The 60,948-nt window shown below is 44.4% G+C and overlaps 1 protein-coding gene and 1 pseudogene across 1 annotated transcript; both read left to right on the top strand.

Annotated features, from left to right (window-relative positions):
- The first annotated feature begins 22,706 nt into the window (after positions 1–22,706).
- Positions 22,707–24,419, top strand: Tbcal1 (tubulin cofactor A like 1; annotated as a pseudogene).
- Positions 24,420–51,374: 26,955 nt separating this feature from the next.
- Hoxc13 (homeobox C13) lies at positions 51,375–58,189 on the top strand. The gene is given in 2 exon segments (NM_001447172.1): positions 51,375–52,104; positions 57,256–58,189. Coding segments are annotated over 2 exon segments (987 nt in total). The 3' UTR covers positions 57,513–58,189.
- Positions 58,190–60,948: the final 2,759 nt, after the last annotated feature.

Here is a 60,948-nt window from a genome sequence, read left to right on the forward strand (position 1 = left end):
GAAGACCTACAGGTTCAGTATATTTAAAAGCTAACGAGAGGGATATCATGAACATTTTTATCAATAAAATTTGACAACCGAGATGGAATGGACAAATTTCTAAAAGACTGAAGTTGCTCAAACTGGCATATTAGTAAAAGACGTGAAAGGGGTGAAACATCTCTTACAAACTCAGAAGAAAAAAAAAAGCAAACTAGTTTAAAAAATGGATAGAAGATGTGAATAGGCATCATATACAAAGGTATGTGGATGGCCAGTAAATGATATCATTAAATATCGTTAGTAATTGCAGGAAGGGAGAAGGCAGTGAGGAAGGAAGGTGGAAAGAAGGGAGGAAGGGTAGAGGAAAGGAGAAAGGAAGGAGGGAAGGAGGGAGAAGGGAGGGAAGGCAAAGGGTGGAGGGAGAAGGGATGGAGGGGAAGCAGTGGAGGGGGCGGGAGAGAGAGAAGAAAGGATGGGAGGAGGGTAAAGGGAGGAGGGAAGGAAAGAAACAAGCAAGGAAGGGAAGGATGGGAGGAAGGAGGGAAGGGAAGGGCAGTGATGGGGAGGGATGGGGAAGGAAAAAAGGAAGAGAGAAAGGGAAGAAAGGAAGGATGAAGGAAGGAAGGTGGATGAACAGATAGCACGATGAACCACTGGATTGGCTCGAAATAAAAAAAAATGACAGTAGCACATGTTTATGAAGATACGGAGTGGCTGGGACATTCAAACACTGTGGCTGGGATGGAAAACAGTGTACCTACTTTGAAAAACAGTTTGAGTTCAATGTACAGCTTACATAAAAATCCCAGCATTTACAGTCCTAGATATTCATGGGCACATATGTTCCCAGAAAGAATCATTCACACCTGTTCTTGTTAAATTAATTTATAAACTGTTAAAAACTGGAGACCATCCATCAGCTGGTGAGTGGAGATACAGATTACATTATGTAAATACAATGAGCTACTTTCCAGCAATATAAAAGAAAAACCACCAACGCACACAACATAGACCACCGGAGAGCACATTTCATTGTATTCTTCATATGTGATTCTGCTGAAGTTAATCTCTCTCTGTCTCCGTCTGTCTCTGTCTGTCTCTGTCTCTATTTGTTTCTCTGTCTCTGTCTGTCTGTCTCTCTCTGTCTCTGTCTTTGTCTTTCTCTGTCTGTCTCTGTCTCTGACTCTCTGTCTCCCTCTGTTTCTGTGTTTCTGTCTGTCTGTGTCTCTGTCTGTCTCTCTGTCTCTGTCTCTCTGTTTCCCTCTGTGTCTGTCTGTCTCTCTGTCTCTGTCTCTGTCTCTCTGTTTCCCTCTGTATCTGTCTGTCTCTCTGTCTCTGTCTGTCTCTGTCTCTCTGTCTGTGTCTGTGTCTCTGTCTCTCTCTTTCTCTCTCTGACATGCAGTTGCTTCTCATGGCCCCTTTGAAGACATTCTTTCATGTGAAGTGTGTAGCTTTTGACAAAGCTGTGGTCAGGTATGTAAGGCATTCGTGTTCTCCCTTACTCTTTATTCTTGTTCCTCAGGGCTTGTGCATCTCAGTAAAGTATTGCTTCATCAACTTTCACTTCAGGGTCTGACTTTTAGGGAAAGTGGGCCGAGAAAGGAGAGTGGAACTGAAATGATATTAATATGAAGGAATGAGAATTTTTGTACAGGCTTGTTTAATGTCTGGCAAAAGTGGGGGTTGGGGGGCTCAAATTAACTGATATCTGTAGACCTGGAGATCTTAGGGGGTAGAGGTGTGATAAAGATGCCTTCATGGAGGAACGGAATAACTTGAGTCACCTATAGGGACTTGAAGGATGACTCAGTCACTGCACTACCTGCACTAGCATGAGGATTTGAGTTCAAATCCCCAGCACTCACATAGACAACTAGACTCTGTGGCATGTACCTTTAATCCAAGTGTTGGAGAGGCCAGGATAGGAGGATCTGGGGGCTTCTAGGCCTAACAGTCTAGCTGAATCAGCAAGCTCTAGGTTCATTGAGAGACTCTGTCTCAAAAGATAAGATGGAGCTCTGGAGAGATGGCTCAGGGGTTAAGAGTACGTTCTGCTCTTGCAAGGACCCCAGCCTGGTTCTTGGCATCCACAGGGCAGCTCACAAACATCTGCAACTCTAGTTCCAGGGGCACAGCACACAAGTGGTGCACATATATATAAGCAACATGACAAAAAATATCAAAATAAATATTTTAATAGAGAGCAATAAAAGAAGAAAATTCCCCCGTATTGACTTCTGCCTCCACATATACACTAGCATACACAAGAGTGCTTGCGTGAACACATAAATACGTATACAGTACTCACACAAAAAGAATGAAAGGAGAAAATAAAGAAGAGAGAGAAAGAGAGAAGGGAGGACCCCAGAGCTCATTGGAATGAGCAAGGGACTGGCCTATATCTCAAGTGTTCAAGGGTCTCTGATCTCTTAGATCAGTGTACTGTCTGGTTTTGTGTGTCAACTTGACACAAGCTGGAGTTATCACAGAGAAGGGGGCCTCCCTTGAGGAAATGCCTCCATGAGATGCAGATGTAAGGCATTTTCTCAATTAGTGATCAAGGAGAGAGGGCCCCTTGTGGGTGGTACCATCCCTGGGCTGGTGGTCTTGTGTTCTACAAGAAAACAAGCTGAGCAAGCCAGGGGAAGCAAGCCAGTAAGAAACATTCCTCCACAGCCTCTGTAACAGCTTCTGCCTCCTGACCTGCTTGAGTTCCAGTCCTGACTTCCTTTAGTGATAACAGCAATGTAGAAGTGTAAGCTGAATAAACCATTTCCTCCCCAACTTGATTCTTGGTTATGATGTTTTGTGCAGGAATAGAAACCCTGACTAAGACAGTCAGCATCCTTGTCTGACACCCTCTGATCACTGTTGTCTGTGCTCAAAATGGTGTCAAAACAGACTCAGTTTAGCTCTTAAATCATTTACATCATAAGGTTTAATTTTTGAAAAAGAATGCAGTCAGGATGAAATTCGATCTTATAGAAACCATCCCTAAAGTTTTATTTTTAGTATATTGTCTAACAACAGAAAAACATGAGAGAGGGGGAGAGAGAGAGAGAGAACTGAAATATTAATAGTCTAAGCTGGATGTGTTGGGATAGAAGAATGAACTTCCCCCCGAACAAAAACAAGATTGCAGTGTGGGGATGTCTTTCTGAAGGATCCCCACTGTGAATAGAACCCCCCATGAAGTTCTCTGCAGCGGACATTAAAGAAACCCTAGGCATCAAACTTATACTGTGAGCATATGACCAAGAGAAATACAGTGACTAAACCCAAATGCTGCAGTGGTCAAGCAAGCCCGAAGAGACAGAGGCACCAACAGTTGTCCACCATTGTCTTAGTTAAGATCGTTGTGATGAAACACCATGACCAAACAAGTGGGCGAGGGAAGGGGGTTATTTGACTTTGATGTCATAGTCAATCACTGAAGGAAGTCAGGACAGAGGTTTGGTCCATCATCATCATGCTGGGAAATATGGAAGCATGCAGGAAGTCTTGGTAGCACAAAGAAGACATGGTGCTGGAGAAGGTGGTGAGAGTTCTACGTCTGGAATGCAGGCAGCAGGAAGAGAGAGACACTGGGCCTGGTTTGAGCATTTGAAACCCAAAAACCCACCCCCAGTGACACACTTCCTCCAACAGGGCCACACCTATTCCAACAAGACCACACCCACTAATCTTTGTCAAGTAGAACCACTCTCTAATGACCAAGAATTCAAATATATGAGCCTGAGGGAGCCATTCCTTTACAAACCACCACATGTGGTGGTCTTGAGAGAGGCAACCCCTTATATCTTGGGATGCATAAAACGGGGTAGATACATTTGATTAGTGGAATAAAATAGGATGGACACATAAATTAAGCCTCCTTGAGACTTAGGGTAACCTGGCCTCACACTTATGAAGCCACAGGAAATCTGAGAGTCACAGTAATCTACGAAAAATGGAATGTAATGTCGGAGAAAGCACCTGCAGAGGAAGAAATAAAAGCAGACGGGTTGGGCAGGGGAGATGAGTCAGTGGTTAAGAGTGCTTGCTGTTTTTGCAGAGAACCCAGGTTTAACTCCCAGCAATTGTCCACCATTGTCTTAGTTAATGGCCGTGCCCATTTCATAAACTGTGCCTCTCGCCGAAAATGCATACCTCAGAATCACGGCAAAAGCCAGCCCCGTCTGGGAGCCAGACAAGGAAGCAAATTCTGGCTGGCCTTTGTCCGCACACACCTGTATTTAATATCTGCCTACCAAGCACTTCCAATATCCATCCTCCACCTTGCTACCCAGGAGGACACGCCGGGCCTCAGTTCCTCTATTCTGGTATCAACTTCCCTTTTATTCTGTGTGCAGCACCAGGCTCAGGTTAGACTGCATTTGTCTGCGCTCCCTATCAAGCCATTGGCGCATGAATTTTAGTCACTTTCCCACAAGTACTCCATTTTCCATTACATCAATATATGTGGTTCTTTCTTTCTTTTTTTTCTTTAAGACAGTCTCTTCAAAAGTCATTTCCCCCTCTCCTCTTTTTTGTATTCTACCTCCCTGTTTATGTCCCGTTGTCTCATAAAAATCTCTCTGTGACTTCTTGGTGCTTTTACACACACAACGCCCCCTTCCTGCTTTTGACTAAAAGTATGGAAGTGTGTGCTGCCAGGACAGATGTGCCGATGAGCCGTTGCTCTATCTTGACCAACGTTTACGGCGTACAGGACGTCCTGCTTCTCATTCGCACAGAGTGCTGCAGGCTTTGTCCTGCTCTGCTTAGAAGCCACCCTCCCCTCCCGTTCTCAGCAAATGAGCAAGAACTCCTGCTTCAAACTCTAGTTCAAATGGTCAGGAGTCGAGCTCCACTCCCAGGCACTTATTCACTTATCTCCTCTGTTCCCATAACATTCCTCACAAACCTTTGCTTAGGGCCGTGCCCATTTCATAAACTGTGCATCTCGCCAAAAATGCATAAAGGTCTGCCTTTATGATCATTCATGACACAGGCTGTATGGCCATAAAATGTTGGAGATTAAGTACTCAGTGTGTAAGATCTCCTGCGGAATATTCCATATGCCCATCCCTCCAAGGAATCTGCCTGAATCAATCTTTTCAGCTTTGAATATCTCTTCTGCCGTAGGGATGTGTGTCTGGTTGGTCCTACTAATATCATTTCATGTCCTCCTTAATAGACAGACCCAGAATGGGCCCAGAAATGGTTAAAATAAACCATTTACTTATCGCAACTGTTTGTTTGTTTGACTGAGAGAGGGTCTCTCTACTTAACTCTGATGGTCTTGAAACTCACTCTGTAGACCAGGCTGGCCTCGAACTCACAGAGATCCACTTGCCTCTGCCTCCCAAGAGCTGGGACTAAAAGCATGCACCACCACAGCCAGCCTATCCTGATATTTATGTCGCTATTTATGTCAGATCTACCATGTGTCACACATGATTTGTTTTCAACACTGAAGATGCACCAGTTTGCAGGACAGTTGAGGTCTCTGTCCTCAAGAGCTTACATTTCGTTGGGTGGTAATGTCTCACACCTTTAATCCCAGTTTTTGGCAGGCAGAGGCAGGCAGATCTCAAAGCCAGCCTGGTCTACAGAGTGAGTTCCAGGACAGTTAGGGTTATACAGAGAAAGCTTGTCTCAAAACAAAACAAGACAAAAACAAACAAACAAACAAAAGGCACACAGAAAAGTTTGACTTTTAATGGTTTCTCTTGAAGATTCTCCTGGAGACAAATGGAGAATAAAGGAAAGTGAGCTTTTGCCTGCATTGTCTAAATAATCAAATCCAATGTTGCATATGGCTTTTCCTACTTTAACTAGGTGACGGAGTCCTGTGAGCATGTGACTTTCTGTCACCAAGTTTTCCAGAAGGGAGGATTGGGGATGTGGCTCAGTGAAAGAGAGTTAGGCTCACATGTCTCCAGCAATGCTACCACCTCCTAATACTTTCCAGCAGCAAACACGAACACATACGACACACCTACTTGTCCCTAATACCTGGCTATGCTGTATGTAGACACCTACACTATATCCATGCATGCAACAGTTATATGAGGTATGCACCACTTTCCCTTCCACTAACAAATATTGATTCGTGTGTGTGTGTGTGTGTGTGTGTGTGTGTGTGTGTGTGATGCCTTTGAGACAGGGTCTCTCACTGAACATGGAGTTCAACAGTTTAGGGATGGGCTGATAACTTCTGAGACCCTCCTGTCAGGTTTCTATGGTGTTAGGACTGCATGTGCTCATGGCTGTATCTGGCTTTATATGGGTACTAGAAACATGAACTCAGAACCTTGTATTTGAGCATCATGGGTTGCTACCCACCATGCGGAGTCTCCAGTCCCCTCAGATGTGTGTTTCAATGCATGTGCTGTGGGACACATCTGCAGATTATGGTGTCCCCTTCTGTTCCTTAGCAAGCATGGAAATGGGGTCCCTTTTAGCAGGATCAGACACTCCTTTGAAAGCTATCTGGTACTTGTATTGAACCAATTTTCAAAACGAGTTGGGCAAGCCTTAGGTGAAAGTATCTTCTTTTAATTGCCAGCACTCTCTATTTCCCGAGACAGAGTAGGCCCCAAAGGCTAATTTGAGGCTAGAAACCATTTAAAGTGATTCAATCCCCAGCATGTGATGGGGGGCATGAGAATGACTAGTATGTAGTACTTAACACCATACCCTGAGTGAAGCAACCAAGCTTCAAAGGCATTAAGCAATAATGGCATTTTGGGATGTGAGCTCAAGCCTGACTCCCAATGCTGTCTCTCTCTCCCATTCCAGGAGTAACCTACTATCAGAGAAATTCATGTAGTAGGGTTCTTCCATCTAAGCACTGCATGGATATTGTTGTGAATCAGGGGCCAGGGTCATGGATCTAGCATATGTTTGTGAGCAGCATGTGCTGGCATGTAAGAAAAGGAACCCTTAGTAAGACTCCCTCACGCGTGTGTGCATACCTTGGAAGCTGATGAAATGGTTTCACAGAGTGTGCTAATTAAAACATATAGCTGTGTTGTGTGTACACACATGTGTGCATGTACACGTGTGTTTCTGTTTATGGAATCTATGTATTTTCTCCTTTGTGCAAACTCTTTGGATTTCATATCAAATCCTCTCTGTAAACGCCATCTGTATTGTTTATTTAAAGAAACTGAGTCTGATCAGTATTTTTCTGAGGAAATGACACACACACACACACACACACAGAGATAGACAAACACAGACACACAGATACATAGACACACAGAGACATGCAGATACAGACACACACAGAGACACACACACACACAGAGACACACACAGACACACACATACAGACATACACAGACATATACACAGATGCACACACAGACACACACATACAGACACGCACATACAGACACATAAACAGATACACACACATACACATAGACACAGACAGACAGACAGACAGACAGACACACACACACACACACACATACACAAAGGGGGTTCTCCATTTTCCATCTGGTATCATCTCAATTAAACATTATTTTGCCCATTCTACAGATGAAGATGTTTTAAAATGGCTGCTGCCTGCGCTATTTCCTAACAAGCTCAGTTAACTGGCGTCACTGAAGCCATCTATATCTACAAAGTCTACCAAGAAAGGAAATGGATTCCTTTGGGAGATTTCACCTCTGTCCAATTCGGCTACTGTTTCTGTAGCTTCATTCCGCTCTTTGTGCTTTTTACATCCACAGCAAGAACGAGGCACAGTTGTCCTCTGAGTAACAGCCCTCCAGAGATCTGAAGCTCAGTGTGCCGATGGTGACAGTCGGCTCCTGTTCCTAGTTCATCTCATCAGAGTGGCCCTCAAAGTGAAGTGTTCCTCAGGAGAGGCACAAAGCCATAATAAAAGGAAGATGCTTTTCTCTTCTCTTAGCCCTGAAGACATATTTCACACTGGTCAAATAACCTTGCCAGAAGCTTGTGACCTACCCACTAATGGTGAGCATGGATTTATACAGGCAGGGAAGACAGAAGCGGGGGCCTAACTTTTTACACTTTTACAGCATGACTTCCTATCCTGCCCTTCTTCTGAGACTCAGGGTCCTTTCTCTACATCTCTCCACAGATCGAATGTGTGTGTGTGTGTTAGTTTGCATCTTGCTGTCTTTATATCTTTCTAGCAATTACCTCTGCCACCCTGTAGTGTTTCCTGGCTCTATTTTTGCCTCTCTTCCCCTCAGCTCTGCTTCCAGTGTGTTGTTTCTTTTCTCCCAAGGGACTAGATAGTGAGAAGGTGCTGTGTCTGCTCTCTCTCTTTCTTCACTTCCCTTAGAGAAGTGTTTGTCCATCTCAGCAGCGATGCTTTATCTGATGAGTCTTTTAGCTGTTGTGTTGTTTCCCGAGCTTCTGTTAAAGCTTGCTGCGATTTTGGGTATGAATTTGGCATCAGTGTCTTATGATACAGCTCAGGGTAACAGGGAACATGCGAAGGGAAAATGTGTGATTCTGGAGATGAACACAATTTCTTGGACTAATTAACTGAGACAGTTCCCATGTTTATTATGTTTAAACTATTGGGTGATTAATTTAGGGAGTTTTATAGACAGTTTAATACTCTTCCAGCGTAAGGAAGAAGCCAGTTTATATAAAAAGAGGGAGAAAGAACTCTGGGATTATGAATATGACAAGTGAAAGGGAAGGATAAATTGTTCTCAAATTACATAGTTCAGAATTATACAACAGATTAAATGACTGACTCTAAAGTATTAGCACATACACTCTCATTAGGAAACTCAAAACCTTAATCTGCCGACACCCACCCTGGCTACCCAGCCCATCATTCTCAGGTTATATTGCAAACCCTTTCCAATGAATGCTTGAATAATAATTGCAAAGGTTGCTCGTAGGATAAACCAAACTTTTAAAACCAGTGCGCCGTAAGCTGGAGCTCAGTGGTGAGGTGCAAGGCCTTAGGTTCAGCCCCAGCATCACCAAACACAATAGTCCGGTCATCTCCATCTGCCCATGTTCCCGTCATTAGCCCAACCGGTGAATAGGATGCCTAAACCTCATCAGAAATGGACGAAACCAAGCTCATTTCCTAAATGGGAGTGTGGCCTTCCGGACCATCCAGAGACCTCTGCTTACTGCCTGAAATGCCTCTTCTGTCTGTGCAGCTGGCTCCTGGTCACTTGATGCCACTTGACGCATAGGTGTGATGCTGTGCATGTATGTGATGCTGTGCATGTGTGTGATGCTGTGTGTGTGATGCTGTGTGTGTGTGTAATGTGCATGTGTGTAATGCTGTACATATGTGTAATGCTGTGCATATGTGTAGTGGTGTGCATATGTGCAATGCTGTGCATGTGTGTAGTGCTGTGATGTGTGTAATGCTGTGCATGTGTGTAATGTTATGCATGTGTGTAATACTGTGCATGTATGTAGTGCTCTACATATGTGCAGTGCTGTGCATGTGTGTAATGCTGTGCATGTGTGTAATGTTATGAATGTGTGTAATACTGTGCATGTGTATAATGCTGTGCATATGTGTAGTGGTGTTCATATGTGCAGTGCTGTGCATGTGTGTAATGCTGTGCATGTGTGTAGTGCTGTGCATGTGTGTAATGCTGTGAATATGTGCACTGCTGAAAGTGCCTTTGGGTGTCAAATCAGGCAGCATCTGGTGCCTTTCATGAAATGGGGTGGGTGCTTCCCAGAGTCTCTGTGTTCGGTCATTCAGTGTAGGCATTCCTGTAGCCTACTCGCAGGTTAAGTACTCCTGAAACCTGTCCTCCAAATGCCTTCGTCCCAATTTGTCTTTCTGCAATCTTTCATTTATTCAGCAAACACCTATCAGGTTGCTTGTGGTTCCAAGAATTACACTGTAACTATGTTCCAATAATGACATGATATTGCTATCTCTTTCTCATTATAAAGCATTTTAAAGCCTAATGAATAGCCAGGTATGTTGGCTCATGCCTTTAGGGATGAAGAGGAAGGCAGATCTCTGAGTTCAGGGCCAGTTTTGTTTACAAAGCCAGTTCCAGGACATCCAGGACTACACAGAGAAGTCTTGCCTTAAAAATACCATAACAAAACAACAACAGTAGCATTAATAAAGTAATACCTCATAGAGAAAGCCACATTAGGGAGACAGCTCTAAGGAAGAGTTGATTTTCATCTTATCCCTTGGGGCTTTTATTGTTCCTAGAGGGAGGGTAGTGGCAAGGGGCCCAACATCAATGGTCAAAGACTCCTTCCTCACACTGGCTCTTGTCCTTGGTGGTAGGGAAGTGGTGAAGATGGGGTAGCCTGCAATCACAGTCCCTCCCCTCCCTTCTCCCCATTATTTTCTTGTCTCAGGTCTCCCTAACCAAGAGGGAATCTGTCACTGTAATTAAGCAGTCTGTAATCAACAAAGTCTCATTAAGAAATAATGAGGCCCGCCATGCAGCAGGCACCATTGATGGGGGATTAGTGAAACTCATGTGGTTTCTTCAGCTTCCCCACTCTGAGGAAGTGGAGGTGGAGAAGTTGCTGATTCAGCACTGTGAGCTTTAGCCCTGCACTTTCAGATTCAACTCCTGCCTGAAGTCGGGTGTACTGGGTCAGACATGGCTCCCCAATTCGGATAACTGCTATGGGTCCTGGTTGGTAAAGTTGCATGTGCCATAGTCATTCTGTGTTCCCAGAGCTTTGCACATCCTAAGTACCCAGCAAATAAACGCTCCCTACTGAAAGAGGGAAAGAAGCTCTGGGTTCCATCCCCAGCAACAAATAAGCCTACCATTGCAGTACAGGTCTGTAATTCCAGTACTCAGGACATGGAGGCAGAAGGACCAAAAGTTAACAGTCATCTGACTATATAGTGAACTTAAGTCCAGTCTGGGAAACATGACTGCCTCAAAAAAGAAAAAGAGAGAAGTCTCCCTCCTTCCTTCTCTCCCTGACCTCCTCCCCTTGAGTTTCTTTGCAGAGTTCTTGAGAAGGAAGCAATGGGGGTAGGAACTGGGGCTTATAACACACAGACATGAATTTAAACCTAAGAGAATTAAATTCATCCACCTGCTTATCTGGGCAAGTTAGTAAAAGGATTAAGTAACATCTCTGAAACTATAGTAACAAAATCTACTATGAACGTTGGTAGAGATTAAAAGAAGGCACAGAACTATGCATAAATCCATAGTGAACACTGAAAATGATTGTTTAAAAGAACAGAACTAGGGGCTTGTGTGGTGGCTTAGTCTGTAAAATGCTTGCTGCAAGAGCACAAGGGCCTGAGTTTTGTCTTCAGTACCCACTGTCTTGTGGGCTTGCAATTACATTACTGGGAAAGTGGAGACAGGTTGATCTCTAGTGCTCAGTAGCCAGACAGCTAAGCCCCAGGTCTCAGTAAGACAAAGTCTTACAAAACAGTATGGAAGGTGCCTGAGGAACAATACCTAGTTTGATCTCTGACCTCTATACATACATGCATGCATGCACTATGCACAAAACATGAACAGAGCTAGGAGTTGGGGGGGTCGGCTCAGTTGAAATATTGCTTGCCACATAAGCATGAGGACCTGAGATAGATACCAAGAACCTATATTTTTTAAAAAATTGTATACACACACACACACACATACACACACACACATACACACACACATGTGGAGAGAGGGGGACATGGTAGAGTATACCTGTAGTACCAACACCAGGAAGGGAGGTAAAAGCAGGCGGATTCCAAAGGCTTGCTGGCAAGCCAGCCTAGTAGGCCAAATGGTAGACTTTGTGTCAGAAAACAAGATGGATGACTCCTGAGGAACAGGTGAAGTTGTCTCCTGGCCCCCACATGCATGTGCATATATGTGCATTTGCACATGCACACAGATGTACAGATCTGCACACATATGGAGCTGGGCTGGGGACAGAACTCAGTTGCATTTGTGAAGACCTGGATCTGACCCTCAGCACTGTAAAACAATAGACAGAAAAGAGCTGACTCTGGCTTCTATCCCTTCTTTCCTGATAGGTCCTGCATAATCTCCTTCAGATATAGTGAGCTTTGTGGTTATCTCCATGATTCTGTTTTGCTTGCTTATAAGCTCCTCTGATCATGACCTGCTCTTTTGAAACTTTTATCTTTGCTGTGTGGAAGTCGACACACATCCCTAAGACAGGATCCCTCTTCAGTATCAAATAGTTACTGGGCCATCGACATTTCAAGTTCAAGAGATATATTATTTAGTTTTCCATGTCAAGAGAACTTGCTCTATTTGGTTTAAATCAGGCACATTAATCCCATGCTTGTTATATCAGTGCCTAAGAGGCTGGGGCAAGGGTATCTCAAGTTTGAAGCCAGCTTCAGTTACCTAATAACTGTCTCAAAACAAAACAAAATGTATGACTGACTCCTTCCCAGTGTTGAGTTTCAAATTTTCTATGTGGTTTGGAGAAGAAATTTGATTGGCAACATCTGTGCACACTGCAGGTGTTCAAGAAGAGAGTCTTCCCAGGTAGAATAGGGCTAGTAGGAGATCAGGTTTCTTAGACTTGACTTGATGGTTCCTCGGGCTGCATAGAGTCTTCTTGTCCAAGGTTGAAGGCAGATGAACTCTAGCTTCAGACTGAGCCTGTTGCCAGAATCATCTTCACTAGCAAAGGAGTTCCTTCGCCCTTGTTTGTTTTGATGAGGAGGATCAAGACAAACCCTGCCAAGAGGTGACAATTTGTTCCGCTAATACCTGCCTACTTTTGCCATTACATTCGCATATTCCATCGGGGGGGGGGGGTTACTGGCAGCTTCTATTTTAACTTAGTCCACCATGCTTAGTCATCCCACGATCTTGAACACAGCCATCCGTGTCCTTGAGCTATCATCTGATAAATCCAGAACGAAACAAATTCCCCAAAGATCCATTCTTCTTGCTGGGTCAGACCCACCAGAGACTGCCTTCTCGTGACAAATCTAAAATCCCTGTTGTTTCCACCAGACAACTTGCAATCAAATGTATGAATAATTGAGACAACAGAGAGCATTTCCTACCTTGATAACAAGCCACAAGAGTCTTCCCTTTAAAGGATGCAGAAATTAATTCCTGGGCCGTTACGAGACTTGGATATCTCCCTCAGCCCTCATCTTTCTTAGTTCATGATGTTCTAGCATTTGTATGTTTGAGGCATGGACTAAAGACTATACAATGATTGTCTGTCTTTACCTGGAAAAGATGTTCAATGATCCCATGATATGTCCCACAAGAGGAAAGGTTGACTTGAACAGTGGAACAAAGAAAGCCATTGTCAGGGCATGAAATTGAGAGAGATAAAACCAAAAGGCGTTTTATAGAACATTGACAGAATGAAAGTTAGAAAGACACAAGGGAAAGTTCTCCTGTTTAAAAGCAGAATATGTGCCCAGTGGTGGTGTCATGCCTTTAATCCTAGCACTTGGGAAGCAGAGGCGGGTGAAACTCCGAGTTTGAGGCCAGCCTGGTCGGAAGAGTGAGCTCCAGGACAACCAGGGATACTCAGAAAAACCTTATTTTGAAAAACAAAAGAACAACAAAAAAAATCAGAGTATACTTACTTAAAGGCCCTCAGGAGACTGGACTGTTTGTAACTTGAGCAATGGATGTAAAAAGTGAAAAGAGCCCTCCTTTCAAACAGGGGTATTCTTAGGTCTCTAATCAAAGGAGAATTCACACTGAGCAGAAGCAAATTTCTGGAGTAAAATCTTAATCTCTCCAAGTGCTGTTTTATTTGGACATATGACTATGTGGCTATTTAATTGTCCATAGGTTGCTTTTATTGTTTGTGTTTTGCCTCCCTAGGTGAACTTTTTCTGGGAAGAACCTGACTCCTCAGAGGAACCTCTTTGTAGAAGTGCCTGTGTCAAGGCCATGCTGGAGAGGAAGCAGAAGAGTAATCGTTAGCCAACCATAGCTGGAAGCCTAGCAAACAAGTGATCAGCACCCCCTTCATCGATGGCTCTGCTGCAGATCAAGAGGCAATCTGGCTCCTTTAAGGCAAGTGCTATCTGGAGTGCCTGTGTATGGTTTGGGGGTACTGTGAACTTGGTGTCCATGTCACCTGTGAAAACAAGCAAGCTCTTGCATCAAGGTGACTGTGGATCAGAAGAGCGTGCACTGTAACTTTATGAGATGAAGAAGCTGAGGGGGTCCTCCTTGGAGCCACTCAGCCATCCTAGTTTTAACCTGTTCTTGTTCCTCATCATTCCCACCTGTAATTCTGTCTTGGCAGCAACTGCATACTGAATGTTCTCAAAGTACTTTGTAGACTTTAATTAGTTCCGTGGGAAGTGAGGCAAAGCCCAACCTTCTTTTTGCCAAAAGATGATGGGGGTGGGAACAGGGAAGGACAGCTAGATAGCCAAGCAACTCTCTGAAGGGTGTGTGGTGTAAGAGGGTGTGTGGTTAAACCCCTGAGTTCTGAGTCTTGGTAGGAATGTTTCAGCCTTCCGTTCCCAAATAGGCAATAGGCTCATCCTACTAACCTACTTTGCTAGGGTGTTGTTGATGAATGCTTATAAACCCTATCCTAGATGACAGGTTTGGAAGATAGTTAAGGAAAGCATGTCATTAAGTCCCTACTCACCCCCTCCTCGACTACTAGCCCTGGAGAAATGGATGATGGCCAGAACCCAAAGGACTCATCACGGCAAAGGAATCAAATGTAGGCTGAGGGGTGAACAGTGAGGACCAAAGGAAGTCTGAAACCGGTGACATATGACCAGGTGGTCCAGAAAAGATTGCTACAAAATGTCTGACTCCTGCTAAGGCTCTATATATGGACTACTGCTTTCTTAACATACAGTAAATAGTTTTTGAAGTATTTCCCCTTCCTCCCTTGGTAAGAATAGAAAATTTCTGAAGCCAGCTACAAAGTATCTTTTTCAGTTAGGTCACTGTTGTTGGGATAAACACCATAAACAAAAGCAACATAGGGAAGGAAAGGTTTATTTCAGCTTGCAACTCTCAGGACAGGAACTCAAGGCAGGCACCTGGAGGCAGTAACTGAACAGAAACCATGAAAGAATGTTTCTTACTGGCTTGCTCCCAATGCCTTGCTCAGCCTTCTTTCTTATTCCATCCAGGACCACTTGCCCAGAGATGGCACCCCCATATTTTTTTTGATACATTAAGTGATTTAATTGGTATTTAGTGTTTCCTGAAGCATCAGTATTTCTTATCAAATTGTTATGACTTAGTAACCTTAGGGAAGGAACAACGGGATAAGCATAGAAAACTGGTTAAAATTTGGGCTGTGGGCACAAACAATAGGTACAAAAGAGTAGCATTATATTTTGTAACTCATGCCAATCAGGCTTATCTGCACCAGAACATTTGCTTGAAGGACAGCTGTACCCTAAGGGTCTGCAGATTTTGTTGCAGAGAACTTAGTCCTGCTTTTTAAATTTACATTCCAGTCATCCTCCACCTAGTCCCCTCTCCCACAGCTCCTCATCCCATTCTTCCCACCTCTTGCCTTTAAGAGGGTGGTCCTTCCTGTCAGACCTCCCCTTTCCTTGGGCCTCAAGTCTCTCCAGGATTAGGTACAACTTCTCCCACTAAGGCCTGACCAGTCAGACCTCTGCTCTTTTTGGCACCCCCATATTGAGCTGAGCCCTCCCACACCAATCAACAATCAAGACAATACCCCACAGATTTGTCTAAGGGACCATGTTACCAAGGCGTTTTCTCTATTAAGATTTCAGATGGCTAGAGCAATGGTTCAGAGGGTAAGAACACTTGCCGTTCTTTCGAAAGGACCCAGCACACATGGCAGCTCACAACTATCTGTAACTCCTGTTCCAGGGGATCCAATACCTTCTTCTGGCATCTATAAGCACAAGGCACACAGAGCTGATAAACAGATATACAAGCAGACAAAAGCTTATACACATAAAATAATAAAGGTTTTTAAAAAGATTTCATCTTCCTGGATATATGTTTAAGTTTACGTCAAGTAGACAAAATCAGCACAATATTAGAGATACATTTCTTTCCAAGGAGTTAGATGTCCCACCTGTTTGTTCTCTTCTTGTGAACGTCTAGGTGTCCAAGGACCTGACTGAATCTGGGTCACTCCAAACTTCTCTGAAAGAGGTAAAGAGTTTGGGCACTGACTAAAGAAGCCTTTGTTACCTTCCAAGCCAGTCAAGTCAGGTAAGTTACTTTCCTGGGTCTTGATTTTCTTTTCTATAAAATGTGTTGTTCCTGTCTAAAAGAAATTCAGGGACAAAAATGGATAGGAGACTGAAGGAGAGGCCATCCAGTGACTGGTCCAACTTGGGATCCATCCCATGGGTGGACACCAAACCCTGACACTATTACTGATGCTATGCTGTGCTTGCAAACAGGAGCCTAGCATGGCTGTCCTCTGAGAGGTTCTACACGAGGCTGACTGAGACAGTTGCAGATACTTACAGCTAAGCATTGGATGGAGGTCAGGAATCCCTATGGAAGAGTTAAGGGAAGGATTGAAGGAGATGAAGGGGTCAGCAACCTAATAGGAAGACCAACAATATCTACTAACCTGGACTCTGGGAGCTCTCAGAGACTAAGCCATCAACCAAAGAGTATACATGGGCTGGTCCGTGGCCCCGGGCACGTATGAAGCAGAAGGTTGCCTTGTTTAGCCTCAGTGGGAGAGGATGAGCTTAATCCTATAGAGACTTGATATCCTGGGAAAGGGAATTCTGGGGGTATGAGGTGGGGGTAGGTGAGTGAGGGGTTGGGTGGGAAGTCGGGGTATGAGGGAGTAGGGAGCACCCTCTCAGAGGCAAAGGAAAGGAGGGAGGGATGATGAACTCTGGGAGGGGGACCAGAAGGGGAGGCAACATTTGGAAGATAAATTAATAAAATAATTCAATTTAAAAAACTGTGCCCAGTAACAATCCCTAACCCAGAGGTTTGCTATGATGATTGAATACGATATTCAGATGAGCCTTAGCAAGGGGCTAACATAGGGTAAGCACTTGAACCATTTCAACCCTGGCTATTTTATCTGAGACCATCCATAATACTTTCCTTTGTCGAGTCCCAAAGTCTTCCCTGTCCTCACGTCTACCTTGATCAATGGGAAGTCAAGGTAGACACGTTGGTTAGAGCAAGGTAGAATTAAGATGGCCGCCCCATGTATGAGGACATATTACACAGATAGATCCTGCGATGGATACCTGAAAAGCACCTAGTTTTGCTCAAGTAATTTTTTTTAGATGACTGTCTTGGCAATGCTCAAGCAATGTTCCCAGAGAAGCAAATGTCACAGTTAGGAGAAGAGGAGCTAGTGTTTGAACACAAGACACTTTCAATTTTCAGACCAGCTGTATTCTCCCAGCTGTCCAGTCAAAAGGTCTTATGATTTCTGTGTTGTAAATTTAATAATAAAAAAAAAAGAAGCTCAGAGACATTAATGACTACACTCAAAATCTCTCTTGTAGGGATGGTGGAGCCTGGCTCTGAGTCGTGGTTCTGACACTTACACCAGTCCTTTCTCTACACCCAAATCACACCCAAAGGAGGGATCTACTTTTGCTAAAGGTCAGCACATGCACCTTTACTTCTCTCACCATCGCTGCCTTCCTGATATCCCATGCACTGTGGACACATGTTCTTCTTTACATATTGGCCCTTCCTAGAATGCTTCTTCTTTCTCCTATGAAATTCCCATCTGGTCTTTGAAGCTTAGTACATTTCACCACCTCTGAGATGTCCAAGGAGCATCTTCCAAAGAGTCAGTTATTCCTTTCTCTACAACTCATCTTACTACCTATAACCTTGTTTTTAATTCTCTCCTTCCCAGTCTCCCATAAGCTGTGACCTTTGCACACAGGAATCAACATCTTCTGTCACTGTTCCCCCATGCCTTAGAGTAATGACTGATACCCGGAAACTGAGTGAGTGATGGAAAAAAGCCATCCTGTTCCAGGAAGGCAGTAATGAAGTTAGTGAAATTGCTTCTAAAAATGCCCAAGAGAAGGCTGGTGAGATGGCTCAGTGGGTAAAGGCATCGTCTCCCTATCCTGAAAACCTGAGTTCCAGCCCCAGGCTTCACATGAGAACTGGTCCTTGCAAGTCGTTCTCTGACCTCCACACACATGCCATTGTACATGCACATGAGTGTGCATACCAATGCACCCATCTGTCTCTGTCCCTATCTCTCTGTCTCTCTCTATGTCTCTTCATCTCTCTGCTCTCTGTCTTTATCTCTGTCTCTGACTCTCTGTCTCTCTGTCTTTTTGTCTCTGTCTGTATCTGTCTCTCTCACATACATGCACGAACACACACACACACACACACTTTTTAAAGTTTTTAAGATAAAAGTACCTTAAGTGAATATACTACACCCGTGGGATAAGGTCCTCCAAAGACAAATGCCAGTGGCATTGACTCTTTCTGTCATTTGGGTTGATTGACGCATTATATAAACTATTATTGAGTGTCCTCTGTCTGCATCCTCGCCACAGAGTCCATCCTGGGTGAGTGTGTTAGCCCATCTCTTAGACTGTCCACATTGTTGTCTCTTGCCTAGCAACATTAACAGGAGGTGTACTGTAGATACCATGCCATTCTTGGCCCACAGGTTGAGAGTGCCCTCCTGGTCTCTGTGACTTGTGACTGATAGGATTTGGTATGGGTTTACTGAAGTCCCATTGGCTGGGATATTTGTTGCTGTTTCCACCCTTTAGCTTGAGAAATACTTCTTCTTTCCACTTTGCTTTATTGCTTATTCCTCTCAGGCTCTTGCCACAGAGACTGATACACAGTGTACTTGAGAAATTCTGTTGAGTGTGTGAATGCTTTCTACTGTCCCCATCTGGAGGAAACTTCTAGTTTACTGACTTCCTACCTTTACTAACACTAGCAGTTTGGGATGCTCTGTTACATATAGACCTTGACCGAGATCCTGCATGTCTCTAAATATATCCCAACTCAGTCACGATGAGTGACTTCTCCAATAAGTTGATTTTTCTTTCTCAACATTTTGCCATTTTTCTTGCTGTTCATAGGCTTCAGTTCTTTTTTATTGATGTGTTATGAAGAAACGACTAAACTACAATCTACTTAACCATCTCCTATCAAGAAATAGTCCATTTGGCCGTGGATAATGTATGTTCCGTGCTGAACCCCCCCCCCCAGGCTTTCTCTTCAGCAAATGGTGCTAGAAAAACTAGACATCTTCACAGTCCAGATAAAGTAGCTGGACTCTTAACACATCCTGTGTACAAATCCTAACTAGAACTGGACATGGTGGCACATCACTGTGATCTACACTTAGAGGAATGAGGTTGGGGTATTACAAGATGGAGGCCATCCTGGACAAAACTGTCTTAAAAAGAAAGGAGGGGAGGAGGAGTGAGGGATGTAAGAAGGGAAAGCACACACATACAAAAAAAGATTAAGGACCTAGACTAGATATAATGCAGTGGTATAAAACCCATTTGCCTAACGTGGCAAGGCCCTGTGCTCAATTGTCAGCACTATCATAAACCAAAAACTATCAAAATGCTGAAAACATGTCAGTGACCCAAAATGTAAAACCCGAAACAATAGAACTCCCCTGCTCCCAGAGTGGAATAGGTGGGGAGGGGCCGGGCCGTGGGGGGAGACGGGGGGGGGGCTTCCTGAGTTTCTTATTGAGAGTCGAGAGTTACTCCTTGAATCTGACACCTGAAGATTAGCTCACAGAAGCGAAGACAGGTGAATGAGAACACTCTAAAACTCAGACGTGCACAGCACAGGAAATGAGCAATGCAGGGAACTGCCTGTGGAACTGGAGGGTGTTACAAAGTATCTGGAAGGTCCAACACGGAAAACCTCTGGAGAAATCTTCACAACTCAACAGCAAAGAGAGTGGGCAAAGAAATGGGGTAGAGATTTATCTGGAGAAGACAACACGGATGGCCAGCAGTTGCTCTGAGTCATTAGCCATCAGATATCCCAAAGCCACAAACATCCAGCACTCATGCCCAGCAGGATGGCCACAAGTGGGAACCGGGGAGGTGGAGGTGGCTCAGCAGCTAAGAGCACCCGCTGCTCTTGCAAAGGACCTACATCTGGCTGCTCACTCCCACCTATGACTACCTGCAGGGGATCCCTCTCAGAAGGTCCCCTCTTCCTGCCTTTTCAGGCACCTATATGCATACTCTCCAATACATACAAGTAAATTAAATCTTTTTAAAAACAAGTGTTGGTGAGGATATGGAGAAACTTGCCCCCCTCCCCCCATGCACTGAAAAATGTGACTATAAAGAGATCCAGCCATTTTGAAAAGTTGTATTTAGATTCCTCAAAAATTAAGAGTAAAATAAAACTGAGGGCATAGCACGTGGTAGAGCGCATGCTTAGCCTGTGCGGGGGCCCTGAGTCTACTCCTCAGCCATTTGAAGACAGTTTTCATTAGAATCACCACATGATCTAGGGACCTCATTTCTGGTTATCCAAAGGAATAGACAAAAGCACATATTTTCATCCTCAGCGTTATTGACAGTGGCCAAAAGGAGAAGCACCTAATGCCTATCAACTGGTACATGCATAAAGAATGACATATACGTATAATGAAATATTACTTGATCATAAAAATGCCCTGTCATCTAAATGAAGCCTGAAGATATTGTGCCAGTCACACACAAACTCTTAGAGACTGAAACAGTGGTTACCAGACCTGTGAGGACTAGTAGTTATCTTATTCAATAGATGGGTCTCGTGTTCTACACGATACACAGTTCTAGAGAGCTGTCGCTCCGCAGTACACGTCTCCTCAGCCCTGCTGCACACAACTTAAATAATGGTGTTGTGGTGAAATTCACACACTCAGCTGTTGATAAATTAAAAATTGGGGGGCTGGGGATTTAGCTCAGTGGTAGAGCGCTTACCTAGGAAGCACAAGGCCCTGGGTTCGGTCCCCAGCTCCGAAAAAAAGAACCAAAAAAAAAAAAATTGGATAGAACTGCAGAGCAGTGGGATATGCATATCCTAAGTCATTTCTAAATGGCTAGAATCAGTGAGTTAATCGTTCTGAAGTGGCCGGACCACCAGTGAGTGCTCTCAATGTGTGCAAGGTTCCAGTTGCTCTGCCCCCCTCATAACACTTAAAAAGCTGCCAATCTGATGGTGAAAAGCTGCCAATCTGATGGCTGTTTCAGTTGACTTTTTTTTTTTTTTCTGAACAGAAAATTCGTGTGTCTTTTGGGAATTTTTTTTGTTTTTTTTTGTTTTTTTTCCTACATCTGGGTTTCTATTCAAGCACTAATCTCTTTCTGGTTGGGCACATTTTTCAGGTTGTTTGGGTTGCTTTTTCTTACTGGTGTTTAGAATCAATTCTTCACATATTCTGTGTGACTAATCTTTTATAAATCATTGAATAGCTACTGTCTTGTACCTGGTGATTGGTCATCCCTCTTTGTAAATATATCTCTAAGAAAAACAAGTTTGGGGCAGGAGATAAGACTCAGTGGCCGGCATATGCCTAGTGAGTGTGAGACACCCACATGTACCTCCCTAGAGACCGTCCCCTCTCCTGCCAGCACTCTGTGTTCCCCCAAAACAGGAAACAAGCTTTTGGCACAGCCAAATTTATCTACCTTTTCTATTATGCTCTGCTCTTTTCTTTCCTGATGGGTTTTCTCCTAAAAAAAAATTAACATCGTTCAGGAATAGATTATTTTAATTTCATTCATTGTTTTATATGTTTACTTGTGTGTGCAGTTGCACACTCACCTGCGTGTTTGGGAGAAAGCCTGAGGCTAGCATTGATCCTCTGTCACTATCTTAGCTCTTGAAACAGGGTCTGTTAGTGAGCCTAGAGCTTATCTTTTCAGATAGACTGGCTGGTCAGCAAGCCCCCAGAATCCACCTGCCTCTACCTCCCACCGGATACCCTCTGACATCACTGAATCCAAACCCAGAGCCCCCCATGCTTGTGCAGCAAGCACTGTACCCAGTGAGCTGCTTTGTAGAATAGATTTCTGAAGAGACGTAAAAAACAGTAATAGGAGGCGGGGAGAGGTGTGAGGAGAGGTTTTCCTTGGACTGGTGATGTGGCGATTAGCAGAATGTTTGTTTAGCATATGCTGGCTGGTGGTGTGTGACAATTTGACACAAGTTACAGTCATCAGAGAGGAAGGAGCCTCCGCTGAGGAAATGCCTCCCATGAGATCCAGCCACAAGGCATTTTCTCAATTATTGGTGAACGGGGGAGGGTCTAGGCCACTGTGGGTGGAGCCACCACCCCTTCGTGGCCTCTGTATCAGCTCTTGTCTCCAGGTTCCTGACTTCCTCCAATGATGAACTATGATCTGGAAATGTAAGCTGAGTGAGCCCCTTTCTCTCCAACTTTCTTTCTGATCATGTCGTTTTTGTTGCAGCAATAGAAACTCCAACTAAGACAGCATTCATAAGACCTTAGATATGATTCCCAGGACCACATAAATGGGAAGTGGCCTATAATCCCATTATAGTACTTGAGAGATGGAGACAGAACGGTCGCCATTACAAGGTCATGCTCTGCTACATATCAAGGTTAGTCTAGACTATGTGAACCCCTGTCTCAAAAGCAAATAGACAAATAAAGCAAAGCAAAGCAGATAGAGGGATTCTGCCCTCCATGGAGAAGGCAGGTGGAAGGCAGTATGCCTATGTGCACTCTGGTCAAGGTTGCTACAGGGACAGTGACTGGCAGTCTGCCTGGTGAAGGTTTGCAGAGTTTTAGGTGCTTATGGGAGTAATGGACTCTGCAGGTTGCAGATGGAAGAGAAGTTTTTCCACTTCTTCGTGAGCAGCAGGCTGCTCAGCATAAACCAAAACAAGTGTGCGCTGCTGTGTCCAGCTCTCTACACCCATCCCTTACCTAGGACGTCCATGCAGTACAAGCAAAGTGATTTCAAGACGATTAAAGACAAAAGCTCTGAGGATTAGAAGACTGCAGCGACCAGCAAAAGTAGAAATGCTCTTCCCTTGGAGCCTTGAAAGCTGTAAGTAGAGGACTGGAAGGAGCCCTCTGTAGCTGCTGTTTAGCCCTCTGTGAAAGGTATTTCCTTTTTTTAAAATAAAATTGTATTACACTATTATTGTGTGTGTGTACGTGTGGGTGTGTGCACGCGCGCGCACGCGTGCGCACCAGTGCATGACAGCATGCGTGTGTTTGCATGCAAATTTGTGTGGCACTCATGGGGAGGTCAGTGACTATCTTACAGAAACCGTTTCTCTCTTTTCACTATGTGTTTCCTGAGGATTGAACTCAGGTCATCAGGTTCGGTTAGAGGCACCTTTACCCACTGCACCATCTCCCTAGTCCTGAGAGTATTTCTTCAACTTTGTTGCTGCGCGGCTTTAGGTGCTCAGCCTCAACCCCAGAGAGAGGAAATTTAAGGAGTCACGTGCAAAGATTTGGGCTAAAAGAAGGCTCTGAAGCCTGCCCTCGACAGCAGAGCAGAGGCAGAGAGAAGAGGAGCAGATCGGCTGAGAGGTGAATGACACTCCGGGCTCCTCCAGAGGGACATAACCATCAATCTTTAGTTTTTCATCCTGGGCAGATGATCCCTCAAAGAGGAAGGACTGCATGGTGTGAGTTATCACACAGCCCTTGCTTCATGAGCGAGAGAGATTTATGGAGTGGAGCGTGGAGCGTGGAGCGGAGAGTCCCATCACCTTCAGGCACCTTTGCCAACTATGTTTGTGTATGGATACTCCATTTCTTGTGCACATGCTCACTTCCGTAGGAATCACAGTTTGCTGCAAAATGCCACTGTACGTTTTGTTACCAGCTCTGTTCCCTCTGTTTCCACACAGGCTCCTTCCTAGATCCAGCCACTGGTGTTTTGTTCAGGGTCACGTGATTCGCTGCCACAAAACTGATGAGGATTGGCCAAAGTCCACTAAAGTCTTCAAATTAAATGTTACGTGCTCGGCGCAGTCCCGCCTCTCCTTCCTGCGGCGCCTTAGGGACCATGGCTGATTAAGACCGGGAGGCAGATCAAGATCAAGACCGGAGTGGTGAAGCGACTGGTCAAAGAAAAAGTGATGTATGAAAAAGAAGCAAAGCAGCAAGAAGAGAAGATTGAGAAAATGAAGGCTGAAGATGGTGAGAACTATGCCATTAAGAAGCAGGCAGAGATCCTGCAAGAGTCCCGGATGATGATCCCAGACTGCCAGCTCCGTTTAGAGGCTGCACACACTGATCTCCAGCAGATACTGGAGAGTGAAAAGGACTTGGAAGAAGCTGAGGAGTACAAAGAAGCCCTTATAGTGCTGGATTCTGTGAAGTTAGAGGCCTGGCGTTTTTCTGTACGGCATGTTTTTTTTTTTTTTTTTTTTTTTGCATTAAATCCTGGGGTCTATTCTACAATTCGTCATTTTCGGCCACTGCTGTGTTTAATAATATGAAAACGTGGTTCTTTTTATGCAGTTGCATATATTTTTCTTTGCATAACTTAATGTGTCAAATAAATGAGTTCATCTAAAAAATGTTACGTGCTCATTCTTTATGTGTTATATATATAAAATTTTATTTGTATGAAAGCTTTGTAAGCATGCGTATATGTGCACTGAGTATGTGCCCGCCAGATGACTAGTCTAGTTCTGGTATTACAAATGTTTGTGAAGTGGGTGCTAGGAATTGAACCCAGGTTCTCTGCAAGAGCTACAAGTGCTCTTAACCATTGAGCTACCTCTTGCCCCTACATGCTCACTCTTAAGGAAGGACATTGGGGAATCAGATATTCTGTCGCCTGCATAGAAGAGTTTGAGATCTGATGATTGGGCTGCTCAACAGATAGGTAAGATGACTCTTAGAAATGCCGGCTAAAACAGCAGGACCATAATTGCACAGACCAGCCAGACTGAACCGGAGGGAACGTGTATCTGTCTCCTCTCTCCTCTCCACTTCCAGCTTCCTGGGAGTTGATGTATAGCCAGGAGTTGGGGGAGAAGGACCGTTGATCTCACACTGTTGGGTGCTCTAATGAGGAACATGTTGCTCGTCTGGGTTTCTTTGGAGTTTGCTCAGAATGCAAACAAGCCAAACCCACGGCTGCATCTTGGCTGGTTTAAAGCTGCCTCTTGGACAGACTGTGGGACAGAGAGAGAACCAGAGAGCAGATGCAGAAGGAACAACTGACTCACCCCTCTCTACTAGGGTTGGCTCACAGAGCTCTGCACTGCTTGAGCATTCTCTCCCAAGAAGCCTTTCTTTCTTCAGTGAATTTCGCTCTGATGTTGGGAAGGCATTTAGGTATTTATCTCCACTCTTCTGTCTGTCTGAAATAACAGCACCCAGGATCAGCATGCAGAAGACCTCGATAAGTTTAAAAGGAGCTGCAGTCTTCAGAGCTGCAGATGTCATCATTCTGGTCGCATTTGTTTTTATTTTCCGTTTTTTTTCTAGTTCGAACTACATGCAATGGCTGACATATCTGACCATATTATCCTATAAAAATGATAATCTTGTGATTTACAGTGTGAAAAGTTGGGTCTGGGAATGTAGCTCAGGGCTGGATCATTTACTGAGCCAGTTTGGAAATCTGGAAATCCCAGCACTAAGATAGAAACAGAAACAAAATCAAAGAAAACAGTAAATAACCCCTCTTCCTGCTTAACATGACTGAGGAGTTTGGTGTAACTTCCAGTGTAATTTTCTTCTTCCATGCCATCCCCACCGTCACCCCCTCGTCCAGAGAAAACTACTTGATTTCTCTTTAACTCCATTCCTTCAGCCCTAGAGAGGATGATAATAGTACTTCCCTATAGGGCTTCCAAGGCTATTTAATAAGGAGGTGCATGTTAAACACTTAGAACAACACTAAATTATAGTGTGCCTCTTGTAAATATGGACTAGCATGTACCTGTCACCATCATCTCATTTAAAGCTGGTATTTAGTTGTACAACAATGTATACATAATAACAAAATTCATACATAATTCAGTTCCTATGGAATTGCTTGTATAAATGTGCACACAGGGAGCGGAGTTTGCATGCACACATGCACAAAGGTAGTTGGTAAACGTGTCCTAAGGTGAATTGAGCGTCTTTTAGAACCCTTGCTCAACTTCCGGCTTAGATGAAATCCCTTTGGATCCCCAGGGCATGGTGGCACGCAGGCTTAAATCCCAGCATCCAGGAAGTAGAGGTAGATGTCTATGAGTTCCAGATCAGCCAAGGGTTATGTAGAAAGACCTTGTCTCAAAAACAAAGCTGGACATGGTAGTGCTTGACTTTAATTCCAGCATTTAGGAGACAGGGAGGCAGGTAGATGTCTGCAAGTTCAAGGCTACTTGTTTACAGAGTGAGTTCTAGGGCAGCCAGGGTTACAAAGAGAAACTTTGTTTCAAAACAACAACAACCAAACAAAAACCCAAGTACCCTTTTCTGGTTACATTATAGTTTCTCTATCCTCAAAGACAATCTTCATTCTGGATGTACTATGTCTTATCACCATTAAATTTCCTTATATGCAACATATTTTATAGGCAGTATTACTTGTACTTCTTAAATTTTTAAAATTTATTTTTAAAATCATCAGAGAATTGTACATAACAAAGGAACAAAAATGTCCACAGAAAAATTCAGTTTGGGCTGTCCAAGCAGAAGCTATTTATTTATTTATTTATTTATTTATTTATTTATTTATTTATTTATTTATTTATTTATTTATTTATTTGGTTTTTCTAGGCAGAGTTTCTCAGTATAGCCCTGTCCTGGAACTTACTCTGTAGACCAGGATGGCCTGGAACTCAGATTCAGCTGCCTCTGCCTCCTGAGCACTGGGGTTTAAGGTGGGCACAACGACAGCCCAGCATTTCTCTTTTAAAGCCATCGATGTGACTATCCCTACACAAATCCTATACTGCCTTGGTCATGATATGATTTGAGTGTGGCTTGGAGCAAGAATGGGACAACTATAGGTATTCCAGGCAAAAAGGAGATTTCTACAAGGAATTAGGAAATTAGAAAATTAGGAATTAGGAATTAGGAAAATCTAGAGGAGCAGGAGTCAAGTGGGTTCAGGGGCATGTGCTGAGGAGAAACTCTACCACTTCACAGGATGCTGTTTCCTAGCTGACTTCGTACCAGGGTCTTCTTAGACCATTCTACCACTGTCTACAGGCAGAGGGGCACATGGGAAGTTTATGGACTCCCATGACTTTGAGCCGCTGCTTTCTTCTGATGAAAGCTGAAAATTCTATGTAGAAAAGCTGTTCTGCAGTTTTCTTTCTTTTTAACAACAGCTTTTATTAGATTGTGTGCAATTTGCAAAATTTTTATTAGATCATGTGCAATTTATAGTCATATGAATTAGAATATAAAGTTTGGATGAATTATCACTAAGTGAACATACCTACTCATCTTTATCCAGAGTAATAGGTAAAACAGAAAATCAATTCCAGAAAAGTCTGGGCTCTTGCCTAATCAGTTCTCAAGGCTTTTCCAAAGGCAATCCCTTTCCAATGCCTAATATTGACACTTATTTCTCCCAATTTTGAACTTGCAATTCTATCTATCTATTTATCTATCTATCTATCTATCTATCTATCTATCTCTCTATCTCTCTATCTATCTATCTATCGGGTTGGAGTGTTTTGTTTTTGAGACAGGGTTTCTCTACGTAGCCCTGGTTGTCCTAGAACTCACTCTGTAGACCAGACTGACCTCTAAGTCAGATCCACCTGCTTCTGCCTCCCAAGGTCTTGGAATTAAAGGTGTGCACCACCAAGCCCGACTTTATCTTTTTCTTTAGCATGAACACACAGCTAAATGCATTTGTGTCATTGTACATGTAGGTAAAAGGTTAATCCACCACATCTTCTTGGGGTGGACCTCATGCCCAGGCTAGCAAGGCAAGGGCTTTTGCCTGCTGAGCCTTCTCACCAGCCCTGGCCCTTTTGTATATGTCTATTACAGTGAATAAGATTTACCAAGCTGGAGGATAGTGGAGTCCTCTAGTCTAGGTAACTATGGCACCATATGGTCTGTGGCTAGTCTGTGCTGCTGGCATATTATCCTGTAGGAGGTCAGTAACAACACTATCCTGGTGAGAACGCATTCTTGAGAAAGCCACTGGGATCTCCCCCCTTTCTGTCATTGCTACTCTGAGTGAGCCCTTCAGGAAACCTGTGTAACTTGAAGAGGGTCACCTGTGTTCAAAGAACCAGGCCCTTTTATCCTTATTTCCATTCATTCTCTTGGCCCTCTGGGTTTCTCTGTTGTCTCCCCACCCCCACCCCTGCCATATCTGATCCTGTTCCCTCCCCTTCCCGCTCCCCTCTCCCAACCAGGTCACTCCTTCTCTCTGTCTCCCATGATTATTTCCTCCCCACTTCTAAGTGATAATGAAGCCTCCTCACTTGGGTCTGTCTTCTTGCCATACTTCTTACGGTCTGTACGTTGCATCCTAGGTATTCTGTCCTTTTTGGCTGACAGCCACTAATCATGCCGTGCTGAGTCTTCTAGCCAGCCCCCTGTCTCATATTTTCAAAGAGACTTTTTTCACACCAATGTCAGGTCATATGTTAGGTCACAGCACACTTCGGAACACAGCATGGATATTTTCCATATGTACCTTGCCACCACATGACTCCCCTCCACCAGCCTTGCACATGCCCAGTGTCTGTGAGTAGCGTCCCCACTTGTGGGGACATTTATTATGTTCATGAGTGAGCACTAATCATCGTCACCTAAAATTCAGCCTAAATTAGGGTTCACTCATTCTGCCCATTATCTGATTTTATATTTCCTTATTTTTGTCTTTCCGTTTTTCACCTATGCTCTTTTCAATCTAGCTCTGGATTTCCAATCATGTGGGGATTTTATCTTTCTACGGTTAATATTCGAGCTCATCGCTTATGTGGCCCCTACAACACTAGTTATTTTTATTTGTCAAGATTTGTCTTGTGTCACACGGTCAGTGTCTTAATCCTTCTACGACAGTTTCTTTTTAAATAAAGCAACAGCTTTATTTTATTCTGGGGCTTGGGCAGGCACCCATTCTCAGAAGTTCTGGAACTCCTTGGTGCTGCTCACTTTGGTGGGCTTGGACTTGATGAAGTGCACGCCCAGCTCGGGGACCTGCACTCTTCACTCTGAGGAGTGAGAAGCAGATGCAGCTTGCACTGTGTGTGAGTCGCAAGTGGTTGCTCTTACAGGTGTCCTAGAGATAATCTCAGAAGACAAAGTCCATTTCTTCCTGGTGAGACGGGATCTGCATTTAGACATAGACCTAGCAGTGAGTAGGTATTTCTTCTCAGTGTGGTGCCCTCAGCGGCCCCTTCCAGAGTCCTTGGGTCCAAAGTGAACCTCTTACAATCCTGGGGGCAGCTTCTCCTGGAGAGTGTCTCCCAGCAAGACCCATGTGTTGATGGCTCAGGGAGGCACTCTGGTCTGAGTAGCCACCGTCCTGCTGGACACATGAAAAAAGAAAAAAGCCCACCATTTATGCTCTTAAACAAATGCATAACCTCTAATTGCTGCATAAAGGATTCTAGGCACACTCCTCAGAGTGTCCTTGCCAAGGGTGCTCAGCTCTCCGACCTCTGGATATTTTTGTCAATTACTATTCTGCCAATTTCTAGAGAATTAAGATTTTTCCAGCACCTCTAACATATTATGGTGAGTTTAGCAGTTTCTTCTGATAGTTTTGTTTTGTGTTTGAAGTGGTTTCTTAAAAGTAAAAAAAAAGAAAAAATCATCTTTACCTTCCTAACAACCTGTTACTTTCATAATAATGGAATGACTACATTTTGAGGTATCTTAGAGTCCATTCTTTATTATGGTAAAATGTGAGTTAACATAAAACATCCCGTTTTAATAACCTTAGGTGCACAGCTCAGTGGTATTAAGTACACCCCCACACCATTGTCAACTGACATCACTCCCTGCCTCTATCTTTCTTAAAATCATTCTAAACTGACATTTTGCACTCATTAAATAGTAACTTCTGATTATCTTCTAACTTCAGACACTACTAGTGTGGGACAGGGAGGGGTCTGGGAATTGAACCCAGGACTTCAACATTGTATAAAACACATGTTCTACTACCCAGCCTAAACCCTAGCCCTTATTCTATGTATCTTTAAAGTAAATTTAACATGAGCATAGCAACATAATCTTATTTGGTATTTTCTCCTGTTATTTCACTTCTAGCAATTCTATGTCATTATGACTTATAATAGCATTCAACTAAAAAAAAAATCTGAATCCAGTCTGAGACTTTCAACTTGTACGCACATGCATGTGTGGGTGTATGACTGTGTGTATTTGTGTAGTGATGGTGGTGCCCATATGTTATGCCCATATGTTATGTTCATACATTAACCTCTGTGTCATTCTTCAAGTGCTGGCTACCTTGAGTTTTTGGGAATCTTTGTCGTTTTGTTTATTTGGAGTGTTTGTTGTGTTTGTAGACAAAGTTACCTTGGCTGCCCTGGAACTCAATACATAGACCTGGATCCTCTCAAATGCTGGGACTAAAGATGTGTGCAATTGCATCCAGCCTGATGTCCAGATTGGCTTTTTGAAACAAGGTCTCTCTCTTGGCTTAGCAGTGAATCTTAGAGTTCTGCCTGTCTCTGCCTCCAAGCTCTGAGGTCACAAGCCTATGCCACAAGCCTGTGCCTGTGCTTGGCTCTTTCAAGTGGGTTCCGGGGATGGAACTTGGGTCCTCAAATTTGCATGGCAAGCACTTTAGCTATAGGGCTACCCCTCCAGCTCCAATTTCAAACTTTTAGCTGGTGGTTTTAGTCCATTTAGATGAGATTTGTTGAGTGTCTTGGTCATTTTTAGATCTGAGAAACAAACTCACAAAAGAAACAAGTGGAGACCACCTTCCTGGTAGATTTTGTCTCTCTCTGCCAGTGTGAAAAGCAGGTGTGCAAATACAGTTAATTGACTCTGGCTGCATTTCTCCAGTCCACTCAGCAATTTGTAGGCATTTGTCCTCCCTGTTGAAAACACATACCCAGATTTCTTTTCAACCCTAAACTGGCTGAAAAAGCACCTGTTGTACTTCACATAATCTAAGATGTTGTTAGAGATTTTTCTGACACCATGAAGTATGTTGCCGATATTAAGCTATCAAAAGTATTCCCTGACTGGGTGGTGATGGCTTGCACTTTTAATCCCAGCACTCGGGGCGGGCAGAGGTAGGCAGACCTCTCTGAGTTCTAGGAGTACAAAATGAGTTTCAGGATAGCTATGACTACACAGAGAAACCCTGACTCAAACAAACAAACAAACAAACAAATAAATGAAGAAGGAAAGAAAAAGGGCTGGAGAGATGGCTCAGCGGTTAAGAGCATTGACTGCTCTTCCGGAGGTCCTGAGTTCAATTCCCAGCAACCACACGGTGGCTCAAAACCATCTGTAATGGGATCCAATACCCTCTTCTGGTGTTTCTGAAAACATCTACAGTGTACTCATATAAATAAAATAAATCTTAAAAAGGAAAGAAAGTTACTTTCGTGACACATAGACTCTTCAGTGTATTTGGAGAGCTATATAAGTGTATAAATAGGTTTTTTATAATTTATTACTCCTTATTAATTTTTTAAAGGTGAAATACATTGGGTCCTTCTTTTCCCCATTCAGAGTTAAACTCTTTCAAATGACCTTAAAACCTCATGTTCTTCCAGACTACCCTGTCCCCCATACTGCCAAGGTTCTTTTTGCAATGCTTTCTGACAAGAGTGCTTCATCTTGTCTCTCAGAGTTTTTGAAGTGTGAACAAACAATGACAATGACATCCAAAGAGCTGCCTTGGACACATGTGCTTATAGAAAACACACTAGGTTCAGAGATGCTTAAATGGGAATCAAATGTCTTTTAGAGTGAATGAAAATTCTACCAGGTTTAGCTTGGTAGTGCACACCTTTAGTCCCAGCACCAAGGAGACAGAGGTAGGTGGAACTCTGATTCAAGGCCAGCCTCATCTACAAAGTGAGTTTCAGGACAGCCAGAGCTACACAGAAAACCCTGTCTCTAAAACCAAACCAAACCAAACCAAACCAAACCACACCAACAAACAAACAAACAAAACCCCAAAATTCTACCAGGTTCTTTTCCAAACTTATTTGTTTTTTAGTGCTCTCTTCTTTCTTGTTGTGAAACATTCTTTTAAGTCCTACAAGTATGCTTTATCTGTGATCCTTGGGTTTTGGTTACTAAGAGAACTGCTGTCTCCCAGCACACTCCAGAGAACCTCCAGGATCTGCTCCCACAGTTGCCATCCAACTGCCAATTCTCTTCTTAGTTTTAGTTCCTCTGAGGCTTTTTCTTTCTAGCAAGTTCAACTGCACATCTAAAGGAGGACTTTAGATTTTAGCTGATGAGTTTAAGTGTTCTGTAGCAGTAAAGTGTTCTTCTTTGCTAGAGTACTAGATGTAAAGGTCCATCTCATTCCTCCTATGTGCTACAATGTTTCCATTTTCACAAATGAAACAAATGAAGGCTCATAAGGATTACATAGTTTTTCTAAATTTACAGCAATAAGAAGTGATAGAACCAAGATTCATTGGAAGCCAGTTGTCTCCCAAACTGATGCTCTCAACAGTGAACTTAAAACCCTGACTACTTTCAGCTCCCTAGTACTCCATCACTCTCCTGGATGCCTCCAGTTGGTTGTGTTATTACATTCTTATCTCCCACAGAAGATTTAAATTGACCTGTCCTTTACCAAAACATCATAGTGAAACTTAGATGAATTTCTGAATACTCTATTTATAAAACAAGAATTCATTTCTAGGTTTGGACACCACTGTAAAGGGGCATCTTCTCTACACCCCAAACAGGGTCTTCTATCACAGCCTATCTCTTAATGGTTATTGTGAAATCTAAGGTTCTGTAGAAAACAAACTGAATTCTTTTAGTTAGATTCTTAAGCTTAATAAATCTCCCATAAGAACAATATCAACTAACTGGACCACCCAGAGCTTCCAGGGACTAAACCACCAGTCAAAAGGTATACATGGAGGAAACCAGAACTCCAGATACATGTATAGCAGAGGATGGCCTTTCTGACATTAATGGGAGGGGAAGGAGACTTCACACCCTAGGGTAGGGAGGTACTAGAACAGTGAGGTGGGAGTCGGGTAGTGGGTGGGCGAGCAACCTCATAGAGGCAAAAGGGAGGGAGGAAAGGAGAGATTGGATGGGGAGGGCTATGGAGGGGTAACAGGGAAGGAGGATATCATTTGAAATTTAAACAAATAAAGTAATTAATAAAAATAAATAAATAAATCTCGCTATCATGTTTTTTCTTCCCTAATTCTGAACCCATTCAGTTCTTTTGTGCCTTCAGCCACTGTTCATAGACAAGAGGCAAAAGAGCTTTCTCGGTGCCTTTAAATAGCACAGCCCCTGTGGAATTACCCAGATCCTGTAGGTTCCCCAACACACACACACACACACACACACACACACACACACACACACACACACACACACACACACACCTGCTTTCTGATTTGGGCCATGAATTTTTTTTTCTTGGCTGTAACTCTCGGTGAGTTATCTCCCATTAACGATGCTGACATACAGGAGCCAGATAAAGTGCTATGTAAGTAATCACAGCCAGCTTGGCTTTGAGATACAAGTTATCTCTGGCTGCTATATTATGAGATCAGCCTCCTGTTGACATTCAGGATGACGTTTACCAGCTGCAGAGTTCTCGTCCCTCCCTAGTATGATGTTGTGATGAGTGCCAATGTTCTACCCGGAGCTTTCAGGAGTGTGATATCCATTGATGGCCTCTCTCGTCTTTTACTTAGCACATATATAAAGCATTTAGGAATATTGTTATACAACTGTAAGCTTTCAGACTGTGTCTTTTTTAGGACCCCTGAACAAATTCTCTTACTGGGTTTTGGAGTGAAAGTAAAGAGGAGGAGAAAAAGGAGGAGGAGGAGGGGGTAGGGAGGAAGAGGAAGAGGAAGAGAAGGGGAAGAGGAAGAGGAGGAGGAGGGAGAGGAGGAACAGGAAGAGTAGGAGGGCGCAGGTTCTCTTATGATGGGCTGAGTACATTCATAATACAGACACTGGCAAGAGAAACTCAGTTAAAATGTTAAAATATTTTTTTTTTACTATTTAATACCAAGTGAACAAACATAAGAATTTTTTCAGACTATTCCATAGTCTTCACAGTATTAAAAGCACATATTTGGGCCAGGCTGTGGTGGCACATGCCTTTAATCTCAGCACTCAGAAGGCAGAGGCAGATGGATTCTCCGTGAGTTCAAGGCCACCCTGGAGTTTTTCCTTAAAAAACAAAAAACAAAAACAACCAAATCTGGGAGCTGACATGATAGTGCGTGCCTATCATCTCAGCATTTGAGAAGCTGAGGCAGTAGACTGCCAGTTCCAGACCAACCTGGGCTACACAGAGAGACTTTATCTAAAAAAAAAAAAAAAAAAAAAAAAAAAAATCAACAGCTGGGCATGGTGGTACATGTTTGGAGTCCTAGTGCTTGCCTCAGGACAAAGGCAGAAAGATCAGAAGTTCAAGATCGTTCTTAGCTATAGATAAGGTTAAACAAAACAGCAAAACCTACTGAGAAACAGGGTTGTTGCTCAGTGGTGGAGGACTTACCCGGGGCTCAGGTTCTTGCCGCTGATACCACATAAACAATCAAACAGCAAAACGAAGAAATCCTTCTATACATACGTTTCCAGCGTCAACATGAGCATTACTTGGCGTCAGTATGTCCATGTATCCGTATATGGAGTATGGGGGTCAGTATGATACGTTCTGTTGAATGTATATTGTATGATTTTCTGTCATTGGTCTATCATATAATACACTGGCCTATTGTTGGTGTATTTTTTCGTATGCTATTGTAAAATGTTTGAGAGGAAGCAGTTAGATTGTATAAAAAAAATGCATGTGTAACCTTTATCCCGTAGACATGGACATCACACACACAGGCACGCACGCACGCACGCACGCACGCACGCACCTTCCTTATCTCTTCCCTAGACACTTCTACTACATTGTCAGCAGCCTGGGGGCCAATGAAGTAGACTTCTTTCTTTTTCACCCACTACAGCTGACCAGAGATGTCCGTATCATTCTCATCTGCTGGGACTTGAGACCTCTTTTGTAAAGGGTAGATACATTAACAGTTGTGTCTCCTCCCTCTAATCTCGTGCCTGAAATTGCTGGGTAGTTCCTATTGTTTTGATAGAGCTACAGCTTCCTAACCTTTATTTCTGGCTCTTTGACACAGGTCAGATACTTGCACTCTCACTGCCACACCTCTCCTGAGCTCTGAGTTGCAGAACCTTTTACCCAAGCTGTGGCACAAGCCTGACACCATTTACTCTTGCCCCAGCTCCGAGGAGCAGTGGATAAGAACTCCTTCTCTAGCCCCTGCCTCAGCTCCCATGCCTTCCCTTCCCAGTGTGCCTGTCTCTTATTTCCACCGTGGCTTAGCTTGAGCCTGATTACATGCCTTTCAATACAGGCCTTGTGACTGAGGTACAAATCCCTGAACAGATGGGGTGAGCTCTCCACATTTGGGAACCTGCCTCACCCTTTCCTGGTATTCTCCTGCCCTGCAATGCCCCCTCCCTGACAGGGCACTGGTTGATTGACACCTTGGCTAGAGTAGCTGTCGAGCCTCAGCATTTCTCCTATCTCTCTTAATTAATTTGATGTGTTTGGCATCGGCTCTGTTATTAGAGGGATATTTTCTCGGAGGCAGGAGAGAGTTGGAGGCCTTGCTCCTTTCCCTTCCCTTCCTAAATGGACTAGTATTTCAACCTGACAGCTCCCAGACACTTCTCTGGCTGTGGGGCTTTGGGTGTTTATTTCCCTGATGTTTTTATTCCAAAGTCTTTGCCAGGGTCACATTGTTGAAGCCTGCCAAATGACAGGAGCCCCTGACCCTACTACTGGGTCTGATACATTTCACAGGTAAAGCTGTTGTCAGGGAATTATAGAAGCCAAAGGCAGAAAAGAGTCCTCAAGAGGTCATCTTAGGCATGCCCCTGTCTCTAGCCTAGCACTCGTCCACATCTGCTTGAATAAATTAGAAAAAAATCTAGTATTCAAAATGTCACAAAAAAAGGGAATAGACGTGACACCCTTCAACCCCTTTTTACTACCAGCAACCTACATAGATCACCACACAGACCCAAAGCCTCTCTGGATAGCAAGCCTTTTCCACTCATTCAGCTTCCAGAAGTAGACTTTGGCAAAAGTAACATGCTGTATACCTTTTCCTTATTCTCTCTTTTATGTTTTAAGACTTATTTTTTTAATAATGTGTATGCATGTGCTGAACCGTGTGAGAACTGAATTTAGCTCCTCCTCAAGGGCAGCAAGTATTCTTCATGCTAAGCTATCTCTCTAGCTCCTACATACTTTAAAAAAAAAAAAAACAAATTCAAAGATTGCAAATTAACCCAGAGAAATTATGCCTTGTGGTCATACATGATGGAACGATTCACTCTTCCACACCGTGTACTTACTCTCTCCACAGATGAAAGCAGCTTCCGGATGTACTGAGGTGCTAATAGTGAACATGAAAATCCTTCCTAGTCTCTCACGGAAAACAAATTCCCAAGTCTGGATGAATCTTACCCATGGACTTAGTTTTCTGTTTGCACATATAACAAGTCATCTCTAGCTAATCCCCAGAGAGCTCTGGTGCCATTTAATAGACTATATCTTACGAGGAGATATAGCCCAGTCAGCAGAGGGCTTGCCTAAGATGCATGAAACCATGGATTCAAGTACCAGCTGCAGATAAATGTATGCCTATAATCCCAAAATGTAAGCCGGAGACAGGAAAGTCAGTTTAATATTGCTACATGGTGAGTCCAAGGCTAGTCTGGGCTGCATGAGATCAGGACTCAAGGGAAAAGAGAGGAGAGGGGAGGAGAAGGGAAGGAGAGAGAGAGAGAGAGAGAGAGAGAGAGAGCCCACCTGTGTAATACCAACCCACTAGCTGCAAGCCAGAAGCAAAAGATAACAGTTTTCCAGTTAACATATCCACACTTACTACTGCCACTTGTGTGAGTACTAGGATGAGTCCGGTGAAGGACTGACATTTTCTTTTATATCATCCACAGGTGTAAAACCCTAAAACCTTGTGTCCGTTGCAAAATGGGATGTATTATTAATGGTTCATTTCTCCACATAACACACTGTAACTGACAGGCCTTTTCCCATGTGGTGACCCCCAAGACCAGCATGGCTGTGCCACACTGGTTATAAAAAGATGTACAAGGGCCAGAGAGGTGGCTCAGTGAGTAAAAGCATTTGCAGAGGGTCTGGAGAGGAGCTGTCTGGAAGGTGGCTGCTTTGATTTCCATTAGAGAAATGGCAGAATGAGACATATTACCAGAGGAAGCTGCTCATTTCTAGTGTTGGCAAGCGTCAACACATTTGTTGAGATGAACTTCACTTATCTATAGAGATATTGGGTGAATCAATTCAGTATTTCCTCATCTCTTAGGGGGAAAATATTTTCATGTTGGCCACCTTTGCAAGAGACCAGCTGATGTGGTTCCCAGACAATCTAGTGAAATAAATGGTTAGTCTTAGACTTGGAAATACACAGACTTGAGGAAAACTGAACATATTTAAAACCCTGAATTGAGAAGATCTGTATTTCTGTCTATATGTCAAACAATTATCTTTTGAGATTTCCTTTGGTGTCTATAGTTTCCCTGGTCAATTTGGTTTCTATAAATCAAATTCCTAGAAAATTGTCTGGCTGGTTGCAAACACTTCCCTTCACTTGAGCTGCCATGGATTTAGTCAAGAATTCGAGAACACAACATTCAGACAAATGTAGAGAAGCCAGAATTTACCTTCTTCCCTCTGCAGGAATGAAACCAGAGCAATTCTTGACTAGAAAAGGGAGAAGTGTTCACTGTAAACCAAATTCAGAATCTCATCACTTCAAAGATGTTCTAACTACACAGACTTGACATTGTATACATGGTCTGATGTTGTTCCAAGGTTCATAGGACAAAACATCTCATATATATACACACATGCCTATGTGTATGTGTCTGTGTGAGGGGAGGGTATGTGCCCTTAGAGACCAGAGACATCCATTCTCTGGAACTGGATTTATAGACTATTGTAAGCCAGCTGATGTGGGTGCTAAGACTCAAATTTGGATTTTCTGCAAGAACAGAATATCTTAACCATTGGTCTACTCTACCAGCTTCTTATGCTGGCTGGAGTTTGAATGTAAAGGCCAAGAGGGGTTATCTAAAAGTCAGTGAGTATTTCTTAATTGTTTTGTTTTTGTTTTTGTTTTGTTTTCAAGACAGGGTGGCCCTCTGTGTGGCCCTGACTGTCCTGGAACTTGCTCTGTAGAGCAGGCTGGCCTTGAACTCAGAGATCCCCTGCCTCTGCCTCTCAAGTGTCAGGATTAACTACAACCAGGTAGCTATGTATGTATATGTGTATGTATGTATGTATGTATGTATGTATGTATGTATTATGCATGCATGTATGTATGTATGTATGTGTGTATGATTTATTTATTTTCTTGCTTACTTACTTATTTTAAGTTTTGAGACAAGGTCTCACTCTGATCCCTAATGTGACATTGAACTTCTGTGATCCTCCTGCCTCAGTCTCCCAAGTACTAGGATAGGCATGAGTTACCACACCTTCAGAATCATTAGCATTTACATAAAATGATAAAGACAATTATGTTCCTTTTATTCTTCTTTTTAAAAGGATGTGTTAGTGAAGGAAATGTTGGGATGTGATACACTTTGAAACGTTCATTGCTTCTAACACAGTAGAAGGTGACTTCTCCATAGAGAAAGACCTAATAAATATATGGTTCCAGGCACTGAGTACTGAGTAGCCCCTCTTTACATGTGATCCAGACATCCAGACTCTTCCCATCTTGTGTCCCCTAGGGCCTCTGGGTCTGCATCATGGCAGAAAAAGAACAGTGGAGACTCAGGAGGGAGATGTGTGTCATGACACATTCCTTAAACCCTTGGCCAGCAAACATACATTCTCTTGGCTAGGATTCAGTCATGTGGCCACAACAAACTCCAGAGAGTGCTGGGGACTATAATCAAGCAATGGGTCTACCCATTCAGAGTTGTGAGGGGTAGTTGCTATAGAGACCAGGATGGGAGATCTTCAGGAAGTACCATTGGGGAGCTCCTTACACAGAATACTTGTGAAAAGGAAGTGATTTCTCCCCAAAGGGACCTTTCTCTGGATGGGTTGTGCTGACAGAAGAAGGAAGGGCAAAACAAGACAAACAAACAAACACTTGTGAAAAGACCAGAAGCAATGGGAAAGCAATGTCATCTCTCCTAGCAAGATGATGTCTCTTGTCATTTGTCTCCTCAAACTTTACTCCAGCGGGATTTCTCACCTCTGTGTAATGAAGATGTCCCTGAAACTCAAAAAGTTTAGATGTGAAAACAGTCCTAAAAATCCTTTTGCTAATAAAGAACAAATGCAGTAAAATTTATCACTGTATCCAGAAGCCAATAAAGTCTATGAAAACAGAATTGCTTAGTCCTCAACCCTAAATATAGTAAGCATAATTCACATCAGATTAATTTTAAAAGTTCATTTAATTTTTTTTAAGTGTCTTATTCTGCTGGGATTCGAAGATACATCCAGCAGGGGTGAGGTCATCATGAGAAGAGATTGACTATTTACAGAAAAGAAAAAAGAAAAGGAAAAAAAGAAAAGAAAAAAGAAAAACCACCTACCTCAAGTCCCTGCTGTGGTAAGGACTAGCTACTTCACAGGACTGGTCACAGAAGGTAAAGCTTCAGCAACTCCACGGTTTATGTTACCTATATTCTCAGCCTCCAGCTCTCCATTAAAATAAAAGGCCACATCCGCTCCCCCACCCCAAGATATCCCATTCTGCAGCGAAACTCATTGCTTCCTTGCTATCTATGTGCAACAAACATTTTCCTGCTCCCTCAGTAGCACTCGAGTTTTGTTTTAAACAGCCTCTCCCGCACCATTTCTAGGGACTAGCTGGATCGCTGCGTGCTGGAAAAACAAAAAGTGGGGAGGGTCCGACAAATTTCAAGAAAAGCGCAGCCAAACCTTCTTAAGTGAATGAAAAGGATTTTGGTAAGAAATAATCCGTCGGTGTAGACCTTTGGGGGTTGAAATTAGTCCACACCTTCCCAGCGCTGTAATGCCGAAAGATCCTTAGAAAGTCCTTTGGTGCGAGCAGCTTTGAGGGTAACTACCCTGCAAAGTGCGGTTTCAAGAGGCTTCAGGAGTCAGTAACTCCTCAGTTCACTCCTGTGTCCTTCCCCCATCTCCCAAATAAGCGTGAAGGCAAGTCTGAGGGATCTGTGTTGTCCCTACAACCAGACATTAGCGGCTCAGCTCTTGGCTGCTGAGGCTACCCTGTCAATTCCTGCCCTGTGGCTCCATGAGGTCTGGAGAGGGGCAGTCCCTCTTAAAAAAAAAAAAAAACTACTTCGGGGGCACTGGGTCCTCCGGTCGCGCGTGAGAAGGAGACTCCAAAGCTGCCTCAAGCGGGGACGCTGCACCATCCTATATCCGGGAAGTGAGACAAGGAAGGTGCTGGGCTGATGCTCAGCCCCACAGGCGGCGGCGGCAGCAGCGGCTGTGGCGGCTGTGGCGGCTGCACCAACAAACTCAAGTTCCTCTAGGAATGCTGAAAAATAGGAGTTTACCTCCCAGCTCCCTATGTAATTTTTTTTCTTAAAAAAAAAAAAGACGCAGGAGCTATGAGGTCTGGAGGTTGAAGTGACTGATGCAGATTTCATTTGATTCAAATTGAAAAAATAAGGGTCGCCAGGTCCTTGGCTGCGAGCATGGGGATGTCTGTCTGAGCTCTGTGCAGACCGTCTGGGGCTCCCTCTAAGACAGACTAACTCTCCAGCTTGCCCAAAGCTTGAGGAAGCTCTCCAAGAGGCACTGGACGCCAGATTCCTATGCTGAGCCCGGTGCACCATAACGGTATCTTTCCAAGATTCCGGCAAAGCTGGTCCAATGCACACAGCTAGCGGAAGAGCTGCGGTTTCACCGGTTTTCAGCTGAAGAAGGCCCTCGAGTCTCTTGAGCAAGAATAGGAAACCGCTGCGGAGTTAAGAAGGCTATATTTAATATTCCTAAATTCTGAGCAGCCCCGGGGTGGGCATGTTAAACAATATGACTAATCCCTACACTGAGATGCAGAGCAGGAGTGTGAGCCCACTGCTATCCCAGAATGCACGTACATCTGGGAAAGCGCGTAAGAGCACCTATTTGGCCTTGAGAAGTCGGGGACTCTCCCCAGCAGCTTTTGACGTCGGGCTGAAGAAACAGTGGTGGTTCCTGGACATCCTAAGTGCTTGTAACCAAGGTAGATGTTGAAGTTACTGCATTGTACTGTCCATTCAAAAAGCGTGGTTCTAAGTCTTCACTCTACAGGGATGAGTCACAACCTCAAGGCTTTCCCTGGGGGATGGGGGTGGGCAGTTTTCCAGTATTTTTAGAAACATTCACCAAGCTTCTTCTCTCTTTTGATTATTTGAATAATTCACAATAGGCAAATTATAAATATTTGGAAAACAGTTATTGCTGGAAAGGAGGGACACACATGCACACACATACACATACAGAGAGAGAGAGAGAGAGAGAGAGAGAGAGAGAGAGAGAGAGAGAGAGAGAGAATATAACGGTGCACTTGGTCCTCTGCAATTTTTTTTTCTGGTACAAAACAAAAGAAAGCAAAACCAAACCAAACCAGAGTTTGCCTTCTTGGGGCATCAATTTCTAGACATACATTGCTTTTGTTGTGTTCAAAAGGTATAGGACTAATTCAAGTTATCAACACACAGACATGTGTACTATGTAAATATGTTATGTGTGTATGTATGTGTTTGCAAAACATTGTGCAACCAGTCCTTACCTACAGGCTCTGCATCAGTATATTCAACCAACCATGGCTCAGGGGCATGCATTTTAAAAATTGCACCTATACCAGACATATTTAGACACTTTTATTATTATTGCTAAACTGTACAATGCAACAACTATTTTCACAGCATTTATATTATATTAGACGCAGTTAGGTTACCATGAGTAGTCTAGAAATGATTTAAAGACTACATGAGGGTGTACTTGTACTTTTTTATATTATATGTATATATGCATATATGTGTGCATATGTGTGTCCCTTTTGAGACAGCATTTTAGTTAACCTTTCACAAAAAAACCTTCACATTTACATATATAAATACACCTCCACACATGTATACATGAAGAGAGAGTACAAAACATAAATATGTTTTTCTCCCTGTAACTACAAAAAAACATATTTCTTGGCTGGCAATAACATTTTCACTCTAGGTTTGTTTTTGCTTGATTCCCCCAGAATGATGAAAAATGGATAGAGTAGCTGTCTTCACATACTCTTAAGATGAATATACTCTTGTAAACATTGGATGTCACCTGATGTGGCAGATTCAGAACAGAGTCTGATCCGGGCACATGGAGCAGAATATCTGAGACACACTGTGAGGGTTTAGAGATAAAGAGTGAACCCTGGGGAGCCAGCACGAGAACCAAAAAGGAATTTCAGGGACCTAGCAAAGAGCCCAGCTCCTTAATAGAGCTGAGAGGGCTAGACTCAGAGAGGATGAAGGGAGCATTCATTTTGGAAGAGAAAGAGTCTGTTTGGCTTTCTTCCTCCCAAGAGGGATCATAGTTGAGAAACAGATTTAAGAGTAAGGCTGGGCTGTGAAAAGTAGTAAGTCCAATTTTCTAACAGATAGCGTTCAGGAGAAGAAAGGGCACCATCTTTTATAATCCAATATTAAGGCACAGAACATTCTGAAGAAAGAGTTGATGTAGGAAATTTGCAGACCTACAATGCAACAAGTTTAGAAGTATAATTGAAACAGATCCAACTGTGCATGGGTACTGTCACTGTTTATGACAACACCACTATGGCGGCATTTCGTATGTATAATTTGCAGCAAATGAACACAATACAGCTTCATAGAAGTTTATGCTAAGATTCTCACCATCTGAGTAATTTACTGTCCTCACTTCTCAGTATGCCAGATAAGATACGCCCAGTTTTTCTGAAGCCCATTCCAGTTTTCTCCCTTTGGCCCCTAGTTCCTTCCAACTTACAAACGCCCCCCTCTTTTGAGCCCCTCCACTTTTCTAAGAAATCTCTGTAGCTCTGTGATGATTATTTAACCACTCTCTATTTCATGACTAAGCACAGGAAAAGAAATGCCACAATTTGCCTTTTCTTCATTTATTTTAGGAGGTACCGGTCATCAGAAAAGGAGAAAGCCTACAAAAATGATGCCTGATCTTGATGTGTCCAACAGAAAATTTTGGGGGGGGGGGGATGGTGGCATAATAGTGGGAGAGGGGAGGGAGACAAAGAGCAAACATATTATCTATGAAAATGCCATGATAAACACCATTTTGTGCACTAGCTAAAACTGTAATTCTTTGTTAAGTTATATAGATGAGTACAGGGACTCCTGGAGATTTGGAGACCTAGCTCCCAGCACCTCCATTTCTGCTCACACAGCACCCTATGGATGCGCTGTGGTCAGGGAAATCAGCGTCCACCTACACTCCCACAAAACCCAAGGACTCTACACCCGCACAAATTAACATGCCCATCCTCACGCCCAACTATAGGTGCCCACAAATGTGAGTCAGTGAGGATTTCGCTGGGACTTGTACGGGTCTTGCTTGATTTGCTCGGGTTTGGTTAAAGAGTTGCGGGCACTCATTCCATTTATTGTCCTGGGTGAAAGTAACTCTCTCTAGGTTTAAGCTTGGTCAGCCTTGGCAAACCAAAATACTAAATAATTGTCACGTGTAAAATTAAAATCAAATAACATATTTAAATGAGTCTTGGGAGCGATCCAAAGGGCGGCGGTGGGGGGGATGGGGAAGGGCGGCGGGAAGCAGATCTATGCTTGAGCAAGTTCCTGGCGGGATCCCCACCTCCGAGACTCCTCTGATAGAGCCTGCTCATTTCCAGGCCAAGAAAGTGACCAAAACTTCCCAATATTCAAGCGAGCAAAAACTTTGACCCAAAGAACAGTGCCAACTCCGAATTCTGTCTTCAGGATCCAATGCCTCACTAAGTAAAACGCAAATTGAGGATGGTGCACTTGGGAAATAGCTCTAGGATCCACTCTACCCTGACACTTTTGTTCTCTCTTAAAAAACAAAATAATGCTAAAAGAAACCCCTGCACTCAGACATGACAGAATACTATTTCTGTGTAATAGTTAATTGTATTAGGGGGGAAAAAAAGAGATGAATTTTCAAAGATGACTGTGCCAAACACATATCTTAAATCCACAGAACCACCATACATCTCCCTCTACACCATGATCTTAAAACTTTAGCTTTTTTTAAAATTAAACATGGCTATGTTGCAAAAATCAAGGAAAATATCATGTTAAAAACAAAAAAAATGAGAGGCTCACCTAATTCTATGGATGAGTATCTGAGGGCACATGTCTTACGTTAATGTTTGTGTGACTTTCTCTTTGACAAAGCTAAGAGTGAATACTTACTTATCTAGCAATGGTGGGCCTACAGTAGATGAACCAGAAATAAACCTGTTGCTTTAATGGGAAAGCCATTAATAAGCCATGCAATGCAAGCAGGGCTATGGGTGTTTTACAACACAAGTAGAGATTATAGTAAAAGGAATTTTCTGAATTCTTACAGTAGGAGAGGAGTGGAACAAAGTCTTTCCTCGATATGTCTAAGAATTAGATTCTTTTTAGCCTTGGCTGTTGGCTCAGTTGAGAAAATGGTTGTTGCCTTTGGGGAGAACAGGGTCTTTCCCAAGCCCATACCTTATCAGTGTTCCATTTTGCACAGCTGGTGATGATGATCCACAAATGTTTCCATGCTACATATGTGTTGTACATGCGTACCTTCTCTAGCCCACATCCCTCCAAATGAATACCATCTAAAACCCTGAGCTCTACAGTCTGGCTCCCTAGATATTCTTAACACTGTCAAATCCCAGGATCTTGAGGTGGTTTCTCTGCTTTGAAAGATTATAGCTTCTCTGAAGTACACTTCTCTTGACTATGAAAGTGGGTGTCAGTAGTCTCTGGGGATAGCACCATTCTCCTTTCTAGGTCTTAAGATTCTGTTGTTAGCCCTGTTATAAGTACAGGGAAGGAACCAGAAGAAAAAACGTGTGCCTGTTAACTCCCCTTAAAGAAGGGAGTTTGCTTGACAAGAAGGTACTAAGGAAGAGATAGTTTAAGAGGCACTCCCCCTACAGAAATTAGGGTGCCCCCTTCAGTCACTAAAAGTCACCAAATTATATCTCACATTGTATCTTTCAATTCTTCACTCTCAGCAAGAATCCTGTCCCAAATATTCAGACACACGATCTCTTTCCTATCTTTTCATTTTGTGAACCCTAATCAAAGTTGGTCATTTTAGAAGGGGTCCTCCCACCCTTTAACTAAGCCTTGGGGTTTTTCTGTTTGTTTTGGGTTTTTTTTCTTCCTTCTGTTTTAGATATAAGAGGATGAGTCATTCTTCTAATGAAACATCTTTTAAAGATTAATTTCTTGCACTCTGCTCGGTGATATCCAGATTAGAATGTGATTTTTTTCTATAGCTGTTGAAGGTGTCTAATAGGGAGAGAGCTGGGCTGTGGCCCATTTGATTTAAACCCCTCTCTTCCTCACAATAAAATATACAGACTCTCAGCACTGTGCCATGTCTTTTAGGACCCCGCCAAACTCTAGTTCTCACATCATGGTAATAATGTTCATAGAGTCCATTGCCCTGGACTTAGCAGAAATACCTACCCATTAGCTATACCTTTTATAATTAACCAAAACAGGCTAAACAGTATACATTGATTTAGAAGAATGTTGTATTGGGACCTACAATTCCTCTAAGAAAAACATTACTGTCCATATTTCTTTTTCAAAGTTACTGGAACTATTTTCTATTTTCTACCTACCTTTCTTTCTTTCTTTCTTTCTTTCTTTCTTTCTTTCTTTCTTTCTTTCTTTCTTTCTTAAGTTGATGGTCTGTTCCCCTCTTAGGAGCCCCAAACCTAAACTTTAAAAGATGGAGGAAATGAACGAAAGTGATAAATACCTTTTCCAGGCATTCAGTTTGTTGGCTTTCTGACCAAAAGGGGCCTTTGTTAGATCTCTGCAAGGAAGCTAAATCCAGCCCCCAGCAAACACTCCTCCACCTTGTCCCCAACCCCCTCAGTTCTCTTGTCTAACTTGAAAATGAACTTGGACTTCCCTCTCAGACAGGCCCTAAAACCAGGAGAGATTTTATTTGTCTGTTTCTGAAGGGCTTCCTAAAAGGGGGAGGTGTTGAGGGAGGCAAGGGGGACAGAGGGGCCACGTCCTGAAGCATGGCGCAGAATGGGAGGAGACACTTGATTAATTTCTTAACTCCGCATTAATTCTTTGAACTTTTTTCCTGTTTTGGGGGCAAGTGCCTGACTAAGATGCTGTCTACTGCCAGAAGAAAAGGAAGTATACATGGTGATGATTAGGAAAGTGTGAGGAAAGGAAAGAAAAGAGTTAGGCATTTGGCAAACTGAGGAAGAAAGAGAGTTGCATCGAAGGAGGCTTCTTGGCAGTTCACCAAGCAAGGGGGTCACCTGGCTTTCTCTGATCCTGCTCAGTTCCACAGGTAAAGTCTGCAGTTGAAGACAGGGTGGATGGGAATTCAGAAGAAGAGTGGAGGTTGCCTACACCTGTACCACTGCATGGATCTCCACTGAATCAGAGAAGGTTTGGAGTGGCCTCAAGCCTCGGCCAGTGCCACAAGTTCTAGTTAGGTAACAGAGAGACATAGATCTCCCTGACATTTAAAAGGATCTTACATGAAAGCCAAGTTTGAGTTGAAGAATGTAAAATTCTTAAACAAAGAGCAAAGTGAAGCCTCAGCCACCCTGGTCCCATCTCCCCTCAAGCTGGGAGCCAAGGGAGGTTACAGGGATAAAATGGAAGATACCAGGAAGGCAGCTGCTGCCCGGGAGGTGAGTTCCCAGGCTGGAAGGAAAGGCCCACTGGCCATTCTCTGAAGCCAGGCTCTGAGTGTGGAGAGATAAGAGAAGAGCAGGTTCCTGAGAGATCCAGGGAATATACCTTCCAGAGAGAGGAAGAGAAGAAACAGGGAGTGCAGAGGAGCACCAAGTTTAGCTACTTTCCTTCCTTTTCCTATAATATTACCCTTTGCAGCCTACCAGGAATTTCTCCCCCAATGTATGGAGCTCCTGTTTCAAACACACATTCACAGGATGCCACATCCGTAGGCCTTTTCTGTTCCCCCAGCCACTCCAATAATCTTAAACATTCCTTTTTTGCCCTATGTTTGCTATCCTCCACAAATCTCTTCTGTCCTGCTGCCAGAACCTTGGACAGGAAAAACACCTCCAACACTCTATATGAGCCTTATAATGTCCCAGATCTGGGCCAGAATCCAGATCCCATGGTGGTGAGGCTCTTTGTTCTCCTACAGACTCAACCAACCCCCTCCTTTTTTTTTATTAAACTAGTTTTTCCCCCATAAAAGAGGTGGGAGTGGGAGAAACTCTATAGAGTTTCAAGCATACCCCTTACAATATTGAGGAACCAGAAAAAGTAGGCAAATTGGAAAACCACACTATGCCTAATTTCCAGAGGAAGAAATCTCAGCATTGAATGAAATGCAACTTGGTTTCTCTCATGCAAGCCCCTACTCTAGAATTCTTGCCACATCCAGCACACTTGCTCCCTCCTCCTACAAATGCTGTGAGTTTACGCCTCTGACTTTGTCTTTGATACAGCGGGTCAGAAATTTTACTCCCATACCAACCTAGCCTCAGAAAGACACAGACGACCTGAACTTCTGCTTCCCAGGTATTTTGGTGCTTTTGCAAGTAGACTGGGACAAGCTCGTGAATCGAGTGTGTACACAAACAAACAAGCATACAAATCCCGACATTTATTTGTAGATAGAGGATTTACACAAAGAGCTTGTGTCTTCATGGACACATTTAGCCTGTGTCCACAGAGAGGCGTGCAAACAGTGCAATACATATCCGCCCACATCCCTAAACCCACAGATGGGCTGCACGAGAGAGAACGCTCACACTGGGGGGGGGGGGGCGCGCGCGCACACACACACACACACACACACACACACACACACACTTCAAATGAAAAGGCACATTAAGTATATCCTTTATAAGCTGGGATAACTTAGCTGAAAAGTTGATTCACTGGAGGACGCAGAGGGCAGAATGTTTCACACAGTTCTCTTTTTGAAAAAGCATCCCGGAATTAGCTGGGTTTCCCGGTGAGGAAGAGGGCCCTTTCTCATTTTCCTTCAGTACATTTAAATGATTCCATCTTTTCTCCTACTTCACTTCTGGGTTGTTTGTTTGATTTTGTTTTTTTTTTTTTTCTCTAAACTTCATCCTGGGCTAATCCCCATCCTTGAAGTGGGGAGATTGAGGTATGGCAAAATGGTGTGGGGGTGAGCGTTCCAAAGGGAGATTGAAGAGCCGGGCTCATAGGGTGTCATTCGCCTCGAAATGAGATGTAATTACTATGTTTCCAGTGGTGCGTATTCTCCTGGAGTGTTTAATTTGATTTTACTTGTGTCCCAGCGAGATGCACATTTTTTTCCAGGGTGCTGGGAAAAGCGACCCCACGCTTAAAGTTAATTAACCAGCAAGGTTTTACTTTCCACGAGATCCTCACACAGGCTGTTCTATGCGTGCCTCCTTCCGTGATCCCTGTGGGCAGAAGAGAGCAGGCACAGAAGCTAAGGGAGTGTGTAACCCAGACTCTCCCCCATGGCCTCCCACTCACCCGCATTGCTTCAGGGGCCTACATCTTCAGCAGGTCCTTTGCAAGAGACTTTGTTTCCCACTATCTTCTTCCCGCTAAATTTTGGCAGAATACCGCCCCTAATAAATGGAATTGTAAAGTTGCCGGGTTAATTAAATCTATATCTCATTGCAATAGGAATAGTTAATGTCTTTATATAAACCTGGGAAAGGATATAGCATTAATTTTATTTATTGTGGGGCCTCCCTACACCTAGATCCATCCTTCTCAGAGTCCTGGCCTCTACTCTCAAGGGCTGGGGGGAAGTGCCTTTGAATATCAGACGGCTTTAGGCCTCACTAGGAAGGGAGCCACTGGAATGGCAAAGACTCTCAGGGCCCTTTGTTTCTCCTAGCAGTCCCACGGCTTGGCCTACGCCCCATTCTCAATGGGGGCACAGCACTTCACAGGAGGAGAACAATTTCTACAACCCACTGCTAAGAAAACCCAGAGCCCTCCTAGCCACCCAACCCACTCAGCCAGCCCTAGGCAAGGGGGCCAAGTTCACAGGACCCAGTCTAGCCTTGGCCAGACCTTGTTTGTTCTCCTTGGGTTTTTTTGTTTGTTTGTTTTGTTTTTTGTTTTTTTTACCTTGACCTTGGACTCCAGCAGCAGGATAGCCAGTCTCCCAGCCCAGAGGACTCTCAGATAGTCCCCTACTCCGCTTACTCTCCCTGATGAGCCGTTATTCCCCTCAAATATTGATAAGCTGGCCTGCCTGGGTTTCGAGCTTCTTTCTTTTGTTATTTTCTTCTTTGCCATCCCAGTAGGCAGCCTGCTTTCAGAACCCTTGAGGGGACACTTCTGGATGAAGAAGACCACGCTGATAAAAACTCCATTTCTTGTCCTGACCCACCAAGGCCTGGGGCTCTCATCGGCCAGAGACCACCTTCTTCCTTCAGGGTTCTTGAGATAGACTCCAACATTTGCCTCCAATTGAAGGGTCTAGGATTGGTCTTGATGGGTGTTCACAGTTGACAGCCTGTGTGAACGTCAGCATCCAGCACCCAGCATTTAAAACTTGTGGCAGAGAAGGAGGGAGACACTGCAGCCCCTCTCTCTCCCTCTTTATTATTTTTTCCTGCTCTCTCGCTCTTTATTACCTCTTCTCCTCAGGGAGGGGTATGTGTGAAAGGGAGCTTGGCACAATTCCATGGAGATGCCCCTCTGCTAGACTGCTGAGACACTAATCAGTGGGGGGGGGGCAGAAAGAAAGTGCGTGTTATAAAAAAAATTCAGTAACTTGGTGCTAATTTTTTCTTGAAATAGAAGAGAGTTTGAGGACTAAGTACTATGCCTGAACAAGAATGATCCTGAAAGAAAACTGTGGGACCGAGAATGAGGCAGCTTAAACTTAAGCGCTGCCTGGCTCCTTAGGGCTCACCACCCGGTCAGCCCAAGCCATCTAGGCTGGAGGGGACTTGTGCTTGTATGTTTAAGGTGCTCAAGAGTTGCACCTGTCAGAAGTTCCTTTAAAAAGCAGAAGGCTCTTCTCTGCTTTCTACATTCCCTTGCGTGCGTGCACCCACAGAGACTTGCAAGATTCTGGGACTTTCCCTTTGCCCAGTCAGAATCCGCTTCTGTTTCTTTGGGAGTAGGGGGACTCTCCGATATTCCTTTTGCATGCTGAAATGGCAATCTGTCCTTCTGTCCCTCCATTGTCCTCTGCTTCTCGCTGAGTGTATTTCATCATTTCTCTCCCCACATCGTGGATGAAGTCTGCATTTGGGAAATCCTATCTCCCAATCATGTCTGATACCACAGAGAGCCCCTTTTCCAGACAAACTGGGACTTTGGAGAAAGCCGCTGAGATCGGAGTTTTAGACTCTGTTTTCTGTATCAAAAGCTGACTGAGAGGCTCGGTGAGGTTCTTGCCCACCGTGAACTGAAGCTCAGGCTGCTACAGCTGGATCCTTCCTGGCTAGATTATTTACTATTACTACTACTGTTGCTGCTGCTGCTGCTGCTGCTACTACTAAAACTCCAGGTTTGCCTCCATCCTCAGCTCCAAGCCCCAATTTAGAGACTTCAGTAGTCCAAGCCATCTGCTTGAGAACCGGAGCCTCCCAGCCTCGCCTCTCAGTCCAGAGCCTAGGAGGAGGAGCCATTCTCTTCTCCCTAGGTCTCTTTGCGTCGGCCAAATTAAGCCTCTCTGCCCCCCTCCCCTAACAAGGATTGCCTAGGGGGCGTTGCCCCGTCCCTTTAAATCTCCCAACTCTCTCCTCCTTTTCCTTTCCAGAGAGCCAATCAACAAAGTCCTCATTTCTTTCTGCCCCGCCCCATCTCCCGGGGAGGGAACCCCAGGAGACCCAGGCCTAGCGTCACGTGCAGCGGCTGTGGTCACGTGGGAACCAGGGGAGTGCTGTGCAGAGGAGGGCGGGAGCCGCCGGATTTCTTAATGAAGTGTGTCCGCATGCGTAGTGGGAATGTGGCTAGGGAGGGGGAAGCACCGAGGGGGAGGGAAGGAGGAGGGGAGGGGTGGAGAAAGAAGGGAGGAGGGATGGGGGAGGGAAAAAGGGAGCGAGGTGTCTCCCTAGCTCGCTGCCTCTGGCAAGTGGAGTTTTTAAAAAGCTGGAGCAGATCATGTCATGACGACTTCGCTGCTCCTGCACCCGCGCTGGCCGGAGAGCCTTATGTACGTCTATGAGGACAGCGCGGCGGAGAGCGGCAGCGGCGGCGGCGGGGGAGGCGGCGGCGCGGGCGGCGCGGGGGGCGGCTGTAGCGGCGCGAGCCCCGGCAAAGCCCCGAGCATGGACGGTCTGGGCGGCAGCTGCCCTGCCAGCCACTGCCGCGACCTGCTCCCGCACCCCGTGTTGGCCCGCCCGCCGGCTCCTCTGGGTGCCCCTCAGGGCGCCGTCTACACGGACATCCCAGCCCCGGAGGCGGCGCGCCAATGCGCCCCACCGCCGGCGCCCCCCACCTCGTCCAGCGCCACCCTGGGCTACGGTTACCCATTTGGGGGCAGCTACTACGGCTGCCGCCTGTCGCACAACGTGAACCTGCAGCAGAAGCCTTGCTCCTACCATCCGGGAGACAAGTACCCAGAGCCGTCGGGCGCCCTGCCTGGTGACGACCTGTCCTCTAGGGCTAAGGAGTTCGCCTTCTACCCCAGCTTCGCCAGCTCCTACCAGGCAATGCCCGGCTACCTGGACGTGTCGGTGGTGCCCGGGATCAGCGGGCACCCGGAGCCGCGTCACGACGCGCTCATCCCTGTTGAAGGCTACCAGCACTGGGCTCTTTCCAATGGCTGGGACAGTCAGGTGTACTGCTCCAAGGAGCAGTCGCAGTCCGCCCACCTCTGGAAGTCTCCCTTCCCAGGTAAGGAAGGGGCTTGAGCGGCGCCGCCACAGCCGCCGCCGCCGCCGCCAGGGACCCCTCCCCGCCCCGCCTGCCCCGCGGCTCCGCGCCTTAGCCACCCCCGCCGTCTGGCCCCGGCGCGCCGGCTCGGCTAGGCTGTCGATGGAGCCGGCCGGGCGAGCTATGCTGAGGAATGCGCTGGGGAAGAAATCTGCTCCGACACGTTCCCCGGAGCTGCCGGGTCCAGAGTGAAGCAATCAGAGGCGCCCGAGCGCCGGCTCGGCTCGGCTCCGGTCGAGAGCTCGCCTCCTCCTCCCCCAGCCGGCTCCAGCCTCATGCGGGGACCCTGGCTCCTAAATCCGCTTCCAGTCAGGAATGGGTTGGGGTTGGGCCTCTGGTGCATTGGAACTTAGTCCATTACCCTCAACCCAGTGGATAGTTGGGATGTGGGGAGAAATAAGTATCTTTACCTTGCCCGAGTCTTCAGGATTTGTCAACCACCAGATACTATAGCATTAAAATGGGGATCTAATTCGCCAGAGCCTGTAGCGGTGTACAGTGTTTATCTTTTCTTTTTAAATTTAACCATGGATATTTTATAAGAGCGCAGAAGAGCTAAAAATCTTTGTAGAGGGAATGCGTGAGATTTGAATCCTCTCCTGGGATGCAATTTTTTTTTCTGCTCTGGTACACAGTTTTAATCCTGTGAATCTACTGCCAAGTCCCTCAAGTAAGAGTTAGTTACTGTCATTCCAGACAGAAAAAGGGAGTTCTAAAACCAGAGGTGGGAGAGGCAGGCCTGTGCTGTGTGGTCCAGGGTCCAGACCACTCTTGTCTGGCTGTGTATGCAAGAACACTCTTGTGTCGTTCCTCTATGGCTGTCTCTAAATAGGGAAGGATTCCATACACTCCCCTCTCCCCAGAGGAGAAAGACCAGCCCAGATTTCCCAAAACTGCATCAGAAGCTCAGGGTCCCACTCTGATCTGAGAAATAAGGATTTGAGGGTCTAGAGAAGCCAGCATTTGGGTCTACCCTCCCTAAACAGAGCTCAGTGGGAGACAGTCCTCTCTTCTGATGGCTCCAAAGATCCTTAGGAGTCCAGAGAAGTCTAAGATAGCTTCCCACTATGCCCAGAAGGAGCCCCCTAGCCTCCCATGCCAGGCCTGGGGTTTTTTCTTTGAAAAGGATCAACCCAAAGACCTCTTTAGAGTGGGCCTGAAATTCCCCTACATCCGGAGTTGGTGGAGAGGTAGATGGAGAAGAATCACTGACTGATATTACAGAATATAGCAAAAACATTCTGACAAGCAGCACAAGATCACTTGATATAACACAAGTCAGTACCAGAGCTAAACCCACACGAGGCACCCCATTTCTTACTGCCAGGATTGAAGACATGGTTGTGGTACAATGGTATCATACACCACCTTCTCTACATTGACTATAAGATTTTTTTATACCATACAATTTAATTCATGTGAAGCACAGACTGATACATTTCTATAAGGTAGGTTGTTCATATGTAGGCATTCTATAATAAACTTATAGAGACTAGGCTGCCCCTCACTTCTCTAGCTAATAAAACAGAGAGCTTCTTGAATGAAGGTCCAGCAGGAATCCTTGGAGTAGTGGGTCACTGAAGGAGGGCCGATGGACTCAGAATCTGGTGTTCACTCTGCTCACTGTAGGTAAGAGCTCAGGCCTAGAGCAAAAAGCAATGTCTTTGGAATGAAGAGTGTATCTAAATGAGCTGCTGTGGCTTTCCTGTATAGGCATGTGGGTTGTGTGGTGGGTTGAAGGGAAGCTCAGAATTATCTTTGAGCAAATAAACATCTTAAAGATTCCCAGAAACAAGAACAACACAAAAAACACCCTGCTAAAAATAAACACTTCCGTATCACAGCCTCCTAGAGGAAGATATCATTGAAATAAAAAAAAAAAACATACAACCCAATTGAGATTTAATACACTTGCAAATTACAGCACAGAAGTGTATATAAACCCAGTGTGCTTCCACTGCTCGGAGCTCATGCTCCCCATATAGAAATAGATCCTAGCTAGTGCATCTCAGTGCCTGAAGAGGACCAGGAGGGAGGCAGATGAAAAAGAAATTATCTTCAGACACCCTCCATCTTTCTACCCACACAGGTCTTTTAGAAGCAGTGAGATTTTTCAGATAACTCTGTCTATGCAATTGTGGTTTGTTCGGCAACATCTAGCCATAAACACCACTGTCTCTCTTCACTGCCTCTGGCTCTGAGAAACCTTACCTATGATAGTCTGGGCTGGTGTGGGAGACGGAGGCAATTGTTCAAAAAGATCTAGATAATTAGAGCTGTGAGGAGTTGTGGCTTCTCTCTCCCAATTATACAGACCCCTGATTCACACTGTTCTCTCTCTCTCTCTCTCTCTCTCTCTCTCTCTCTCACACACACACACACACACACACACACACACACACACACACACACACACACACATACACTGTGGTGAGTATAGTCACCTTTCTTTTTTCACCAAGAAGGGCAGGAATCTAGGAGAGAATCAGATGGAGGAAGGAAAAGACAGTTCTGAGATAGATAAACAAATGGATGATAGGACAGAACAAACAAACAAAAACAGTGGGTTTTTGGAGCCCATGCTAGAAGTCTATATTGACAATCTTTGAATTTGGATTGGAAAGAGCCACTAGCTGAACAGATAGTCCTTCAATCCCAGAGCCTACTAATGAAGTAGGCAGGCTTTGGAGCTCCCTGAACAGAAGCCTCTATCCCAAAACAAAGACTGGCAGGAAATTGTTTTCACTCCTCTTTGCCTCTCACAGACACTGATTAGATTCCCAGGTACAAACTGGTTAGTGTAGGTGATCTTGGGGTGGGGGCACTAGGGAAGGGAACACTGGGATACTAATAGCCAAGTCCACACCCTAGGTAGGGTAGATGCTGCTCCAAGTCTAACCTACCAGCTGCTCTCCGGTCTGTGAAGCCCACTTCCTTTCTGGCCAAAACAGCAGACAATGGAAGGTGCTCCTTTGAGAAGCAAAGACAGGAGCTATTGCTCCAGGAGCTCAAAACAACCTGCTGTTCAGTTTGACCCAAGAAAACCTTGGTGGAGTCAATCCTTGACATCCAATGGAGGGAGGGGAAAAAATGACCAGCTTAGAGCTTTTAACCAGAATTTTTAGGGTTGTTTTGATTAAATTTCATTAGAAATTTAGAGTTTATGTTTAAGGAGCTACAGAAAGTAAAGGTTTTAAAAATTAGGAAGAGTTAACTGGTTCATTCAAAACTGAAACTCAGCCATATCTTCAGTTTGCCCTTCAACAAAGGGGATGTACTAGGAGGTCCCTTTCTCTTTCGACCATTACTCTGACTTGATGTGAAGAGTCAGAGAGTCTAGATTCCAGCTCTATCATTTAAGTCACTTCCCTGCTATGAGCCTCTGGTTTCTAATCTTGTAAAATTCGTTTAATAAAATACAACTGAAGAAACATTCTGGCGAAGGGAGGAGCTCACTATATCACTACTATATTTAGTTCTATCTGTAAGAGTAAAACGAATTGAAGATGAGTTATTTAAAACTTTGTTTTGGACCAGAAAAAAAAAACTTTTTAACTTGACAGATCATATCTACTAGACTGAAGTGGCTGGGTTTTGTTTGTTTGTTTGTTTTTGTTTTTTTCTGGATTAAAAAAAAATCTTGGGTGTCAGAGAAACATTGACTAGTTGGATAGATAATTTTCCTGAGAAATTGTCACCAGGAAGGCAGCCTGAGCCACTGGAACCCCTTTCCATTTTCTTCCTGGGTACTTTATTTCTATCTGTATTCTATTGCAATCTCCCTCCCACATCCCCTCCCTGTTTAGTGGGCCATGGTTCTCAGAGAGGGGGGGGGAGTGTGTGTCAGGTTCACTGGGAATGGCAGGGTAGTGTAAGGAAGATGCTTCTAGGGTAGGGTGTAAAGAAACACTTCAACAGATTCTCTGCTTGCTTGCTGGGGCCATGTCTAATACTTCCAAAGAAACATAAGAATGAAGAAGTGAACTCAGACACTCAGTCCCTTATTAGAGTCTACCTGAAGTCCAGCGATGACATAGAAAGCAGTAATGGCTGAAATTCACATGCTCTCCCTCATCCTGGCACAATGGCCTTTCACTGCCATGAGTGCAGGTGGGGAATGCCATGCTATTTTGAATTCCTGTGAGATGCTCTAAGCCTGAAGAAACTGGACAAGTGGCGGCTGAAATGGCAAGGGTAGAGCTTAACTAGCTGGGGTGTAGAAGATTTCTTTCAGCTTTCGAAGAACAAAAATAGAAAGATTGGAACAGAATTTTTTTTTCCTTTTGGTGGAACCCAGGTATGGCTCTCCTCTTATGGGGATCCGATTTCCTTACATTGAGCCAGGACCTTCCTCCTTGGGTGATGGAGTGACTGATCCCCCAAGCAGTTTGGCTTCAACTGATAATTTTTTCTCTATGTTGGCAAATCAGACCCATAGTGCAAGGCTAGACTCATCCATGTGCCTGGGCACCTTCAGGCTGAAGGGCCCACTTGACGGTCAGCACCCTTGTAGCTGACACCCTGATTGCTAGGCACTCCTCAAACTTAAGTAAGTCCTTCCCCTGACAAAGGGGAGATTACAGGATGTAGGAACCCTGTTGTGCTAACTGCAGAATGAAGGAGTTTTTCTAAATACCAGCACTCCTGGCAGGCAGGGGGAGGACGTGGAGCGTCTGATTTAAGGGTCCAAGGTCTCTAATAAAGGGTGTTGTGCAGATCCATGGTGGAGACTGAGACGAAAGGAGAAATAAATGAATAATACAGATTCTCTTTTTAGTTTTTTTAATGATTTTTTTATCGTGGATTTCTTTTTTTTTTTTTGCGTTGTTTTGTTTTTCTTTTTAGAACAAGTGCCTTAACATATTATCTTGATTGCTGAGGTTTTTGAGCCCCTTCCCTTAAAGTTTGTACCCAAAAAGTGGCGAGTACCCCAGTGGCCTCATCTTCTCTGTGGCCTTACTAACAGCGGGGGGTACTTAGAATTAGGGTGTCTCATCTAGCAGTACAGTCTGCCGGCCAGGTTGAGACCCCTGCGGGAACCACAGGCTGCCTCGCATGCATCCCTTAGCCGCCCACCTCACTTGCTCCTGCACGCCTTCTCTCTCCCTCTAGACGTGGTTCCTCTACAGCCTGAAGTGAGCAGCTACCGGCGCGGGCGCAAGAAGCGCGTGCCCTACACCAAGGTGCAGCTGAAGGAGCTAGAGAAGGAGTACGCAGCCAGCAAATTCATCACCAAAGAGAAGCGCCGGCGCATCTCAGCTACCACGAACCTCTCGGAGCGCCAGGTCACCATCTGGTTCCAGAACCGGCGTGTGAAAGAGAAGAAGGTGGTCAGCAAATCGAAAGCGCCTCATCTCCACTCCACCTGACCTTCCTTTCGCCTGCCCTCCTGCCCCGACTATTTATGTCAGTGCTTTGTACCATAACAGAATTCACCCGAAGGACGCTGCACCGGCGCAGACCACTATTTAATCCTACCGAGAAAGAGGAACAGCTCTGCCTTACCCTAGTTCCATCCCACCCCTAATCTCACCGCCCACCCCGCGCCAGTCGGCACCCACTCAGCACCCGCAGCTGTAGAGGTGGGTTCGAATGGGGTGCGAGAGGAAGACTGTCTCTAACCCCCCTGGCCTTGGTGGCTTGTCCCACTAGAAAGCCAAGTGGCCAGGATAGCCCAGTAATTCCTACCAAAGCAGGACTGGGGGATTCCAAATTACTCAATTCTTGCCTCTTCCTGTGTCTCTTATGAAAGACCCTCCTTCCGGGGTGCATGGGCACAGGATCTGGGGAGCTCTTTCTTTCTTTCCTGTTCCCCCTTTTTACTCTCATTCCTGGACTCCATAGGCAAGGTTTCCCCAGTTACGATTGATTTTTCTGTGCATCTTTTAAAAGTCGTGTTAATATTGATGCTAATCCTTAGGGCCTGGCAGTGTAATGTAATTCAAACTAAACTGTTCTCGGAGTTTGTAGATTTGATCTCTTTCTTTCTTTCTTTCTTTCTTTCTTTCTTTCTTTCTTTCTTTCTTCCTTCCTTCCTTCCTTTCTTTCTTTCCCCCCCCCTCTCACTCTCTTTCTCCCCCCCTCCCCCTCTCTCTCTCTTTTTCTGTCCATCTCAACATAAGCTGGAGTTGGTGCAGCCCCTAGCCACATCCTAACCCAGAAATGATTCTCGGGAGGTGCCTTTGACCCCACTGCCTCCTCTGCTTTGCACTCTTAGTCCTGTGGAAAATCCAAGGAGGTCAGAACAACTCCAGCCACCAATGCTAAATGTGGCTTCTGTCTCTTTCTCTTTCATGGAGAGGTTGGGAATTAGGCCAGGCGTAAAAATCAGAACTTTTTATAAACTTCTTTAAAGGAGATAGAGGGTGGGTTCCCCAGAAGATCTTCAGTCATATCTCTACATGAGCAACAGCAGATAGTGGAGAAGAGAGACCACATGCTTTCATTTTTCACTGATTTCCTAAGCCTAGCTTGAGGAGCTGATCAAGGAGGGGTGAAATCATGGGTCCTGGGTAAACCAGCTAAATGTAGCCGCTGCCTAATTTCTCCCTCCTCAAAAAGCCAACTTGGTGCTGTGGGGGTCCCCTCACCTCTTCCCTTCCCACTGGCTCATTACAAAACAGTGTTCTTTTGAAATGTCCATCTGAAATAGGCTCTTTTTTTTTTAAATGTTGTGTATCTGTATATAGTATTGTGATGTCCGAATGACAATGTATTGAATGCAAAGAAGAAGAAAAATACCCACAAACTCGTTTTTAAAATAAAATATCCTTTTGTTTTTGGCCTTGATTTTATTGCACGGGTTCCTTCTGAAGCCTTTCTTTGCTGGCTCTTCAGGGCAGGCTACTATAGCCCAATCCAGTCAGAAAGGGCCAGGGATATAAACATCACCTGCAACACTGGGTCCCCAACTCTTATTTCTCTCCAGTAAAGTTTGGAGGCATTTGTGTTGCCTGTTCTATTTAGATAAGAGAACTCCCCATCCTTAATACCCAACTTAGATGAATTTATGTTGGGAGAGGAAAAGGCGGCGTGGTCTGCTGAAAAAGCCTGAAAGTGGGTAAGTGAGAAAAGTTCACTGCTTAATGACTTGTGAGTAGATTGGTGGCAGAGCTCTTGCCTAGCATGTTCAAGGCCCTGGGCTTGCTAACGATGGGGGTCTGGTTCTAAGGTATTCGAGGGGTAGCATCTTGGCTGAGAGATGACTGGAACAATGATAGCAACAGTAGAGGTGATAGGTACTCACCTTAGGCTCCTGTCGTCCTACTTCCCCTGGGGTCCACAGCCAGTTCAGGCCTGGGGTTAGGATTGGAGTGGTCTTAGCACAGTTTGACAGAAGCAGCTTAGAGCTCAGCTTTTCCAGGCTGTACTCATTTCTTTGTCCCGTCGACTTAAACAGAGAGGTCTGAATGCCAGGATCCCTTGAGCCTCCAATTTGTCAGGCCAGTTCCATTTTTATTCTCTAGAATTCCTAAGAACCCTTGTCTTCCAGGAGGTCTGAAGTCTGTAGATGGTGCCACTAATTTGTTTTCCTTGTCGCATCTGTGCCTATCTCCCTATCTGGTCGACTTAATGAGATCGTTAAGTTGTCAGGTTAAGAGACTTTTAAAAAGCAATATAGCCTAAAACAATGTTATCTCAGATTAAATCTTTACTGCAGCAATTTTTATCTATATATGATTTTTTTTTCCTCTCCTGAGACACAGAAAGACTGGAGGCATCAGGTTGGAAATCGGAGTTTGTCTTTCCGGCTCCCTTTGCTTGATGGGACTGAAGCTTTTAAGTTTTAATGTTAATAAATTTTTTGTGGGGGAAACACACACACACACACACACACACACACACACTCACACACACACATCTGAGAGAGACAAAGAACTTGAAGAATTCACCCTCCATGGAGTCTATACTACTGAAGCAACTGCTAGTCTTATTCTACACTGAGTATAGAGAACCACATACCGGGCAGGGAAGATTTGAAAGGGAATAGGCGAATCCCATAGAAACAAGAGTCACTATTAATTTTATGTCCCTTTCTCTCCCCACCAACAAACCCAATCTCTTTTCAAAAGCCCCCAGACCTCTCCTAAGGAAAAAAAAGTTGTTTATACAGAGAAAGGACTCAAAGGGAGAGGAAACTTAGGAATTTTCCAGTAGGTTCTTCAAATCTCTTAGTCACTGCAGTCATCCAGGTCCTCCTATAACAAAAACTTTGTAGACACAATGCAAGCTGAAGAGTTCAAGATAATTTTAAGTCCTAGAGAGCCCTCTACATGTGCACACAAACCACACTTAATCAAAGGGTCAAGCCTTAGCTGGTAAGGTGGCACACCTGAAGTCCGGCTCTACCATAACCCTAACCCTAACCCTGGTTGATTGATAGAAGTTGAGGGTCCTGCTAGGCAACAGAACCAGATGACCCTTTCATTTGGGAAAATAGTCTTTCTATGAGGAAGGGACCCTCCTAAGCTCCTAGACAGGGATGAAAAGAAAAAAAAAAAGCCTTGTGCTGTGCGGGCTCCTAAGGACACACTAGGGTGCTGGGAAGGCAAGCAAGAATCGCAGGCATTCTGTGTGTCTATGTGGCCAGTGTGCCCCTGTGTGTCCAGGGTTCTTCGTATTTTCAAACACTCAACCAAATATATCAGATTGGTTTTTTTTTTTTTTTTTTGAGGAGTATCACACCTCGGAGATGCGCCTCTAATCAGAGTATATAAATAGTGTATAAAACTCTGTGATCTTGTGTTCTGGGGAAGCAACAATGGAAAATTTATTCTTTCCTTGGTTCTTTCCTTCTTTAAAGAG

Source organism: Rattus norvegicus, chromosome 7, assembly GCF_021556685.1.
Source record: "Rattus norvegicus strain SHRSP/BbbUtx chromosome 7, alternate assembly SHRSP_T2T, whole genome shotgun sequence".
Classification (NCBI taxonomy): domain Eukaryota; kingdom Metazoa; phylum Chordata; class Mammalia; order Rodentia; family Muridae; genus Rattus; species Rattus norvegicus.